Source organism: Microcebus murinus, chromosome 9 (assembly GCF_040939455.1).
Source record: "Microcebus murinus isolate Inina chromosome 9, M.murinus_Inina_mat1.0, whole genome shotgun sequence".
NCBI lineage: Eukaryota > Metazoa > Chordata > Mammalia > Primates > Cheirogaleidae > Microcebus > Microcebus murinus.
Window position 1 is genome coordinate 94,370 of NC_134112.1, and position 70,490 is coordinate 164,859.

Genomic DNA, 70,490 nt, shown 5'->3' on the forward strand with positions numbered 1-70,490 from the left:
TCAGCTGCGCCCCCCACCCTGTGGCCTGGCGGCCGCCTATTCCCCCGGGCCAGGGCTGGGGCACAGCGCACGGGGGAGGGGAGCCAGTGTATGGGGCGTCTCTCTCTCTCGGGATGTGTCCCATGGGTGGGGTGGGGTGGCGTGGTTTGTGGGGCGCTGAAGAAATCAGTCCCCTCCATCTCCTCCCTCTGGAAAACACCCAAGCCCTTGGAGAACTGCCCGCACCTCTACCTACCGTGGGGGCCGGGACCCTCCTCTGTGTCCTCCTGTGGCCCAGTCCAAGGGGCCTGGGCCTGGCCGGGGCTGCATTGGACCCCAACCACCCTGGCGTGTGGACTCGCCAAAAATCGGCGATTAGATATTGGATTCCAGCGTCATTGAGGTCATTTCACTAATGAGTGCACCGCAAAGAGTTTCCTAATCCATCTGTGAGGGTGGCAACTGAAAGAGAATTTTAGAGCTGACAGAATAGGCGAGGAAAGGCATAGGAGATTTCCACACCCAGTAAGGAAGCCTTTCCCGAAGTGGAAGAAAGAAAGGAGCAAACAGAGACACCGGTAGCCCGCCCGGATCAGAGTCTGCCCCTGAGAGAAAGTACCCTGACCAGGTTCACCCGTGGGTGGGTCGCGAGCTAGCGGCATTCAGAAGAGCGAGGCCCGCAGTCTGTGCAGAAGACACCTGCACTCGGGTGTGTGTGGCGGCACAATTCACAAGCAGCTCCAGATGTTAAACCAAGGAGAAGCCAGGGAGTTCCCAACGCCCCAGGTGTCCTCAGCCCACGACTGGCTGCTGTGGGAATGCGAAGCCCGGCTCCTGGTCTCAGAGCGGGGCAACCAGGAGGTGTGATGTCCACCCCGGCGTTCCCAGGAGGATCAGACTGAAGCTGGGACTTGGCCTGAAAGTGTCCCCTCGCATGGCCACCCCCTTCCCCTTCCTGCTCCTCTACTCCTGGTGCCCCTCCATCCAGGGGCCAGACCTTAAAGAGTCACCCGCAAGAGAATCCTGGTCCCAAAGGAGCCTTCTGGGGGACCCCTGCTGAGAGAGGTTGTGGGCCTGGCCCGCTGGGGCTCTGCCCGACCCAGGGCTGAGAGATGCAACCTCCCAGCTCTGGGTCCCTGCAGGAAGTGTTGGCAAGCACAGGGCCAGTCCTCCAAAGGCCCAGGTGCAGGGAGCCCAGGACAAGCAGCCTGTGGAAGAAGCCACATGCTGTGCCACCCCGGGGAACACGACTGCAGGCCACGGCCCTTCCCACCTCCTCCTCCTCCTCCTCCTCCTCCTCCTCCTCCTCCCACCCCGCCCCCGCCCCCGCCCCCACATGGCACAGGGCCCAGAGACACCTCAGACACTTGCTACCCAAAGTGCAAAGGGCATCAGTTGCTCCTCCAAACCCCCCCCCCAGCCCAGCAGACCGCGTTGTCCAGCCAGCCCCCGGGCCTCCCTGGGGAGCCCAGCACAAAAGTGCAGACACCCACCGGACCCTCAATCTCAGTTTTCGGATGTTTTTGCCACTCTAAGGACCCGCAGGCCAGCTGGGCCTTCTGGCAGGACAGAGAGCCCCGGAATCCGACGTGGAGAGCTGGGTGTACGTCCCCATGAGGAGGCGGTCCCCACCTCCGCGGCTATCCCCTTGCGGGGAGCGGCAGCCGCGGGGCCTCAGAGAAGACACCAGGCTGGGCCCCCACGGCACAGCGGGAGCACGTCCCCCGCAGGCCACTTAGCGACGGCGGCCAGCCGGCGGACGGTTGGGTTGCGCGAGACGCTGCGGCCGCCCTGCTACCGGGTTCCTGGGAGGGCGTCCTGGAACCAGCGTCCACACCAAGCCCTTGGAAGGCCCAGGCGACGGAGGAGCCCCGTCAGGCAGGGGCCGAGGACGGTGACGGCCCGGGCGGGGAGGAGCGTGTCAGGCAGGGGCAGAGGACGGTGACAGGTGACAGGCCGGGCGGGAAGGAGTCAGTCAGGCAGGGGCCGTGGAGGAGACGGGCTGGGTAAGGGTTAGGGTTAGTGTCAGGGCACAAGTCACAATCGCAAAGACCTGGAAGCCACCCGAGTGCCCATCGACCCACGAGTGGGTAAGTAAAATGTGGCCCGTGGACACCACGGAGTGCTATTCGGCTATGAGGAGCAGCGGTGAGGGGGCACCTCTCGTGGTTCTCCTGGCCAGAGCTGGAACCCGTTCCAGTAAGCCAAGTATCCCAAGAATGGACACACGAGCACCACGTGCTCGCGCTCACCAGCAAATGGGTACGAACCGATGGACACCTAAGTGGACACAGAGGAATCACCTTCTTCGGGTGGGTGTCGGGCGGGTGGGGGGAGGGGATGGGCATACACATCCATTAGGAATGGGGTGGGTACGCACCGACTGGGGGATGGGCGCACTTGAAGCTCTGACCCGAGGGGGGAGGCTGGGAGAGGGCAACGCACCCGACCTTAACATTGGTGCCCCCACAATATGCTGGAACAACATGAGAGGTAAATGAATAAGAACACGGGGGGGGGGGAGGGGGGCACGGGCAACACATGTCACCTTAACACTTGGACTCCCATCATCTGCTTGAAAAGAGAGAGAAAAGAAAATGCAATAATAGAGATAAGAGACACTTTTTAAAAATAATGAATCCGGCCGGGCGCTGTGGCTCACGCCTGTAATCCTAGCTCTTGGGAGGCCGAGGCGGGCGGATTGCTCAAGGTCAGGAGTTCAAAACCAGCCTGAGCAAGAGCGAGACCCCGTCTCTACTATAAATAGAAAGAAATTAATTGGCCAACTGATATATATATAAAAAATTAGCGGGGCATGGTGGCGCATGCCTGCAGTCCCAGCTACCCGGGAGGCTGAGGCAGAAGGATCACTCGAGCCCAGGAGTTTGAAGTTGCTGTGAGCTAGGCTGACGCCACGGCACTCACTCTAGCCTGGGCAACAAACCGAGACTCTGTCTCAAAAAAAAAAAAAAAAATGAATCCGAAGAGAAAAGTAAAAGGAGGCCTGTGGAGCAGGTCTGGGTGTGACTCCGGATCCCCGAACATCAGGTGCCACCACCAAAGATTCCTACGTGTAGCCCATAGAACCCCAAAAGCAACGGGAGGAGTTCTGGTCACATACTCCCTCAAAATGACATCCTGGCCTTCTTCTGGAACTCCCTCCCCTCTCAGACTCTCAAGGTTTCCTCCAGCGTGTCGGCTCCCACAGAGCAGACCTTTGGTCTGAGACCTGACTGTCCAGAAGCCAGGCATGCTGCCGCGTGGCGGCGGTGTCACGGCTCGGGACAAGAGGAGGCCCCACGGTGCGGGCTGGGGCGCCAGGCACCGCGGCGGGCGCCGAGGGTGGGGGTCCCCCCCACCCCGGGCCGCCCCCGCACTCCCAGAAACGCGACAGAACCAGAGGCAAAAAAAAAAAGAAGAAGCCTACGGCACCCGGTATTCCCGGGCGGTCTCCCATCCAAGTTCTAACCAGGCCCGAGCCTGCTTAGCTTCCGAGACCAGACGGGATCGGGCGCGTTCGGGGTGGTGTGGCCGTGGACGGCGGAGGGCGCCCCTGCCCCGCTCAAGAAGCCGAGCCTCTCTGCGCTTCCCCGCCGCCTCCTCCCGCCCCAGGCCCCGCGCCGGGTCGGGCCTGTTGAGTTCGCCGGCCGGGTCCCGCGGGCTCCGAGGGACGAAGGTGACAGGCGGGGCGGGCAGGGAGCGGCGGGCCGGGGTTGGGGGCTGTCTCTGTATACACACACACTCACACGCACTCACTCACTCACTCACACTCACACAAGATGCGCCTCCACGGCTGGACCCGCCAAGGTGGAGACCTTCAAGCCCCCCTCCTCTCCTTGCCTGGCCTCCTTCACCTCCCCGCCCCCCACCCCCAGCGCGCCGGGGCCGCTGACTGCGCACGGGCGGGAGGGGCGGGGCGCTCGCCCTTTGACCCCAGCCAGGGGCGGCCCTCCCCCACAACCCCTTTCAGCTGCGCCCCCCACCCTGTGGCCTGGCGGCCGCCTATTCCCCCGGGCCAGGGCTGGGGCACAGCGCACGGGGGAGGGGAGCCAGTGTATGGGGCGTCTCTCTCTCTCGGGATGTGTCCCATGGGTGGGGTGGGGTGGCGTGGTTTGTGGGGCGCTGAAGAAATCAGTCCCCTCCATCTCCTCCCTCTGGAAAACACCCAAGCCCTTGGAGAACTGCCCGCACCTCTACCTACCGTGGGGGCCGGGACCCTCCTCTGTGTCCTCCTGTGGCCCAGTCCAAGGGGCCTGGGCCTGGCCGGGGCTGCATTGGACCCCAACCACCCTGGCGTGTGGACTCGCCAAAAATCGGTGATTAGATATTGGATTCCAGCGTCATTGAGGTCATTTCACTAATGAGTGCACCGCAAAGAGTTTCCTAATCCATCTGTGAGGGTGGCAACCGAAAGAGAATTTTAGAGCTGACAGAATAGGCGAGGAAAGGCATAGGAGATTTCCACACCCAGTAAGGAAGCCTTTCCCGAAGTGGAAGAAAGAAAGGAGCAAACAGAGACACCGGTAGCCCGCCCGGATCAGAGTCTGCCCCTGAGAGAAAGTACCCTGACCAGGTTCACCCGTGGGTGGGTCGCGAGCTAGCGGCATTCAGAAGAGCGAGGCCCGCAGTCTGTGCAGAAGACACCTGCACTCGGGTGTGTGTGGCGGCACAATTCACAAGCAGCTCCAGATGTTAAACCAAGGAGAAGCCAGGGAGTTCCCAACGCCCCAGGTGTCCTCAGCCCACGACTGGCTGCTGTGGGAATGCGAAGCCCGGCTCCTGGTCTCAGAGCGGGGCAACCAGGAGGTGTGATGTCCACCCCGGCGTTCCCAGGAGGATCAGACTGAAGCTGGGACTTGGCCTGAAAGTGTCCCCTCGCATGGCCACCCCCTTCCCCTTCCTGCTCCTCTACTCCTGGTGCCCCTCCATCCAGGGGCCAGACCTTAAAGAGTCACCCGCAAGAGAATCCTGGTCCCAAAGGAGCCTTCTGGGGGACCCCTGCTGAGAGAGGTTGTGGGCCTGGCCCGCTGGGGCTCTGCCCGACCCAGGGCTGAGAGATGCAACCTCCCAGCTCTGGGTCCCTGCAGGAAGTGTTGGCAAGCACAGGGCCAGTCCTCCAAAGGCCCAGGTGCAGGGAGCCCAGGCCAAGCAGCCTGTGGAAGAAGCCACATGCTGTGCCACCCCGGGGAACACGACTGCAGGCCACGGCCCTTCCCACCTCCTCCTCCTCCTCCTCCTCCTCCCACCCCGCCCCCGCCCCCGCCCCCACATGGCACAGGGCCCAGAGACACCTCAGACACTTGCTACCCAAAGTGCAAAGGGCATCAGTTGCTCCTCCAAACCCCCCCCCAGCCCAGCAGACCGCGTTGTCCAGCCAGCCCCCGGGCCTCCCTGGGGAGCCCAGCACAAAAGTGCAGACACCCACCGGACCCTCAATCTCAGTTTTCGGATGTTTTTGCCACTCTAAGGACCCGCAGGCCAGCTGGGCCTTCTGGCAGGACAGAGAGCCCCGGAATCCGACGTGGAGAGCTGGGTGTACGTCCCCATGAGGAGGCGGTCCCCACCTCCGCGGCTATCCCCTTGCGGGGAGCGGCAGCCGCGGGGCCTCAGAGAAGACACCAGGCTGGGCCCCCACGGCACAGCGGGAGCACGTCCCCCGCAGGCCACTTAGCGACGGCGGCCAGCCGGCGGATGGTTGGGTTGCGCGAGACGCTGCGGCCGCCCTGCTACCGGGTTCCTGGGAGGGCGTCCTGGAACCAGCGTCCACACCAAGCCCTTGGAAGGCCCAGGCGACGGAGGAGCCCCGTCAGGCAGGGGCCGAGGACGGTGACGGCCCGGGCGGGGAGGAGCGTGTCAGGCAGGGGCAGAGGACGGTGACAGGTGACAGGCCGGGCGGGAAGGAGTCAGTCAGGCAGGGGCCGTGGAGGAGACGGGCTGGGTAAGGGTTAGGGTTAGTGTCAGGGCACAAGTCACAATCGCAAAGACCTGGAAGCCACCCGAGTGCCCATCGACCCACGAGTGGGTAAGTAAAATGTGGCCCGTGGACACCACGGAGTGCTATTCGGCTATGAGGAGCAGCGGTGAGGGGGCACCTCTCGTGGTTCTCCTGGCCAGAGCTGGAACCCGTTCCAGTAAGCCAAGTATCCCAAGAATGGACACACGAGCACCACGTGCTCGCGCTCACCAGCAAATGGGTACGAACCGATGGACACCTAAGTGGACACAGAGGAATCACCTTCTTCGGGTGGGTGTCGGGCGGGTGGGGGGAGGGGATGGGCATACACATCCATTAGGAATGGGGTGGGTACGCACCGACTGGGGGATGGGCGCACTTGAAGCTCTGACCCGAGGGGGGAGGCTGGGAGAGGGCAACGCACCCGACCTTAACATTGGTGCCCCCACAATATGCTGGAACAACATGAGAGGTAAATGAATAAGAACACGGGGGGGGGGGAGGGGGGCACGGGCAACACATGTCACCTTAACACTTGGACTCCCATCATCTGCTTGAAAAGAGAGAGAAAAGAAAATGCAATAATAGAGATAAGAGACACTTTTTAAAAATAATGAATCCGGCCGGGCGCTGTGGCTCACGCCTGTAATCCTAGCTCTTGGGAGGCCGAGGCGGGCGGATTGCTCAAGGTCAGGAGTTCAAAACCAGCCTGAGCAAGAGCGAGACCCCGTCTCTACTATAAATAGAAAGAAATTAATTGGCCAACTGATATATATATAAAAAATTAGCGGGGCATGGTGGCGCATGCCTGCAGTCCCAGCTACCCGGGAGGCTGAGGCAGAAGGATCACTCGAGCCCAGGAGTTTGAAGTTGCTGTGAGCTAGGCTGACGCCACGGCACTCACTCTAGCCTGGGCAACAAACCGAGACTCTGTCTCAAAAAAAAAAAAAAAAATGAATCCGAAGAGAAAAGTAAAAGGAGGCCTGTGGAGCAGGTCTGGGTGTGACTCCGGATCCCCGAACATCAGGTGCCACCACCAAAGATTCCTACGTGTAGCCCATAGAACCCCAAAAGCAACGGGAGGAGTTCTGGTCACATACTCCCTCAAAATGACATCCTGGCCTTCTTCTGGAACTCCCTCCCCTCTCAGACTCTCAAGGTTTCCTCCAGCGTGTCGGCTCCCACAGAGCAGACCTTTGGTCTGAGACCTGACTGTCCAGAAGCCAGGCATGCTGCCGCGTGGCGGCGGTGTCACGGCTCGGGACAAGAGGAGGCCCCACGGTGCGGGCTGGGGCGCCAGGCACCGCGGCGGGCGCCGAGGGTGGGGGTCCCCCCCACCCCGGGCCGCCCCCGCACTCCCAGAAACGCGACAGAACCAGAGGCAAAAAAAAAAAGAAGAAGCCTACGGCACCCGGTATTCCCGGGCGGTCTCCCATCCAAGTTCTAACCAGGCCCGAGCCTGCTTAGCTTCCGAGACCAGACGGGATCGGGCGCGTTCGGGGTGGTGTGGCCGTGGACGGCGGAGGGCGCCCCTGCCCCGCTCAAGAAGCCGAGCCTCTCTGCGCTTCCCCGCCGCCTCCTCCCGCCCCAGGCCCCGCGCCGGGTCGGGCCTGTTGAGTTCGCCGGCCGGGTCCCGCGGGCTCCGAGGGACGAAGGTGACAGGCGGGGCGGGCAGGGAGCGGCGGGCCGGGGTTGGGGGCTGTCTCTGTATACACACACACTCACACGCACTCACTCACTCACTCACACTCACACAAGATGCGCCTCCACGGCTGGACCCGCCAAGGTGGAGACCTTCAAGCCCCCCTCCTCTCCTTGCCTGGCCTCCTTCACCTCCCCGCCCCCCACCCCCAGCGCGCCGGGGCCGCTGACTGCGCACGGGCGGGAGGGGCGGGGCGCTCGCCCTTTGACCCCAGCCAGGGGCGGCCCTCCCCCACAACCCCTTTCAGCTGCGCCCCCCACCCTGTGGCCTGGCGGCCGCCTATTCCCCCGGGCCAGGGCTGGGGCACAGCGCACGGGGGAGGGGAGCCAGTGTATGGGGCGTCTCTCTCTCTCGGGATGTGTCCCATGGGTGGGGTGGGGTGGCGTGGTTTGTGGGGCGCTGAAGAAATCAGTCCCCTCCATCTCCTCCCTCTGGAAAACACCCAAGCCCTTGGAGAACTGCCCGCACCTCTACCTACCGTGGGGGCCGGGACCCTCCTCTGTGTCCTCCTGTGGCCCAGTCCAAGGGGCCTGGGCCTGGCCGGGGCTGCATTGGACCCCAACCACCCTGGCGTGTGGACTCGCCAAAAATCGGCGATTAGATATTGGATTCCAGCGTCATTGAGGTCATTTCACTAATGAGTGCACCGCAAAGAGTTTCCTAATCCATCTGTGAGGGTGGCAACCGAAAGAGAATTTTAGAGCTGACAGAATAGGCGAGGAAAGGCATAGGAGATTTCCACACCCAGTAAGGAAGCCTTTCCCGAAGTGGAAGAAAGAAAGGAGCAAACAGAGACACCGGTAGCCCGCCCGGATCAGAGTCTGCCCCTGAGAGAAAGTACCCTGACCAGGTTCACCCGTGGGTGGGTCGCGAGCTAGCGGCATTCAGAAGAGCGAGGCCCGCAGTCTGTGCAGAAGACACCTGCACTCGGGTGTGTGTGGCGGCACAATTCACAAGCAGCTCCAGATGTTAAACCAAGGAGAAGCCAGGGAGTTCCCAACGCCCCAGGTGTCCTCAGCCCACGACTGGCTGCTGTGGGAATGCGAAGCCCGGCTCCTGGTCTCAGAGCGGGGCAACCAGGAGGTGTGATGTCCACCCCGGCGTTCCCAGGAGGATCAGACTGAAGCTGGGACTTGGCCTGAAAGTGTCCCCTCGCATGGCCACCCCCTTCCCCTTCCTGCTCCTCTACTCCTGGTGCCCCTCCATCCAGGGGCCAGACCTTAAAGAGTCACCCGCAAGAGAATCCTGGTCCCAAAGGAGCCTTCTGGGGGACCCCTGCTGAGAGAGGTTGTGGGCCTGGCCCGCTGGGGCTCTGCCCGACCCAGGGCTGAGAGATGCAACCTCCCAGCTCTGGGTCCCTGCAGGAAGTGTTGGCAAGCACAGGGCCAGTCCTCCAAAGGCCCAGGTGCAGGGAGCCCAGGCCAAGCAGCCTGTGGAAGAAGCCACATGCTGTGCCACCCCGGGGAACACGACTGCAGGCCACGGCCCTTCCCACCTCCTCCTCCTCCTCCTCCTCCTCCCACCCCGCCCCCGCCCCCGCCCCCACATGGCACAGGGCCCAGAGACACCTCAGACACTTGCTACCCAAAGTGCAAAGGGCATCAGTTGCTCCTCCAAACCCCCCCCCAGCCCAGCAGACCGCGTTGTCCAGCCAGCCCCCGGGCCTCCCTGGGGAGCCCAGCACAAAAGTGCAGACACCCACCGGACCCTCAATCTCAGTTTTCGGATGTTTTTGCCACTCTAAGGACCCGCAGGCCAGCTGGGCCTTCTGGCAGGACAGAGAGCCCCGGAATCCGACGTGGAGAGCTGGGTGTACGTCCCCATGAGGAGGCGGTCCCCACCTCCGCGGCTATCCCCTTGCGGGGAGCGGCAGCCGCGGGGCCTCAGAGAAGACACCAGGCTGGGCCCCCACGGCACAGCGGGAGCACGTCCCCCGCAGGCCACTTAGCGACGGCGGCCAGCCGGCGGATGGTTGGGTTGCGCGAGACGCTGCGGCCGCCCTGCTACCGGGTTCCTGGGAGGGCGTCCTGGAACCAGCGTCCACACCAAGCCCTTGGAAGGCCCAGGCGACGGAGGAGCCCCGTCAGGCAGGGGCCGAGGACGGTGACGGCCCGGGCGGGGAGGAGCGTGTCAGGCAGGGGCAGAGGACGGTGACAGGTGACAGGCCGGGCGGGAAGGAGTCAGTCAGGCAGGGGCCGTGGAGGAGACGGGCTGGGTAAGGGTTAGGGTTAGTGTCAGGGCACAAGTCACAATCGCAAAGACCTGGAAGCCACCCGAGTGCCCATCGACCCACGAGTGGGTAAGTAAAATGTGGCCCGTGGACACCACGGAGTGCTATTCGGCTATGAGGAGCAGCGGTGAGGGGGCACCTCTCGTGGTTCTCCTGGCCAGAGCTGGAACCCGTTCCAGTAAGCCAAGTATCCCAAGAATGGACACACGAGCACCACGTGCTCGCGCTCACCAGCAAATGGGTACGAACCGATGGACACCTAAGTGGACACAGAGGAATCACCTTCTTCGGGTGGGTGTCGGGCGGGTGGGGGGAGGGGATGGGCATACACATCCATTAGGAATGGGGTGGGTACGCACCGACTGGGGGATGGGCGCACTTGAAGCTCTGACCCGAGGGGGGAGGCTGGGAGAGGGCAACGCACCCGACCTTAACATTGGTGCCCCCACAATATGCTGGAACAACATGAGAGGTAAATGAATAAGAACACGGGGGGGGGAGGGGGGCACGGGCAACACATGTCACCTTAACACTTGGACTCCCATCATCTGCTTGAAAAGAGAGAGAAAAGAAAATGCAATAATAGAGATAAGAGACACTTTTTAAAAATAATGAATCCGGCCGGGCGCTGTGGCTCACGCCTGTAATCCTAGCTCTTGGGAGGCCGAGGCGGGCGGATTGCTCAAGGTCAGGAGTTCAAAACCAGCCTGAGCAAGAGCGAGACCCCGTCTCTACTATAAATAGAAAGAAATTAATTGGCCAACTGATATATATATAAAAAATTAGCGGGGCATGGTGGCGCATGCCTGCAGTCCCAGCTACCCGGGAGGCTGAGGCAGAAGGATCACTCGAGCCCAGGAGTTTGAAGTTGCTGTGAGCTAGGCTGACGCCACGGCACTCACTCTAGCCTGGGCAACAAACCGAGACTCTGTCTCAAAAAAAAAAAAAAAAATGAATCCGAAGAGAAAAGTAAAAGGAGGCCTGTGGAGCAGGTCTGGGTGTGACTCCGGATCCCCGAACATCAGGTGCCACCACCAAAGATTCCTACGTGTAGCCCATAGAACCCCAAAAGCAACGGGAGGAGTTCTGGTCACATACTCCCTCAAAATGACATCCTGGCCTTCTTCTGGAACTCCCTCCCCTCTCAGACTCTCAAGGTTTCCTCCAGCGTGTCGGCTCCCACAGAGCAGACCTTTGGTCTGAGACCTGACTGTCCAGAAGCCAGGCATGCTGCCGCGTGGCGGCGGTGTCACGGCTCGGGACAAGAGGAGGCCCCACGGTGCGGGCTGGGGCGCCAGGCACCGCGGCGGGCGCCGAGGGTGGGGGTCCCCCCACCCCGGGCCGCCCCCGCACTCCCAGAAACGCGACAGAACCAGAGGCAAAAAAAAAAAGAAGAAGCCTACGGCACCCGGTATTCCCGGGCGGTCTCCCATCCAAGTTCTAACCAGGCCCGAGCCTGCTTAGCTTCCGAGACCAGACGGGATCGGGCGCGTTCGGGGTGGTGTGGCCGTGGACGGCGGAGGGCGCCCCTGCCCCGCTCAAGAAGCCGAGCCTCTCCGCGCTTCCCCGCCGCCTCCTCCCCCCGCCCCAGGCCCCGCGCCGGGTCGGGCCTGTTGAGTTCGCCGGCCGGGTCCCGCGGGCTCCGAGGGACGGGGGTGACAGGCGGGGCGGGCAGGGAGCGGCGGGCCGGGGTTGGGGGCTGTCTCTGTATACACACACACTCACACTCACACTCACTCACTCACTCACACTCACACTCACACAAGATGCGCCTCCACGGCTGGACCCGCCAAGGTGGAGACCTTCAAGCCCCCCTCCTCTCCTTGCCTGGCCTCCTTCACCTCCCCGCCCCCCACCCCCAGCGCGCCGGGGCCGCTGACTGCGCACGGGCGGGAGGGGCGGGGCGCTCGCCCTTTGACCCCAGCCAGGGGCGGCCCTCCCCCACAACCCCTTTCAGCTGCGCCCCCCACCCTGTGGCCTGGCGGCCGCCTATTCCCCCGGGCCAGGGCTGGGGCACAGCGCACGGGGGAGGGGAGCCAGTGTATGGGGCGTCTCTCTCTCTCGGGATGTGTCCCATGGGTGGGGTGGGGTGGCGTGGTTTGTGGGGCGCTGAAGAAATCAGTCCCCTCCATCTCCTCCCTCTGGAAAACACCCAAGCCCTTGGAGAACTGCCCGCACCTCTACCTACCGTGGGGGCCGGGACCCTCCTCTGTGTCCTCCTGTGGCCCAGTCCAAGGGGCCTGGGCCTGGCCGGGGCTGCATTGGACCCCAACCACCCTGGCGTGTGGACTCGCCAAAAATCGGCGATTAGATATTGGATTCCAGCGTCATTGAGGTCATTTCACTAATGAGTGCACCGCAAAGAGTTTCCTAATCCATCTGTGAGGGTGGCAACCGAAAGAGAATTTTAGAGCTGACAGAATAGGCGAGGAAAGGCATAGGAGATTTCCACACCCAGTAAGGAAGCCTTTCCCGAAGTGGAAGAAAGAAAGGAGCAAACAGAGACACCGGTAGCCCGCCCGGATCAGAGTCTGCCCCTGAGAGAAAGTACCCTGACCAGGTTCACCCGTGGGTGGGTCGCGAGCTAGCGGCATTCAGAAGAGCGAGGCCCGCAGTCTGTGCAGAAGACACCTGCACTCGGGTGTGTGTGGCGGCACAATTCACAAGCAGCTCCAGATGTTAAACCAAGGAGAAGCCAGGGAGTTCCCAACGCCCCAGGTGTCCTCAGCCCACGACTGGCTGCTGTGGGAATGCGAAGCCCGGCTCCTGGTCTCAGAGCGGGGCAACCAGGAGGTGTGATGTCCACCCCGGCGTTCCCAGGAGGATCAGACTGAAGCTGGGACTTGGCCTGAAAGTGTCCCCTCGCATGGCCACCCCCTTCCCCTTCCTGCTCCTCTACTCCTGGTGCCCCTCCATCCAGGGGCCAGACCTTAAAGAGTCACCCGCAAGAGAATCCTGGTCCCAAAGGAGCCTTCTGGGGGACCCCTGCTGAGAGAGGTTGTGGGCCTGGCCCGCTGGGGCTCTGCCCGACCCAGGGCTGAGAGATGCAACCTCCCAGCTCTGGGTCCCTGCAGGAAGTGTTGGCAAGCACAGGGCCAGTCCTCCAAAGGCCCAGGTGCAGGGAGCCCAGGCCAAGCAGCCTGTGGAAGAAGCCACATGCTGTGCCACCCCGGGGAACACGACTGCAGGCCACGGCCCTTCCCACCTCCTCCTCCTCCTCCTCCTCCTCCCACCCCGCCCCCGCCCCCGCCCCCACATGGCACAGGGCCCAGAGACACCTCAGACACTTGCTACCCAAAGTGCAAAGGGCATCAGTTGCTCCTCCAAACCCCCCCCCAGCCCAGCAGACCGCGTTGTCCAGCCAGCCCCCGGGCCTCCCTGGGGAGCCCAGCACAAAAGTGCAGACACCCACCGGACCCTCAATCTCAGTTTTCGGATGTTTTTGCCACTCTAAGGACCCGCAGGCCAGCTGGGCCTTCTGGCAGGACAGAGAGCCCCGGAATCCGACGTGGAGAGCTGGGTGTACGTCCCCATGAGGAGGCGGTCCCCACCCCCCGCGGCTATCCCCTTGCGGGGAGCGGCAGCCGCGGGGCCTCAGAGAAGACACCAGGCTGGGCCCCCACGGCACAGCGGGAGCACGTCCCCCGCAGGCCACTTAGCGACGGCGGCCAGCCGGCGGATGGTTGGGTTGCGCGAGACGCTGCGGCCGCCCTGCTACCGGGTTCCTGGGAGGGCGTCCTGGAACCAGCGTCCACACCAAGCCCTTGGAAGGCCCAGGCGACGGAGGAGCCCCGTCAGGCAGGGGCCGAGGACGGTGACGGCCCGGGCGGGGAGGAGCGTGTCAGGCAGGGGCAGAGGACGGTGACAGGTGACAGGCCGGGCGGGAAGGAGTCAGTCAGGCAGGGGCCGTGGAGGAGACGGGCTGGGTAAGGGTTAGGGTTAGTGTCAGGGCACAAGTCACAATCGCAAAGACCTGGAAGCCACCCGAGTGCCCATCGACCCACGAGTGGGTAAGTAAAATGTGGCCCGTGGACACCACGGAGTGCTATTCGGCTATGAGGAGCAGCGGTGAGGGGGCACCTCTCGTGGTTCTCCTGGCCAGAGCTGGAACCCGTTCCAGTAAGCCAAGTATCCCAAGAATGGACACACGAGCACCACGTGCTCGCGCTCACCAGCAAATGGGTACGAACCGATGGACACCTAAGTGGACACAGAGGAATCACCTTCTTCGGGTGGGTGTCGGGCGGGTGGGGGGAGGGGATGGGCATACACATCCATTAGGAATGGGGTGGGTACGCACCGACTGGGGGATGGGCGCACTTGAAGCTCTGACCCGAGGGGGGAGGCTGGGAGAGGGCAACGCACCCGACCTTAACATTGGTGCCCCCACAATATGCTGGAACAACATGAGAGGTAAATGAATAAGAACACGGGGGGGGGGAGGGGGGCACGGGCAACACATGTCACCTTAACACTTGGACTCCCATCATCTGCTTGAAAAGAGAGAGAAAAGAAAATGCAATAATAGAGATAAGAGACACTTTTTAAAAATAATGAATCCGGCCGGGCGCTGTGGCTCACGCCTGTAATCCTAGCTCTTGGGAGGCCGAGGCGGGCGGATTGCTCAAGGTCAGGAGTTCAAAACCAGCCTGAGCAAGAGCGAGACCCCGTCTCTACTATAAATAGAAAGAAATTAATTGGCCAACTGATATATATATAAAAAATTAGCGGGGCATGGTGGCGCATGCCTGCAGTCCCAGCTACCCGGGAGGCTGAGGCAGAAGGATCACTCGAGCCCAGGAGTTTGAAGTTGCTGTGAGCTAGGCTGACGCCACGGCACTCACTCTAGCCTGGGCAACAAACCGAGACTCTGTCTCAAAAAAAAAAAAAAAAATGAATCCGAAGAGAAAAGTAAAAGGAGGCCTGTGGAGCAGGTCTGGGTGTGACTCCGGATCCCCGAACATCAGGTGCCACCACCAAAGATTCCTACGTGTAGCCCATAGAACCCCAAAAGCAACGGGAGGAGTTCTGGTCACATACTCCCTCAAAATGACATCCTGGCCTTCTTCTGGAACTCCCTCCCCTCTCAGACTCTCAAGGTTTCCTCCAGCGTGTCGGCTCCCACAGAGCAGACCTTTGGTCTGAGACCTGACTGTCCAGAAGCCAGGCATGCTGCCGCGTGGCGGCGGTGTCACGGCTCGGGACAAGAGGAGGCCCCACGGTGCGGGCTGGGGCGCCAGGCACCGCGGCGGGCGCCGAGGGTGGGGGTCCCCCCACCCCGGGCCGCCCCCGCACTCCCAGAAACGCGACAGAACCAGAGGCAAAAAAAAAAAGAAGAAGCCTACGGCACCCGGTATTCCCGGGCGGTCTCCCATCCAAGTTCTAACCAGGCCCGACCCTGCTTAGCTTCCGAGACCAGACGGGATCGGGCGCGTTCGGGGTGGTGTGGCCGTGGACGGCGGAGGGCGCCCCTGCCCCGCTCAAGAAGCCGAGCCTCTCTGCGCTTCCCCGCCGCCTCCTCCCGCCCCAGGCCCCGCGCCGGGTCGGGCCTGTTGAGTTCGCCGGCCGGGTCCCGCGGGCTCCGAGGGACGAAGGTGACAGGCGGGGCGGGCAGGGAGCGGCGGGCCGGGGTTGGGGGCTGTCTCTGTATACACACACACTCACACGCACTCACTCACTCACTCACACTCACACAAGATGCGCCTCCACGGCTGGACCCGCCAAGGTGGAGACCTTCAAGCCCCCCTCCTCTCCTTGCCTGGCCTCCTTCACCTCCCCGCCCCCCACCCCCAGCGCGCCGGGGCCGCTGACTGCGCACGGGCGGGAGGGGCGGGGCGCTCGCCCTTTGACCCCAGCCAGGGGCGGCCCTCCCCCACAACCCCTTTCAGCTGCGCCCCCCACCCTGTGGCCTGGCGGCCGCCTATTCCCCCGGGCCAGGGCTGGGGCACAGCGCACGGGGGAGGGGAGCCAGTGTATGGGGCGTCTCTCTCTCTCGGGATGTGTCCCATGGGTGGGGTGGGGTGGCGTGGTTTGTGGGGCGCTGAAGAAATCAGTCCCCTCCATCTCCTCCCTCTGGAAAACACCCAAGCCCTTGGAGAACTGCCCGCACCTCTACCTACCGTGGGGGCCGGGACCCTCCTCTGTGTCCTCCTGTGGCCCAGTCCAAGGGGCCTGGGCCTGGCCGGGGCTGCATTGGACCCCAACCACCCTGGCGTGTGGACTCGCCAAAAATCGGCGATTAGATATTGGATTCCAGCGTCATTGAGGTCATTTCACTAATGAGTGCACCGCAAAGAGTTTCCTAATCCATCTGTGAGGGTGGCAACCGAAAGAGAATTTTAGAGCTGACAGAATAGGCGAGGAAAGGCATAGGAGATTTCCACACCCAGTAAGGAAGCCTTTCCCGAAGTGGAAGAAAGAAAGGAGCAAACAGAGACACCGGTAGCCCGCCCGGATCAGAGTCTGCCCCTGAGAGAAAGTACCCTGACCAGGTTCACCCGTGGGTGGGTCGCGAGCTAGCGGCATTCAGAAGAGCGAGGCCCGCAGTCTGTGCAGAAGACACCTGCACTCGGGTGTGTGTGGCGGCACAATTCACAAGCAGCTCCAGATGTTAAACCAAGGAGAAGCCAGGGAGTTCCCAACGCCCCAGGTGTCCTCAGCCCACGACTGGCTGCTGTGGGAATGCGAAGCCCGGCTCCTGGTCTCAGAGCGGGGCAACCAGGAGGTGTGATGTCCACCCCGGCGTTCCCAGGAGGATCAGACTGAAGCTGGGACTTGGCCTGAAAGTGTCCCCTCGCATGGCCACCCCCTTCCCCTTCCTGCTCCTCTACTCCTGGTGCCCCTCCATCCAGGGGCCAGACCTTAAAGAGTCACCCGCAAGAGAATCCTGGTCCCAAAGGAGCCTTCTGGGGGACCCCTGCTGAGAGAGGTTGTGGGCCTGGCCCGCTGGGGCTCTGCCCGACCCAGGGCTGAGAGATGCAACCTCCCAGCTCTGGGTCCCTGCAGGAAGTGTTGGCAAGCACAGGGCCAGTCCTCCAAAGGCCCAGGTGCAGGGAGCCCAGGCCAAGCAGCCTGTGGAAGAAGCCACATGCTGTGCCACCCCGGGGAACACGACTGCAGGCCACGGCCCTTCCCACCTCCTCCTCCTCCTCCTCCTCCTCCCACCCCGCCCCCGCCCCCGCCCCCACATGGCACAGGGCCCAGAGACACCTCAGACACTTGCTACCCAAAGTGCAAAGGGCATCAGTTGCTCCTCCAAACCCCCCCCCAGCCCAGCAGACCGCGTTGTCCAGCCAGCCCCCGGGCCTCCCTGGGGAGCCCAGCACAAAAGTGCAGACACCCACCGGACCCTCAATCTCAGTTTTCGGATGTTTTTGCCACTCTAAGGACCCGCAGGCCAGCTGGGCCTTCTGGCAGGACAGAGAGCCCCGGAATCCGACGTGGAGAGCTGGGTGTACGTCCCCATGAGGAGGCGGTCCCCACCCCCCGCGGCTATCCCCTTGCGGGGAGCGGCAGCCGCGGGGCCTCAGAGAAGACACCAGGCTGGGCCCCCACGGCACAGCGGGAGCACGTCCCCCGCAGGCCACTTAGCGACGGCGGCCAGCCGGCGGATGGTTGGGTTGCGCGAGACGCTGCGGCCGCCCTGCTACCGGGTTCCTGGGAGGGCGTCCTGGAACCAGCGTCCACACCAAGCCCTTGGAAGGCCCAGGCGACGGAGGAGCCCCGTCAGGCAGGGGCCGAGGACGGTGACGGCCCGGGCGGGGAGGAGCGTGTCAGGCAGGGGCAGAGGACGGTGACAGGTGACAGGCCGGGCGGGAAGGAGTCAGTCAGGCAGGGGCCGTGGAGGAGACGGGCTGGGTAAGGGTTAGGGTTAGTGTCAGGGCACAAGTCACAATCGCAAAGACCTGGAAGCCACCCGAGTGCCCATCGACCCACGAGTGGGTAAGTAAAATGTGGCCCGTGGACACCACGGAGTGCTATTCGGCTATGAGGAGCAGCGGTGAGGGGGCACCTCTCGTGGTTCTCCTGGCCAGAGCTGGAACCCGTTCCAGTAAGCCAAGTATCCCAAGAATGGACACACGAGCACCACGTGCTCGCGCTCACCAGCAAATGGGTACGAACCGATGGACACCTAAGTGGACACAGAGGAATCACCTTCTTCGGGTGGGTGTCGGGCGGGTGGGGGGAGGGGATGGGCATACACATCCATTAGGAATGGGGTGGGTACGCACCGACTGGGGGATGGGCGCACTTGAAGCTCTGACCCGAGGGGGGAGGCTGGGAGAGGGCAACGCACCCGACCTTAACATTGGTGCCCCCACAATATGCTGGAACAACATGAGAGGTAAATGAATAAGAACACGGGGGGGGGGAGGGGGGCACGGGCAACACATGTCACCTTAACACTTGGACTCCCATCATCTGCTTGAAAAGAGAGAGAAAAGAAAATGCAATAATAGAGATAAGAGACACTTTTTAAAAATAATGAATCCGGCCGGGCGCTGTGGCTCACGCCTGTAATCCTAGCTCTTGGGAGGCCGAGGCGGGCGGATTGCTCAAGGTCAGGAGTTCAAAACCAGCCTGAGCAAGAGCGAGACCCCGTCTCTACTATAAATAGAAAGAAATTAATTGGCCAACTGATATATATATAAAAAATTAGCGGGGCATGGTGGCGCATGCCTGCAGTCCCAGCTACCCGGGAGGCTGAGGCAGAAGGATCACTCGAGCCCAGGAGTTTGAAGTTGCTGTGAGCTAGGCTGACGCCACGGCACTCACTCTAGCCTGGGCAACAAACCGAGACTCTGTCTCAAAAAAAAAAAAAAAAATGAATCCGAAGAGAAAAGTAAAAGGAGGCCTGTGGAGCAGGTCTGGGTGTGACTCCGGATCCCCGAACATCAGGTGCCACCACCAAAGATTCCTACGTGTAGCCCATAGAACCCCAAAAGCAACGGGAGGAGTTCTGGTCACATACTCCCTCAAAATGACATCCTGGCCTTCTTCTGGAACTCCCTCCCCTCTCAGACTCTCAAGGTTTCCTCCAGCGTGTCGGCTCCCACAGAGCAGACCTTTGGTCTGAGACCTGACTGTCCAGAAGCCAGGCATGCTGCCGCGTGGCGGCGGTGTCACGGCTCGGGACAAGAGGAGGCCCCACGGTGCGGGCTGGGGCGCCAGGCACCGCGGCGGGCGCCGAGGGTGGGGGTCCCCCCACCCCGGGCCGCCCCCGCACTCCCAGAAACGCGACAGAACCAGAGGCAAAAAAAAAAAGAAGAAGCCTACGGCACCCGGTATTCCCGGGCGGTCTCCCATCCAAGTTCTAACCAGGCCCGACCCTGCTTAGCTTCCGAGACCAGACGGGATCGGGCGCGTTCGGGGTGGTGTGGCCGTGGACGGCGGAGGGCGCCCCTGCCCCGCTCAAGAAGCCGAGCCTCTCTGCGCTTCCCCGCCGCCTCCTCCCGCCCCAGGCCCCGCGCCGGGTCGGGCCTGTTGAGTTCGCCGGCCGGGTCCCGCGGGCTCCGAGGGACGGGGGTGACAGGCGGGGCGGGCAGGGAGCGGCGGGCCGGGGTTGGGGGCTGTCTCTGTATACACACACACTCACACGCACTCACTCACTCACTCACACTCACACAAGATGCGCCTCCACGGCTGGACCCGCCAAGGTGGAGACCTTCAAGCCCCCCTCCTCTCCTTGCCTGGCCTCCTTCACCTCCCCGCCCCCCACCCCCAGCGCGCCGGGGCCGCTGACTGCGCACGGGCGGGAGGGGCGGGGCGCTCGCCCTTTGACCCCAGCCAGGGGCGGCCCTCCCCCACAACCCCTTTCAGCTGCGCCCCCCACCCTGTGGCCTGGCGGCCGCCTATTCCCCCGGGCCAGGGCTGGGGCACAGCGCACGGGGGAGGGGAGCCAGTGTATGGGGCGTCTCTCTCTCTCGGGATGTGTCCCATGGGTGGGGTGGGGTGGCGTGGTTTGTGGGGCGCTGAAGAAATCAGTCCCCTCCATCTCCTCCCTCTGGAAAACACCCAAGCCCTTGGAGAACTGCCCGCACCTCTACCTACCGTGGGGGCCGGGACCCTCCTCTGTGTCCTCCTGTGGCCCAGTCCAAGGGGCCTGGGCCTGGCCGGGGCTGCATTGGACCCCAACCACCCTGGCGTGTGGACTCGCCAAAAATCGGCGATTAGATATTGGATTCCAGCGTCATTGAGGTCATTTCACTAATGAGTGCACCGCAAAGAGTTTCCTAATCCATCTGTGAGGGTGGCAACCGAAAGAGAATTTTAGAGCTGACAGAATAGGCGAGGAAAGGCATAGGAGATTTCCACACCCAGTAAGGAAGCCTTTCCCGAAGTGGAAGAAAGAAAGGAGCAAACAGAGACACCGGTAGCCCGCCCGGATCAGAGTCTGCCCCTGAGAGAAAGTACCCTGACCAGGTTCACCCGTGGGTGGGTCGCGAGCTAGCGGCATTCAGAAGAGCGAGGCCCGCAGTCTGTGCAGAAGACACCTGCACTCGGGTGTGTGTGGCGGCACAATTCACAAGCAGCTCCAGATGTTAAACCAAGGAGAAGCCAGGGAGTTCCCAACGCCCCAGGTGTCCTCAGCCCACGACTGGCTGCTGTGGGAATGCGAAGCCCGGCTCCTGGTCTCAGAGCGGGGCAACCAGGAGGTGTGATGTCCACCCCGGCGTTCCCAGGAGGATCAGACTGAAGCTGGGACTTGGCCTGAAAGTGTCCCCTCGCATGGCCACCCCCTTCCCCTTCCTGCTCCTCTACTCCTGGTGCCCCTCCATCCAGGGGCCAGACCTTAAAGAGTCACCCGCAAGAGAATCCTGGTCCCAAAGGAGCCTTCTGGGGGACCCCTGCTGAGAGAGGTTGTGGGCCTGGCCCGCTGGGGCTCTGCCCGACCCAGGGCTGAGAGATGCAACCTCCCAGCTCTGGGTCCCTGCAGGAAGTGTTGGCAAGCACAGGGCCAGTCCTCCAAAGGCCCAGGTGCAGGGAGCCCAGGACAAGCAGCCTGTGGAAGAAGCCACATGCTGTGCCACCCCGGGGAACACGACTGCAGGCCACGGCCCTTCCCACCTCCTCCTCCTCCTCCTCCTCCTCCTCCTCCTCCTCCTCCCACCCCGCCCCCGCCCCCGCCCCCACATGGCACAGGGCCCAGAGACACCTCAGACACTTGCTACCCAAAGTGCAAAGGGCATCAGTTGCTCCTCCAAACCCCCCCCCCAGCCCAGCAGACCGCGTTGTCCAGCCAGCCCCCGGGCCTCCCTGGGGAGCCCAGCACAAAAGTGCAGACACCCACCGGACCCTCAATCTCAGTTTTCGGATGTTTTTGCCACTCTAAGGACCCGCAGGCCAGCTGGGCCTTCTGGCAGGACAGAGAGCCCCGGAATCCGACGTGGAGAGCTGGGTGTACGTCCCCATGAGGAGGCGGTCCCCACCTCCGCGGCTATCCCCTTGCGGGGAGCGGCAGCCGCGGGGCCTCAGAGAAGACACCAGGCTGGGCCCCCACGGCACAGCGGGAGCACGTCCCCCGCAGGCCACTTAGCGACGGCGGCCAGCCGGCGGATGGTTGGGTTGCGCGAGACGCTGCGGCCGCCCTGCTACCGGGTTCCTGGGAGGGCGTCCTGGAACCAGCGTCCACACCAAGCCCTTGGAAGGCCCAGGCGACGGAGGAGCCCCGTCAGGCAGGGGCCGAGGACGGTGACGGCCCGGGCGGGGAGGAGCGTGTCAGGCAGGGGCAGAGGACGGTGACAGGTGACAGGCCGGGCGGGAAGGAGTCAGTCAGGCAGGGGCCGTGGAGGAGACGGGCTGGGTAAGGGTTAGGGTTAGTGTCAGGGCACAAGTCACAATCGCAAAGACCTGGAAGCCACCCGAGTGCCCATCGACCCACGAGTGGGTAAGTAAAATGTGGCCCGTGGACACCACGGAGTGCTATTCGGCTATGAGGAGCAGCGGTGAGGGGGCACCTCTCGTGGTTCTCCTGGCCAGAGCTGGAACCCGTTCCAGTAAGCCAAGTATCCCAAGAATGGACACACGAGCACCACGTGCTCGCGCTCACCAGCAAATGGGTACGAACCGATGGACACCTAAGTGGACACAGAGGAATCACCTTCTTCGGGTGGGTGTCGGGCGGGTGGGGGGAGGGGATGGGCATACACATCCATTAGGAATGGGGTGGGTACGCACCGACTGGGGGATGGGCGCACTTGAAGCTCTGACCCGAGGGGGGAGGCTGGGAGAGGGCAACGCACCCGACCTTAACATTGGTGCCCCCACAATATGCTGGAACAACATGAGAGGTAAATGAATAAGAACACGGGGGGGGGGAGGGGGGCACGGGCAACACATGTCACCTTAACACTTGGACTCCCATCATCTGCTTGAAAAGAGAGAGAAAAGAAAATGCAATAATAGAGATAAGAGACACTTTTTAAAAATAATGAATCCGGCCGGGCGCTGTGGCTCACGCCTGTAATCCTAGCTCTTGGGAGGCCGAGGCGGGCGGATTGCTCAAGGTCAGGAGTTCAAAACCAGCCTGAGCAAGAGCGAGACCCCGTCTCTACTATAAATAGAAAGAAATTAATTGGCCAACTGATATATATATAAAAAATTAGCGGGGCATGGTGGCGCATGCCTGCAGTCCCAGCTACCCGGGAGGCTGAGGCAGAAGGATCACTCGAGCCCAGGAGTTTGAAGTTGCTGTGAGCTAGGCTGACGCCACGGCACTCACTCTAGCCTGGGCAACAAACCGAGACTCTGTCTCAAAAAAAAAAAAAAAAATGAATCCGAAGAGAAAAGTAAAAGGAGGCCTGTGGAGCAGGTCTGGGTGTGACTCCGGATCCCCGAACATCAGGTGCCACCACCAAAGATTCCTACGTGTAGCCCATAGAACCCCAAAAGCAACGGGAGGAGTTCTGGTCACATACTCCCTCAAAATGACATCCTGGCCTTCTTCTGGAACTCCCTCCCCTCTCAGACTCTCAAGGTTTCCTCCAGCGTGTCGGCTCCCACAGAGCAGACCTTTGGTCTGAGACCTGACTGTCCAGAAGCCAGGCATGCTGCCGCGTGGCGGCGGTGTCACGGCTCGGGACAAGAGGAGGCCCCACGGTGCGGGCTGGGGCGCCAGGCACCGCGGCGGGCGCCGAGGGTGGGGGTCCCCCCCACCCCGGGCCGCCCCCGCACTCCCAGAAACGTGACAGAACCAGAGGCAAAAAAAAAAAGAAGAAGCCTACGGCACCCGGTATTCCCGGGCGGTCTCCCATCCAAGTTCTAACCAGGCCCGACCCTGCTTAGCTTCCGAGACCAGACGGGATCGGGCGCGTTCGGGGTGGTGTGGCCGTGGACGGCGTGGCCGTGGACGGCGGAGGGCGCCCCTGCCCCGCTCAAGAAGCCGAGCCTCTCCGCGCTTCCCCGCCGCCTCCTCCCGCCCCAGGCCCCGCGCCGGGTCGGGCCTGTTGAGTTCGCCGGCCGGGTCCCGCGGGCTCCGAGGGACGGGGGTGACAGGCGGGGCGGGCAGGGAGCGGCGGGCCGGGGTTGGGGGCTGTCTCTGTATACACACACACTCACACTCACACTCACTCACTCACTCACACTCACACTCACACAAGATGCGCCTCCACGGCTGGACCCGCCAAGGTGGAGACCTTCAAGCCCCCCTCCTCTCCTTGCCTGGCCTCCTTCACCTCCCCGCCCCCCACCCCCAGCGTGCCGGGGCCGCTGACTGCGCACGGGCGGGAGGGGCGGGCCACTCGCCCTTTGACCCCAGCCAGGGGCGGCCCTCCCCCACAACCCCTTTCAGCTGCGCCCCCCACCCTGTGGCCTGGCGGCCGCCTATTCCCCCGGGCCAGGGCTGGGGCACAGCGCACGGGGGAGGGGAGCCAGTGTATGGGGCGTCTCTCTCTCTCTCGGGATGTGTCCCATGGGTGGGGTGGGGTGGCGTGGTTTGTGGGGCGCTGAAGAAATCAGTCCCCTCCATCTCCTCCCTCTGGAAAACACCCAAGCCCTTGGAGAACTGCCCGCACCTCTACCTACCGTGGGGGCCGGGACCCTCCTCTGTGTCCTCCTGTGGCCCAGTCCAAGGGGCCTGGGCCTGGCCGGGGCTGCATTGGACCCCAACCACCCTGGCGTGTGGACTCGCCAAAAATCGGCGATTAGATATTGGATTCCAGCGTCATTGAGGTCATTTCACTAATGAGTGCACCGCAAAGAGTTTCCTAATCCATCTGTGAGGGTGGCAACCGAAAGAGAATTTTAGAGCTGACAGAATAGGCGAGGAAAGGCATAGGAGATTTCCACACCCAGTAAGGAAGCCTTTCCCGAAGTGGAAGAAAGAAAGGAGCAAACAGAGACACCGGTAGCCCGCCCGGATCAGAGTCTGCCCCTGAGAGAAAGTACCCTGACCAGGTTCACCCGTGGGTGGGTCGCGAGCTAGCGGCATTCAGAAGAGCGAGGCCCGCAGTCTGTGCAGAAGACACCTGCACTCGGGTGTGTGTGGCGGCACAATTCACAAGCAGCTCCAGATGTTAAACCAAGGAGAAGCCAGGGAGTTCCCAACGCCCCAGGTGTCCTCAGCCCACGACTGGCTGCTGTGGGAATGCGAAGCCCGGCTCCTGGTCTCAGAGCGGGGCAACCAGGAGGTGTGATGTCCACCCCGGCGTTCCCAGGAGGATCAGACTGAAGCTGGGACTTGGCCTGAAAGTGTCCCCTCGCATGGCCACCCCCTTCCCCTTCCTGCTCCTCTACTCCTGGTGCCCCTCCATCCAGGGGCCAGACCTTAAAGAGTCACCCGCAAGAGAATCCTGGTCCCAAAGGAGCCTTCTGGGGGACCCCTGCTGAGAGAGGTTGTGGGCCTGGCCCGCTGGGGCTCTGCCCGACCCAGGGCTGAGAGATGCAACCTCCCAGCTCTGGGTCCCTGCAGGAAGTGTTGGCAAGCACAGGGCCAGTCCTCCAAAGGCCCAGGTGCAGGGAGCCCAGGACAAGCAGCCTGTGGAAGAAGCCACATGCTGTGCCACCCCGGGGAACACGACTGCAGGCCACGGCCCTTCCCACCTCCTCCTCCTCCTCCTCCTCCTCCTCCTCCTCCTCCTCCCACCCCGCCCCCGCCCCCGCCCCCACATGGCACAGGGCCCAGAGACACCTCAGACACTTGCTACCCAAAGTGCAAAGGGCATCAGTTGCTCCTCCAAACCCCCCCCCCAGCCCAGCAGACCGCGTTGTCCAGCCAGCCCCCGGGCCTCCCTGGGGAGCCCAGCACAAAAGTGCAGACACCCACCGGACCCTCAATCTCAGTTTTCGGATGTTTTTGCCACTCTAAGGACCCGCAGGCCAGCTGGGCCTTCTGGCAGGACAGAGAGCCCCGGAATCCGACGTGGAGAGCTGGGTGTACGTCCCCATGAGGAGGCGGTCCCCACCTCCGCGGCTATCCCCTTGCGGGGAGCGGCAGCCGCGGGGCCTCAGAGAAGACACCAGGCTGGGCCCCCACGGCACAGCGGGAGCACGTCCCCCGCAGGCCACTTAGCGACGGCGGCCAGCCGGCGGATGGTTGGGTTGCGCGAGACGCTGCGGCCGCCCTGCTACCGGGTTCCTGGGAGGGCGTCCTGGAACCAGCGTCCACACCAAGCCCTTGGAAGGCCCAGGCGACGGAGGAGCCCCGTCAGGCAGGGGCCGAGGACGGTGACGGCCCGGGCGGGGAGGAGCGTGTCAGGCAGGGGCAGAGGACGGTGACAGGTGACAGGCCGGGCGGGAAGGAGTCAGTCAGGCAGGGGCCGTGGAGGAGACGGGCTGGGTAAGGGTTAGGGTTAGTGTCAGGGCACAAGTCACAATCGCAAAGACCTGGAAGCCACCCGAGTGCCCATCGACCCACGAGTGGGTAAGTAAAATGTGGCCCGTGGACACCACGGAGTGCTATTCGGCTATGAGGAGCAGCGGTGAGGGGGCACCTCTCGTGGTTCTCCTGGCCAGAGCTGGAACCCGTTCCAGTAAGCCAAGTATCCCAAGAATGGACACACGAGCACCACGTGCTCGCGCTCACCAGCAAATGGGTACGAACCGATGGACACCTAAGTGGACACAGAGGAATCACCTTCTTCGGGTGGGTGTCGGGCGGGTGGGGGGAGGGGATGGGCATACACATCCATTAGGAATGGGGTGGGTACGCACCGACTGGGGGATGGGCGCACTTGAAGCTCTGACCCGAGGGGGGAGGCTGGGAGAGGGCAACGCACCCGACCTTAACATTGGTGCCCCCACAATATGCTGGAACAACATGAGAGGTAAATGAATAAGAACACGGGGGGGGGGAGGGGGGCACGGGCAACACATGTCACCTTAACACTTGGACTCCCATCATCTGCTTGAAAAGAGAGAGAAAAGAAAATGCAATAATAGAGATAAGAGACACTTTTTAAAAATAATGAATCCGGCCGGGCGCTGTGGCTCACGCCTGTAATCCTAGCTCTTGGGAGGCCGAGGCGGGCGGATTGCTCAAGGTCAGGAGTTCAAAACCAGCCTGAGCAAGAGCGAGACCCCGTCTCTACTATAAATAGAAAGAAATTAATTGGCCAACTGATATATATATAAAAAATTAGCGGGGCATGGTGGCGCATGCCTGCAGTCCCAGCTACCCGGGAGGCTGAGGCAGAAGGATCACTCGAGCCCAGGAGTTTGAAGTTGCTGTGAGCTAGGCTGACGCCACGGCACTCACTCTAGCCTGGGCAACAAACCGAGACTCTGTCTCAAAAAAAAAAAAAAAAATGAATCCGAAGAGAAAAGTAAAAGGAGGCCTGTGGAGCAGGTCTGGGTGTGACTCCGGATCCCCGAACATCAGGTGCCACCACCAAAGATTCCTACGTGTAGCCCATAGAACCCCAAAAGCAACGGGAGGAGTTCTGGTCACATACTCCCTCAAAATGACATCCTGGCCTTCTTCTGGAACTCCCTCCCCTCTCAGACTCTCAAGGTTTCCTCCAGCGTGTCGGCTCCCACAGAGCAGACCTTTGGTCTGAGACCTGACTGTCCAGAAGCCAGGCATGCTGCCGCGTGGCGGCGGTGTCACGGCTCGGGACAAGAGGAGGCCCCACGGTGCGGGCTGGGGCGCCAGGCACCGCGGCGGGCGCCGAGGGTGGGGGTCCCCCCCACCCCGGGCCGCCCCCGCACTCCCAGAAACGTGACAGAACCAGAGGCAAAAAAAAAAAGAAGAAGCCTACGGCACCCGGTATTCCCGGGCGGTCTCCCATCCAAGTTCTAACCAGGCCCGACCCTGCTTAGCTTCCGAGACCAGACGGGATCGGGCGCGTTCGGGGTGGTGTGGCCGTGGACGGCGTGGCCGTGGACGGCGGAGGGCGCCCCTGCCCCGCTCAAGAAGCCGAGCCTCTCCGCGCTTCCCCGCCGCCTCCTCCCGCCCCAGGCCCCGCGCCGGGTCGGGCCTGTTGAGTTCGCCGGCCGGGTCCCGCGGGCTCCGAGGGACGGGGGTGACAGGCGGGGCGGGCAGGGAGCGGCGGGCCGGGGTTGGGGGCTGTCTCTGTATACACACACACTCACACTCACACTCACTCACTCACTCACACTCACACTCACACAAGATGCGCCTCCACGGCTGGACCCGCCAAGGTGGAGACCTTCAAGCCCCCCTCCTCTCCTTGCCTGGCCTCCTTCACCTCCCCGCCCCCCACCCCCAGCGTGCCGGGGCCGCTGACTGCGCACGGGCGGGAGGGGCGGGCCACTCGCCCTTTGACCCCAGCCAGGGGCGGCCCTCCCCCACAACCCCTTTCAGCTGCGCCCCCCACCCTGTGGCCTGGCGGCCGCCTATTCCCCCGGGCCAGGGCTGGGGCACAGCGCACGGGGGAGGGGAGCCAGTGTATGGGGCGTCTCTCTCTCTCTCGGGATGTGTCCCATGGGTGGGGTGGGGTGGCGTGGTTTGTGGGGCGCTGAAGAAATCAGTCCCCTCCATCTCCTCCCTCTGGAAAACACCCAAGCCCTTGGAGAACTGCCCGCACCTCTACCTACCGTGGGGGCCGGGACCCTCCTCTGTGTCCTCCTGTGGCCCAGTCCAAGGGGCCTGGGCCTGGCCGGGGCTGCATTGGACCCCAACCACCCTGGCGTGTGGACTCGCCAAAAATCGGCGATTAGATATTGGATTCCAGCGTCATTGAGGTCATTTCACTAATGAGTGCACCGCAAAGAGTTTCCTAATCCATCTGTGAGGGTGGCAACCGAAAGAGAATTTTAGAGCTGACAGAATAGGCGAGGAAAGGCATAGGAGATTTCCACACCCAGTAAGGAAGCCTTTCCCGAAGTGGAAGAAAGAAAGGAGCAAACAGAGACACCGGTAGCCCGCCCGGATCAGAGTCTGCCCCTGAGAGAAAGTACCCTGACCAGGTTCACCCGTGGGTGGGTCGCGAGCTAGCGGCATTCAGAAGAGCGAGGCCCGCAGTCTGTGCAGAAGACACCTGCACTCGGGTGTGTGTGGCGGCACAATTCACAAGCAGCTCCAGATGTTAAACCAAGGAGAAGCCAGGGAGTTCCCAACGCCCCAGGTGTCCTCAGCCCACGACTGGCTGCTGTGGGAATGCGAAGCCCGGCTCCTGGTCTCAGAGCGGGGCAACCAGGAGGTGTGATGTCCACCCCGGCGTTCCCAGGAGGATCAGACTGAAGCTGGGACTTGGCCTGAAAGTGTCCCCTCGCATGGCCACCCCCTTCCCCTTCCTGCTCCTCTACTCCTGGTGCCCCTCCATCCAGGGGCCAGACCTTAAAGAGTCACCCGCAAGAGAATCCTGGTCCCAAAGGAGCCTTCTGGGGGACCCCTGCTGAGAGAGGTTGTGGGCCTGGCCCGCTGGGGCTCTGCCCGACCCAGGGCTGAGAGATGCAACCTCCCAGCTCTGGGTCCCTGCAGGAAGTGTTGGCAAGCACAGGGCCAGTCCTCCAAAGGCCCAGGTGCAGGGAGCCCAGGACAAGCAGCCTGTGGAAGAAGCCACATGCTGTGCCACCCCGGGGAACACGACTGCAGGCCACGGCCCTTCCCACCTCCTCCTCCTCCTCCTCCTCCTCCTCCTCCTCCTCCTCCCACCCCGCCCCCGCCCCCGCCCCCACATGGCACAGGGCCCAGAGACACCTCAGACACTTGCTACCCAAAGTGCAAAGGGCATCAGTTGCTCCTCCAAACCCCCCCCCCAGCCCAGCAGACCGCGTTGTCCAGCCAGCCCCCGGGCCTCCCTGGGGAGCCCAGCACAAAAGTGCAGACACCCACCGGACCCTCAATCTCAGTTTTCGGATGTTTTTGCCACTCTAAGGACCCGCAGGCCAGCTGGGCCTTCTGGCAGGACAGAGAGCCCCGGAATCCGACGTGGAGAGCTGGGTGTACGTCCCCATGAGGAGGCGGTCCCCACCTCCGCGGCTATCCCCTTGCGGGGAGCGGCAGCCGCGGGGCCTCAGAGAAGACACCAGGCTGGGCCCCCACGGCACAGCGGGAGCACGTCCCCCGCAGGCCACTTAGCGACGGCGGCCAGCCGGCGGATGGTTGGGTTGCGCGAGACGCTGCGGCCGCCCTGCTACCGGGTTCCTGGGAGGGCGTCCTGGAACCAGCGTCCACACCAAGCCCTTGGAAGGCCCAGGCGACGGAGGAGCCCCGTCAGGCAGGGGCCGAGGACGGTGACGGCCCGGGCGGGGAGGAGCGTGTCAGGCAGGGGCAGAGGACGGTGACAGGTGACAGGCCGGGCGGGAAGGAGTCAGTCAGGCAGGGGCCGTGGAGGAGACGGGCTGGGTAAGGGTTAGGGTTAGTGTCAGGGCACAAGTCACAATCGCAAAGACCTGGAAGCCACCCGAGTGCCCATCGACCCACGAGTGGGTAAGTAAAATGTGGCCCGTGGACACCACGGAGTGCTATTCGGCTATGAGGAGCAGCGGTGAGGGGGCACCTCTCGTGGTTCTCCTGGCCAGAGCTGGAACCCGTTCCAGTAAGCCAAGTATCCCAAGAATGGACACACGAGCACCACGTGCTCGCGCTCACCAGCAAATGGGTACGAACCGATGGACACCTAAGTGGACACAGAGGAATCACCTTCTTCGGGTGGGTGTCGGGCGGGTGGGGGGAGGGGATGGGCATACACATCCATTAGGAATGGGGTGGGTACGCACCGACTGGGGGATGGGCGCACTTGAAGCTCTGACCCGAGGGGGGAGGCTGGGAGAGGGCAACGCACCCGACCTTAACATTGGTGCCCCCACAATATGCTGGAACAACATGAGAGGTAAATGAATAAGAACACGGGGGGGGGGAGGGGGGCACGGGCAACACATGTCACCTTAACACTTGGACTCCCATCATCTGCTTGAAAAGAGAGAGAAAAGAAAATGCAATAATAGAGATAAGAGACACTTTTTAAAAATAATGAATCCGGCCGGGCGCTGTGGCTCACGCCTGTAATCCTAGCTCTTGGGAGGCCGAGGCGGGCGGATTGCTCAAGGTCAGGAGTTCAAAACCAGCCTGAGCAAGAGCGAGACCCCGTCTCTACTATAAATAGAAAGAAATTAATTGGCCAACTGATATATATATAAAAAATTAGCGGGGCATGGTGGCGCATGCCTGCAGTCCCAGCTACCCGGGAGGCTGAGGCAGAAGGATCACTCGAGCCCAGGAGTTTGAAGTTGCTGTGAGCTAGGCTGACGCCACGGCACTCACTCTAGCCTGGGCAACAAACCGAGACTCTGTCTCAAAAAAAAAAAAAAAAATGAATCCGAAGAGAAAAGTAAAAGGAGGCCTGTGGAGCAGGTCTGGGTGTGACTCCGGATCCCCGAACATCAGGTGCCACCACCAAAGATTCCTACGTGTAGCCCATAGAACCCCAAAAGCAACGGGAGGAGTTCTGGTCACATACTCCCTCAAAATGACATCCTGGCCTTCTTCTGGAACTCCCTCCCCTCTCAGACTCTCAAGGTTTCCTCCAGCGTGTCGGCTCCCACAGAGCAGACCTTTGGTCTGAGACCTGACTGTCCAGAAGCCAGGCATGCTGCCGCGTGGCGGCGGTGTCACGGCTCGGGACAAGAGGAGGCCCCACGGTGCGGGCTGGGGCGCCAGGCACCGCGGCGGGCGCCGAGGGTGGGGGTCCCCCCCACCCCGGGCCGCCCCCGCACTCCCAGAAACGTGACAGAACCAGAGGCAAAAAAAAAAAGAAGAAGCCTACGGCACCCGGTATTCCCGGGCGGTCTCCCATCCAAGTTCTAACCAGGCCCGACCCTGCTTAGCTTCCGAGACCAGACGGGATCGGGCGCGTTCGGGGTGGTGTGGCCGTGGACGGCGTGGCCGTGGACGGCGGAGGGCGCCCCTGCCCCGCTCAAGAAGCCGAGCCTCTCCGCGCTTCCCCGCCGCCTCCTCCCGCCCCAGGCCCCGCGCCGGGTCGGGCCTGTTGAGTTCGCCGGCCGGGTCCCGCGGGCTCCGAGGGACGGGGGTGACAGGCGGGGCGGGCAGGGAGCGGCGGGCCGGGGTTGGGGGCTGTCTCTGTATACACACACACTCACACTCACACTCACTCACTCACTCACACTCACACTCACACAAGATGCGCCTCCACGGCTGGACCCGCCAAGGTGGAGACCTTCAAGCCCCCCTCCTCTCCTTGCCTGGCCTCCTTCACCTCCCCGCCCCCCACCCCCAGCGTGCCGGGGCTGCTGACTGCGCACGGGCGGGAGGGGCGGGCCACTCGCCCTTTGACCCCAGCCAGGGGCGGCCCTCCCCCACAACCCCTTTCAGCTGCGCCCCCCACCCTGTGGCCTGGCGGCCGCCTATTCCCCCGGGCCAGGGCTGGGGCACAGCGCACGGGGGAGGGGAGCCAGTGTATGGGGCGTCTCTCTCTCTCGGGATGTGTCCCATGGGTGGGGTGGGGTGGCGTGGTTTGTGGGGCGCTGAAGAAATCAGTCCCCTCCATCTCCTCCCTCTGGAAAACACCCAAGCCCTTGGAGAACTGCCCGCACCTCTACCTACCGTGGGGGCCGGGACCCTCCTCTGTGTCCTCCTGTGGCCCAGTCCAAGGGGCCTGGGCCTGGCCGGGGCTGCATTGGACCCCAACCACCCTGGCGTGTGGACTCGCCAAAAATCGGCGATTAGATATTGGATTCCAGCGTCATTGAGGTCATTTCACTAATGAGTGCACCGCAAAGAGTTTCCTAATCCATCTGTGAGGGTGGCAACTGAAAGAGAATTTTAGAGCTGACAGAATAGGCGAGGAAAGGCATAGGAGATTTCCACACCCAGTAAGGAAGCCTTTCCCGAAGTGGAAGAAAGAAAGGAGCAAACAGAGACACCGGTAGCCCGCCCGGATCAGAGTCTGCCCCTGAGAGAAAGTACCCTGACCAGGTTCACCCGTGGGTGGGTCGCGAGCTAGCGGCATTCAGAAGAGCGAGGCCCGCAGTCTGTGCGGAAGACACCTGCACTCGGGTGTGTGTGGCGGCACAATTCACAAGCAGCTCCAGATGTTAAACCAAGGAGAAGCCAGGGAGTTCCCAACGCCCCAGGTGTCCTCAGCCCACGACTGGCTGCTGTGGGAATGCGAAGCCCGGCTCCTGGTCTCAGAGCGGGGCAACCAGGAGGTGTGATGTCCACCCCGGCGTTCCCAGGAGGATCAGACTGAAGCTGGGACTTGGCCTGAAAGTGTCCCCTCGCATGGCCACCCCCTTCCCCTTCCTGCTCCTCTACTCCTGGTGCCCCTCCATCCAGGGGCCAGACCTTAAAGAGTCACCCGCAAGAGAATCCTGGTCCCAAAGGAGCCTTCTGGGGGACCCCTGCTGAGAGAGGTTGTGGGCCTGGCCCGCTGGGGCTCTGCCCGACCCAGGGCTGAGAGATGCAACCTCCCAGCTCTGGGTCCCTGCAGGAAGTGTTGGCAAGCACAGGGCCAGTCCTCCAAAGGCCCAGGTGCAGGGAGCCCAGCCCAAGCAGCCTGTGGAAGAAGCCACATGCTGTGCCACCCCGGGGAACACGACTGCAGGCCACGGCCCTTCCCACCTCCTCCTCCTCCTCCTCCTCCTCCTCCTCCCACCCCGCCCCCGCCCCCGCCCCCACATGGCACAGGGCCCAGAGACACCTCAGACACTTGCTACCCAAAGTGCAAAGGGCATCAGTTGCTCCTCCAAACCCCCCCCCCCCAGCCCAGCAGACCGCGTTGTCCAGCCAGCCCCCGGGCCTCCCTGGGGAGCCCAGCACAAAAGTGCAGACACCCACCGGACCCTCAATCTCAGTTTTCGGATGTTTTTGCCACTCTAAGGACCCGCAGGCCAGCTGGGCCTTCTGGCAGGACAGAGAGCCCCGGAATCCGACGTGGAGAGCTGGGTGTACGTCCCCATGAGGAGGCGGTCCCCACCTCCGCGGCTATCCCCTTGCGGGGAGCGGCAGCCGCGGGGCCTCAGAGAAGACACCAGGCTGGGCCCCCACGGCACAGCGGGAGCACGTCCCCCGCAGGCCACTTAGCGACGGCGGCCAGCCGGCGGACGGTTGGGTTGCGCGAGACGCTGCGGCCGCCCTGCTACCGGGTTCCTGGGAGGGCGTCCTGGAACCAGCGTCCACACCAAGCCCTTGGAAGGCCCAGGCGACGGAGGAGCCCCGTCAGGCAGGGGCCGAGGACGGTGACGGCCCGGGCGGGGAGGAGCGTGTCAGGCAGGGGCAGAGGACGGTGACAGGTGACAGGCCGGGCGGGAAGGAGTCAGTCAGGCAGGGGCCGTGGAGGAGACGGGCTGGGTAAGGGTTAGGGTTAGTGTCAGGGCACAAGTCACAATCGCAAAGACCTGGAAGCCACCCGAGTGCCCATCGACCCACGAGTGGGTAAGTAAAATGTGGCCCGTGGACACCACGGAGTGCTATTCGGCTATGAGGAGCAGCGGTGAGGGGGCACCTCTCGTGGTTCTCCTGGCCAGAGCTGGAACCCGTTCCAGTAAGCCAAGTATCCCAAGAATGGACACACGAGCACCACGTGCTCGCGCTCACCAGCAAATGGGTACGAACCGATGGACACCTAAGTGGACACAGAGGAATCACCTTCTTCGGGTGGGTGTCGGGCGGGTGGGGGGAGGGGATGGGCATACACATCCATTAGGAATGGGGTGGGTACGCACCGACTGGGGGATGGGCGCACTTGAAGCTCTGACCCGAGGGGGGAGGCTGGGAGAGGGCAACGCACCCGACCTTAACATTGGTGCCCCCACAATATGCTGGAACAACATGAGAGGTAAATGAATAAGAACACGGGGGGGGGAGGGGGGCACGGGCAACACATGTCACCTTAACACTTGGACTCCCATCATCTGCTTGAAAAGAGAGAGAAAAGAAAATGCAATAATAGAGATAAGAGACACTTTTTAAAAATAATGAATCCGGCCGGGCGCTGTGGCTCACGCCTGTAATCCTAGCTCTTGGGAGGCCGAGGCGGGCGGATTGCTCAAGGTCAGGAGTTCAAAACCAGCCTGAGCAAGAGCGAGACCCCGTCTCTACTATAAATAGAAAGAAATTAATTGGCCAACTGATATATATATAAAAAATTAGCGGGGCATGGTGGCGCATGCCTGCAGTCCCAGCTACCCGGGAGGCTGAGGCAGAAGGATCACTCGAGCCCAGGAGTTTGAAGTTGCTGTGAGCTAGGCTGACGCCACGGCACTCACTCTAGCCTGGGCAACAAACCGAGACTCTGTCTCAAAAAAAAAAAAAAAAATGAATCCGAAGAGAAAAGTAAAAGGAGGCCTGTGGAGCAGGTCTGGGTGTGACTCCGGATCCCCGAACATCAGGTGCCACCACCAAAGATTCCTACGTGTAGCCCATAGAACCCCAAAAGCAACGGGAGGAGTTCTGGTCACATACTCCCTCAAAATGACATCCTGGCCTTCTTCTGGAACTCCCTCCCCTCTCAGACTCTCAAGGTTTCCTCCAGCGTGTCGGCTCCCACAGAGCAGACCTTTGGTCTGAGACCTGACTGTCCAGAAGCCAGGCATGCTGCCGCGTGGCGGCGGTGTCACGGCTCGGGACAAGAGGAGGCCCCACGGTGCGGGCTGGGGCGCCAGGCACCGCGGCGGGCGCCGAGGGTGGGGGTCCCCCCCACCCCGGGCCGCCCCCGCACTCCCAGAAACGCGACAGAACCAGAGGCAAAAAAAAAAAGAAGAAGCCTACGGCACCCGGTATTCCCGGGCGGTCTCCCATCCAAGTTCTAACCAGGCCCGACCCTGCTTAGCTTCCGAGACCAGACGAGATCGGGCGCGTTCGGGGTGGTGTGGCCGTGGACGGCGGAGGGCGCCCCTGCCCCGCTCAAGAAGCCGAGCCTCTCTGCGCTTCCCCGCCGCCTCCTCCCGCCCCAGGCCCCGCGCCGGGTCGGGCCTGTTGAGTTCGCCGGCCGGGTCCCGCGGGCTCCGAGGGACGGGGGTGACAGGCGGGGCGGGCAGGGAGCGGCGGGCCGGGGTTGGGGGCTGTCTCTCTATACACACACACTCACACTCACACGCACTCACTCACTCACACTCACACTCACACAAGATGCGCCTCCACGGCTGGACCCGCCAAGGTGGAGACCTTCAAGCCCCCCTCCTCTCCTTGCCTGGCCTCCTTCACCTCCCCGCCCCCCACCCCCAGCGCGCCGGGGCCGCTGACTGCGCACGGGCGGGAGGGGCGGGGCGCTCGCCCTTTGACCCCAGCCAGGGGCGGCCCTCCCCCACAACCCCTTTCAGCTGCGCCCCCCACCCTGTGGCCTGGCGGCCGCCTATTCCCCCGGGCCAGGGCTGGGGCACAGCGCATGGGGGAGGGGAGCCAGTGTATGGGGCGTCTCTCTCTCTCGGGATGTGTCCCATGGGTGGGGTGGGGTGGCGTGGTTTGTGGGGCGCTGAAGAAATCAGTCCCCTCCATCTCCTCCCTCTGGAAAACACCCAAGCCCTTGGAGAACTGCCCGCACCGCTACCGTGGGGGCCGGGACCCTCCTCTGTGTCCTCCTGTGGCCCAGTCCAAGGGGCCTGGGCCTGGCCGGGGCTGCATTGGACCCCAACCACCCTGGCGTGTGGACTCGCCAAAAATCGGCGATTAGATATTGGATTCCAGCGTCATTGAGGTCATTTCACTAATGAGTGCACCGCAAAGAGTTTCCTAATCCATCTGTGAGGGTGGCAACTGAAAGAGAATTTTAGAGCTGACAGAATAGGCGAGGAAAGGCATAGGAGATTTCCACACCCAGTAAGGAAGCCTTTCCCGAAGTGGAAGAAAGAAAGGAGCAAACAGAGACACCGGTAGCCCGCCCGGATCAGAGTCTGCCCCTGAGAGAAAGTACCCTGACCAGGTTCACCCGTGGGTGGGTCGCGAGCTAGCGGCATTCAGAAGAGCGAGGCCCGCAGTCTGTGCAGAAGACACCTGCACTCGGGTGTGTGTGGCGGCACAATTCACAAGCAGCTCCAGATGTTAAACCAAGGAGAAGCCAGGGAGTTCCCAACGCCCCAGGTGTCCTCAGCCCACGACTGGCTGCTGTGGGAATGCGAAGCCCGGCTCCTTGTCTCAGAGCGGGGCAACCAGGAGGTGTGATGTCCACCCCGGCGTTCCCAGGAGGATCAGACTGAAGCTGGGACTTGGCCTGAAAGTGTCCCCTCGCATGGCCACCCCCTTCCCCTTCCTGCTCCTCTACTCCTGGTGCCCCTCCATCCAGGGGCCAGACCTTAAAGAGTCACCCGCAAGAGAATCCTGGTCCCAAAGGAGCCTTCTGGGGGACCCCTGCTGAGAGAGGTTGTGGGCATGGCCCGCTGGGGCTCTGCCCGACCCAGGGCTGAGAGATGCAACCTCCCAGCTCTGGGTCCCTGCAGGAAGTGTTGGCAAGCACAGGGCCAGTCCTCCAAAGGCCCAGGTGCAGGGAGCCCAGGCCAAGCAGCCTGTGGAAGAAGCCACATGCTGTGCCACCCCGGGGAACACGACTGCAGGCCACGGCCCTTCCCACCTCCTCCTCCTCCTCCTCCTCCTCCTCCTCCTCCTCCTCCTCCCACCCCGCCCCCGCCCCCGCCCCCACATGGCACAGGGCCCAGAGACACCTCAGACACTTGCTACCCAAAGTGCAAAGGGCATCAGTTGCTCCTCCAAACCCCCCCCCAGCCCAGCAGACCGCGTTGTCCAGCCAGCCCCCGGGCCTCCCTGGGGTGCCCAGCACAAAAGTGCAGACACCCACCCACCGGACCCTCAATCTCAGTTTTCGGATGTTTTTGCCACTCTAAGGACCCGCAGGCCAGCTGGGCCTTCTGGCAGGACAGAGAGCCCCGGAATCCGACGTGGAGAGCTGGGTGTACGTCCCCATGAGGAGGCGGTCCCCACCTCCGCGGCTATCCCCTTGCGGGGAGCGGCAGCCGCGGGGCCTCAGAGAAGACACCAGGCTGGGCCCCCACGGCACAGCGGGAGCACGTCCCCCGCAGGCCACTTAGCGACGGCGGCCAGCCGGCGGACGGTTGGGTTGCGCGAGACGCTGCGGCCGCCCTGCTACCGGGTTCCTGGGAGGGCGTCCTGGAACCAGCGTCCACACCAAGCCCTTGGAAGGCCCAGGCGACGGAGGAGCCCCGTCAGGCAGGGGCCGAGGACGGTGACGGCCCGGGCGGGGAGGAGCGTGTCAGGCAGGGGCAGAGGACGGTGACAGGTGACAGGCCGGGCGGGAAGGAGTCAGTCAGGCAGGGGCCGTGGAGGAGACGGGCTGGGTAAGGGTTAGGGTTAGTGTCAGGGCACAAGTCACAATCGCAAAGACCTGGAAGCCACCCGAGTGCCCATCGACCCACGAGTGGGTAAGTAAAATGTGGCCCGTGGACACCACGGAGTGCTATTCGGCTATGAGGAGCAGCGGTGAGGGGGCACCTCTCGTGGTTCTCCTGGCCAGAGCTGGAACCCGTTCCAGTAAGCCAAGTATCCCAAGAATGGACACACGAGCACCACGTGCTCGCGCTCACCAGCAAATGGGTACGAACCGATGGACACCTAAGTGGACACAGAGGAATCACCTTCTTCGGGTGGGTGTCGGGCGGGTGGGGGGAGGGGATGGGCATACACATCTGTTAGGAATGTGGTGTGTGCGCACTGGCTGGAGGATGGGCGCACTTTAAGCTGTGACCCAAGAGGGGAGGCTGGGAGAGGGCAAAGTACCCGACCTTAACATTGGTGCCCCCACAATAGGCTGGAACAACATGAGAGGTAAATGAATACCTACCAGTCTATCGTGGCTGAGTAGACACAGCCAGATCCCCAAAGCGCCCTACCTGCCTATCTCCTTAAGGTGAGTGGCCACAGCCAGTTTCACACAGCGCCCTACCTGCCTGTCTCCGTTGTTTGAGTGGAGACAGCCAGTTCCACACAGCTCCCTGCCTGCCCATCTCCCGTGGTTGTGTGGACACAGCCAGTTCCACACCGCGCCTGGGCTGCCCTTCTCTCGTTTGTGAGTGGACACAGCCATTTCCACACAGCGCCCTGCCTGCCACGCTCCCTTGAGTGTGTGGACACAGCCAGTCAACACCCCGACCTACCGGCCCATCTCCCATGGGTGAGTGGACACAGCCAGATCCACACAGCGCCTGGCCTGCCCGGATTCCGTGCCTGAGTGGACACAGCCAGTTCCACACAGCGCCCTGTCTGCCTGTCTCCCGTGTGTGTGTGGACACAGCCAGATTCAACAGTACCCTGCCTGCCTGTCTCCCGTGGGTGAGTGGACACAGCCAGATCCACACAACACCCTGTTTGTGCATTTCCCGTGAGGGAGTGGACAGAGCCAGTTCCACACAGCGCCCTTCTTGCCCGTCTCCCTTGGGTGAGTGGACACAGCCAGTGCCACACAGCACCCTGCCTGCCCGCCATTCCTGGTTTCGAGGTCACACCCAGTTTAACACGGCGCCCTACCTGCCCGTCTCCCCTGGGTGAGTAGACACAGCCAGTTCCACACAGCACCCTACCTGCCCATCCCCCATGGGTGAGTGCACACAGCAAATCCACACAGCGCCCTGCCTGCCCATCTCCCATAGGTGTGTGGACACAGCCAGTTCCAGAGAGCGCCCTGCCTGCCCGTCTCCCGTGGGTGAGTGGACACAGCCAGTTCCACACAGCACCCTGCCTGCCTGTCTCCCGTGGGTGAGTGGACACAGCCAGTTCTACACAGCGCTCAGCCTGCCCGTCTCCCATGGGAGAGTGGACACAGGCATTTCCATACAGCGCCCTGCCTGCCCGTCTCCCGTTTGTGTGTGGATACAGCCAGTTCCACACCGCACATTGCCTCGCCTTCCTCCGTGGGTGAGTGTACACAGCCAGTTCCACACAGCACCCGACCTGCCCGTCTCCCATGGGTGAGTGGACACAGCCAGTTGCACACAACGCCCTGCCTGCCGTCTGCCGTGGGTGTGTGGACACAGCCAGTTCCACTCAGTGCCCTGGCTGCCCGTCTCCCATGGGTGAGTGGACATAGCGAGTTCCACACTGCGCCCTGCATGCCCGTGTCCCCTGGGTGAGTGGACACAGCCAGATCTACACAGCGCCCTGTCTGCCACTCTCCTGTGAGTGTGTGGACACAGCGAGTTCCATAGCCTTCCCTACCTGCCCTTCTCCCGTGGGTGACTGGACACAGCCAGATCCACACTGCTACTGGCCTGCTCTTCTCCCGTTACTGACTGCACACAGCCAGTTCCACAAGCGCTCTGCCTGCCCATCTCCCGTGGGTTAGAGGACACAGCCAGATCCACACAGCGCCCTGCCTGCCCATCTCCCGTGGGTTAGAGGACACAGCCAGATCCAAACAGCGCCCTACATGCCCGTCTCCCATGGGTGAGTGGACACAGCCAGTTCTACACAGCGCCCTGCCTGCCTGTCTCCCGTGGGTGTGTGGACACAGCCAGATCCACACAGCGCCTTACATGCCTGTCTCCGGTGGGTGACTGGACACAGCCAGTTCCACACTGTGCCCTGCCTGACCGTCTCCTGTAGGTGAGTGGACACAGCCAGTTCCTCAGAGCGCCCTGCCTGCCACTCTCCTGTTAGTGTGTTGACACAGCCAGTTCCACACCCCGCCCTACCTGCCCGCCTCCGGTGGGTGTGTGGACACAGCCAGTTCCACACAGCACCCTGCCTGCCCGTCTCCCATGGGTGTGTGGACACAGCCAGATCCACACAGCGCCTTTCCTGCCCGTCTCCCATGGGAGTGTGGACACAGCCAGATCCACAGTGTCTTGTATGCCCATCTCCCGTGGGTGTGTGAACACAGCCAGATCCACACAGCGCCCTACATGCCCGTCTCCCGTGGGTGAGTGGATACACCCTGTTCCACACAGCGCCCTGCCTGCCCATCTCCTGTGGGTGTGTGGACACAGCCAGGTCCACACAGCGCCCTGCCTGCCTGTCTCCTGTGGTTCAGTGGACACAGCCAGCTCCACACAGCACCCTAATTGGCCGTCTCTTGTGGGTGAGTGGACACAGCCAGTTCCACACAGCACCCTACCTGCCCGTCTACGGCGGGTCAGTGGACACACCCAGTTCCACACAGCACCCTAACTGCCCATTACCGTGGGTGAGTGGACACAGCTAGATCCACATATCGCTCTGCCTACCAGTCTCCCGTGCCTGTGTGGACAAAGCCAGATTCACACAGCACCCTGCCTGCCCGTCTCCTGTGGTTGTGTGGACACAGCCAGATCCATACAGTGCCCTACCTGCCCGTCTCCCGTGTGTGAGTGGACACAGCCAGTTTCACACAGCGCCCTGCCTACCCATCTCCGGTGGGTGAGTGGACACTGCCAGATCCACACAGTGCCCTGCCTCACAGTCTCCCATGAGAGTGTGGACACTGCCAGTTCCACACCCCGCCCTGCCTGCCCATTTCCCATGGCTCAGTGGACACAGCCAGTTCCACACAGCACTCTGCCGTCTCATCTCCCGTGGGTGTGTGGACACAGCCAGATCCACACAGCGCCCTGCCTGCCCGTCTCCCGTGGTTGAGTGGACATAGAAAGTTCCACACAGCGCTCTGCATGCCACTCTCCCGTGAGTGTGTGGACACAGCCAATCTACACAGCGCCTTGCCTGTCCATACTCCGTGGGTGAGAGGACACAGGCTGATCCACACAGCTGCCTGCCTGCCCATCTCCCGTGGGTGAGTGGACACAGCCAGATCCACACAGCGACCTGCTTGCCCATTACCGTGGGTGTGTGGACACAGCCAGATCCAAACAGCGTTCTGCCTGCCCGTCTACCGTGGGTGAGTGGACACAGCCAGTTCCACACCGCTCCCTGCCAGTCCGTCTCCCATGAGAGAGTGGAAACAGCCAGTTCAACACAGCGCCCTGCCTGCCCGTCTACCGTGGGTCAGTGGCCACTTCTAGTTCAACAAAGTGCCCTGCCTGCCCATCTCCCATGGGTGTGAGGACACACCTGGTTCAACACAAGGCGTGCCTGCCCATCTCCGGTGGGTGTGTGGTCACAGCCACTTCCACACAGTGCTCTGTCTGCCCGTCTCCCATTGGTGTGTGGACACAGCCAGTTCCACTCAGCGCCCTGCCTGCCCGTTTCCCGTGGGTGAGTGGACACGGCCAGTTCCACACAGAACCCTGCCTGCCACTATCCCGTGTGTGTGTGGACACAACCAGATACACATAGCGCCCTACCTGCCGGTCTCCCATGGGTGTGAGGACACAGCCAGATCCACACAGTGCCCTACCTGCCCATCCCGCGTGGGTGAGTGCACCCAGCCAGATCCACACAGCGCCCTGCTTGTCCGTCTCCCATGGGTATGTGGACACAGCCAGATCCACACAGCGCCATGCCTGCCCATCTCCCATGGGTGAGTGGACACAACCAGTTCTACACAGCGCCCTGCCTGCCCGTCTCTCGTGGGTGAGTGGACACAGCCACTTCCACACAGCACCCTGCCTGCCCATCCCCCGTGCATTAGTGGACACAGCCAGTTCCACACAGCGCACTGCATGCCCGTCTCCCGTGGGTGATTCGCACAGCCAGTTTCACACAGCGCCCTGCCTGCCTGACTCCCGTGGGAGAGTGGAAACAGCCAGTTCCACACAGCACCCTGCCTGCCCGTCTCCCGTGGATGAGTGGACACAGCCAGTTCCACACAGAGCCCTGCCTGTCCATCTCCCATTGGTGTGTGGATACAGCCAGTTCCACACAGCGCCCTGCTTGCCCGTCTCCCGTGGGTGAGTGGACACGGCCAGTTCCACACAGCACCCTGCCTGCCACTATCCCGTGTGTGTGTGGACACAGCCAGATCCACATAGCGCCCTACCTACCCGTCTCCCGTGGGTAAGTGGACACAGCCATTTCCACACAGCACCCTGCCTGCCACGCTCCCGTAAGTGTGTGGACACAGCCAGTTCAACACCCCGACCTACCTGCCCATCTCCCGTGGGTGAGTGGACACAGCCAGATCCACACAGCGCCTGGCCTACCCGTCTCCCGTGGGTGTGTGGACACAACGAGATCCACACAGCGCCCTGCCTGCCCGTCTCCCGTGGGTGTGTGGACACAGCGAGATCCACACAGTGCCCTGCCTGCCCGTCTCGCGTGGGTGAGTGCACACAGCCAGTTCCACACAGCGTCCAGCCTGCCTGTCTCCCGTGGGTGTGTGGACACAGCCAGATCCACACAGCGCCCTGCTTTCCCATTACCATGGGTGAGTGGACACAGCCAGATCCAAAGAGCGCCCTACCTGCCTGTCTCCCGTGGCTGAGTGGACACAGCCATTTCCACGCTGCGCCCTACCTGCCTGTCTCCCATGGGTGGGTGGACACAGCCAGTTCAAAACTGCACCCTGCCTGCCCGTCTCCCGTAGGTGTGTGGACACAGCCAGATCCACACAGTGCCCTGCCTGCCCATCTCCCGTGGCTGAATGGACACAGCCAGCTCCACACAGCACCTTAACTGACCATCTCCCATGGGTGTGTGGACACAGACAGATCCACACAGCGCCCTACCTGCCCGTCTCCCGTGGGTGAGTGGACACTGCCAGTTCCACACAGCGCACTACCTGAACGTCTCCCGTGAGTGTGTGGACACTGCCAGATCCACACAGCGCCCTGACTGCCTATCTCTCGTGGGTGAGTGGACACAGCCGGTATCACACAGTGCCCTGCCAGCCCATCTCCTCTGTGTGTGTGGACACAGGCATTTCCACACAGCGCCCTGCCTGCTCATCTACCGTGGGTGTGTGGACACAGCCAGATCCACACAGCGCCCTACATACACGTCTCCCATGGGTGTGTGGACACAGCCAGATCCACACATTGCCCTGCCTGCCTGTCTCCCGTGGCTCAGCGTACACAGCCAGTTCCACATAGCCCCCTACATGCGCGTCTCCCGTGGGTGAGTAGACACAGCCAGTTCCACACAGCGCCCTACCTGCCTGTCTCCGGTGGTTGAGTGGACACAGCCAGATCCACACAGCGCCCTACCTGCCCATCTCTCGTGGGTGAGTTGACACAGCCATATCCAAAATGCGCCCTGCCTGCCCGTCTCCCATGACTCAGTGGACACAGCCAGTTCCACACAGCGCTCTGCCTGCCCATCTCCCACGGTTTTGTGGACACAGCTAGATCCACACAGCGCACTGTCTGCCCATCTACCGTGGGTGTGTGGACACAGCCAGATTGACACAGCGCACTGCCTGCCTGTCTCCCATGGGTGAGTGGACTCAGCAAGTTCAACACAGCACCCTGCTTGCCACTCTCCCATGAGTGTGTGGACACAGCCAGTTCTAAAACCCCACCTACCTGCCCATCTCCCATGGGAGAGTGGACACAGCCAGATCCAAACAGCGCCCTGCCTGCCCGTCTCCCGTGGCTGAGTGGACAGAGCCAGATCCACATAGCACCCTGCCTGCCCATCTCTCGTGGTGTGTGGACACAACCAGTTCCACACAGCGCCCTGCCTGCCCATCTCCCTTGGGTGAGTGGACACAGCCAGTTCCAAAAAGCGCCCTGCCTTCCTGGCTCCCATGGGTGTGTGCTCTCAGCCAGTTCCACACAGCACCCTGCCTGCTTGTCTCCCGTGGGTGTTTGGACGCAGCCAGATCCACACAGTGCCCTGCCTGCCCATCTCCCGTGGGTGTGTGGACACAGCCAGTTCAACACAGTGCCGTGACTACCCATCTCCAGTGGGTGAGGGGACACAGCCAGTTGCACACAGCACCCTGCCTGCCCATCTCCCATGGGTGAGTGGACACAGCCTGATCCACATAGCCCCCAGCCTGCCCGTCTCCCATGGCTGAGTGGACATAGCCAGTTCCACACACCACCCTGCTTGCCCATCTCTCGTGGTGTGTGGACTCAACCAGTTCCACACAGCGCTCTGCCTGCCCATCTCCCTTGGGTGAGTGGACACAGCCAGTTCCACACAGTGCCCTGCCTGCCTGTATCCCGTGGCAGAGTGGACACAGCCAGTTCCACAATGCGCCCTACCTGCCTGTCGCCTGTTGGTGAGTGGACACAACCAGTTCCACAAAACGCCCTTCCTGCCCATCTCCCGTGGGTGAGTGGACACAGCAAGATCCAAACAGCGCCATACCTGCCCGTCTCCTGTGGGTGAGTGGACACAGCCAGTTCTACATAGCGCCCTGCCTGCCCGTCTCCCATGGGTGTTTTGACACAGCCAGATCCACACAGCGCCCTGCCTGCCCATCTCCCGTGGGTGAGTGGACACAGCCAGTTCCTCAGAATGCCCTTCTTGCCCGTTTCCCGTGGGTGAGTGCACACAACCAGTTCCACACAGCGCCCTGCTTGTCTGATTCCCGTGGTTGAGTGGACACAGCCCGTCAACACCGCGCCCTGCATGCTACTCTCCCGTGAGTGTGTGGACACAACAAGAACTACACAGCGCCCTGCTTGCCGGTCTCCCCTGGGTCAGAGGACACAGCCAGTTCTACACAGCGCCCTACCTGCCCCTCTCCCGAGGGTGTGTGGACACAGCCAGATCCACCCAGCGCCCTGCCTGCCCGTCTCCCATGGGTGAGTGGACACTGGCAGTTCCACACAGCGCCCTGCCTGCATGTCTCCCATGGGTGTGAGGACACAGGCAGTTCCACACAGTGCCCTGCCTGCATGTCTCCCATGGGTGTGTGGACACTCCCAGATCCACACAGCGCCCTGCCTGCCCGTGTCCCGGGGGTCAGTGGACACAGCAATTTCCACAAAGCGCCCTGCCTGCCCATCTCCTGTGGGTGTGTGGACACAGCCAGATACACACAGCACCCAACATGCACGTCCCCCATGGGTGTGTGGACACAACCAGAACCACAAGGCGCCCTACCTGGCCATCTCCCGTGGTGAGTGGACACAGCCAGTTCCACACAGCACCCTGCCTGCCCAGCTCTCGTGGGTGAGAGGACACAATCAGTTCCATACAGCGCCCTGCCTGCCTGTCTCCCGTGGGTGAGTGGACACAGTCAGTTCCACACAGCGCCCTGCCTGCCCGTTTCCCGTGGGAGAGTGGACACTGCCACTTCCACACAACGCCCTGCCTGCCACTACCCATGAGTGTGTGGACACAGCCAGATCCCCACATTGCCGTGCCTGCCTGTCTCCCGTGAGTGAGTGGACACAGCGAGTTCCACACAGCACCCTGCCTGCCCATCTCCTGTGGGTGAGTGGACACAGCCAGTTCCACACAACGCCCTGCCTGCCCGTCTCCCCTGGTTGTGTGCACACAGCCAGTTCCACACAGCGCCCTGCCTGCCCATCTCCCGTGGGTGAGTGGACACAGCCAGTTCCACACAGCGCCCTGCCGGCCCGTCTCCCCTGGTTGTGTGCACACAGCCACATCCACACAGCGCCCTAACTGCCCATATCCCGTGGTGAGTGGACACAGCCAGTTCAACACAGACCCTGACTGCCTATCTCCAGTGGGTGAGTGGACACAACCACTTCCACACAGCGCCTTCCCTGTCAATCTCCCGTAGGTGAGTGGACACAGCCAGTTCCACACAGCGCCCTGCCTGCCCGTCTCCCATGGGTGTGTGGACACAACCAGTTCCACACAGTGCCCTGCCTCCCCATCTCCCGTGGGTGAGTGGACACTGCCAGTTCCACACAGTGCCCTGCCTCCCTGTTTCCCATGGGTGTGTGGACACAGCCAGTTCCACACAGCGCCCTGCCTGCCCGTCTACGATGAGTGTGTGGACACACCTAGATATACACAGCCCCCTGCCTGCCTGTGTCTCGTGGGTCAGTGGACACAGCCATTTCCACACAGCGCCTTGCTTGCCCATCTCCCTTGGGTGTGAGCACATAGCCAGATCCACACAGCGCCCTACATGCACGTCTCTCATGGGTGTGTGGACACAACCAGAACCACAAGGCGCCCTGCCTGCCCGTCTCCCGTGGGTGTGTGGACACGGCCAGATCCACAAAGCGTCTGCCTGCCTGTCTCTTGTGGGTGAGTGGAAACAGCCTAATCCACACAGCGCCCTGCTTGCCCATCTCCCATGTGTGGACACAACCAGATCCACAACCGCCCTACATGCCGGACTCTGTGGTGAGTGGACACAGGCAGTTCCACATAGAGCCCTCCATGCCCATCTCCCCTGGGTGAGTGGACACAGCCAGTTCCACACAACGCCCTACCTGCCCGTCTCCCGTGGGTGTGTGGACACAGCCAGTTCCACACAGTGCCCTACCTGCCCATATCCCGTGTGTGTGGGGACACAGCCAGATCCACACAGCGTCCTAACTGCCCAGCTCCCGTGGTTAGTGGACACAGCCAGATCAACACAGCGCCCTGCCTGCCTGTCTCCCGTAGGTGTGTGGACACAGCCAGTTCCACCCAGCGCCTTCACTGCCCATCTCCCGTGGGTAGTGGACACAATCATTTCCACACAGTGCCCTGCCGGCCCATCTCCCTTGGGTCAGTGGTCACAGCCAGTTCCACACAGCGCACTACCTACCCGTCTCCCGTGGGTGTGTGGACATAGCCAGATCTGTACAGCGCCCTCCCTGCCCATCTCCCGTGGGTGAGCGGACACATCCAGTTCCACCCAGCGCCTTCCCTGCCCATCTCGCGTGGGTGAGTGGACACAGCCAGTTCCACACAGCGCCCTGCCTGCCCGTCTCAAGTGGGTGTGGGTATACAGCCAGATCCACACAGTGCCCTGCCTGCCCAACTCCCGTGGGTCAGTGGTCACAGCCAGTTCCACACAGCGCCCTACCTACCCGTCTCTCGTGGGTGTGTGGACACAGCCAGATCCACACAGCGCCCTGACTGCCCATCTCCCATGGGAGAGTGGACAGAGCCAGTTCTACACAGCACCCTGCCTGCTACTCTCCCTTGAGTGTGTGGACACAGCCAGATCCACACAGTGCCCTACATGCCCCTCTTCGGTGGGCGTGTAGACACAGCCAGATCCACACAGCGCCCTACCTGCCTATCTACGGTGGGTGAATGGATATAGCCAGTTCCACAAAGCATCCTGCCAGCTCGTCCCCCGAGGGTGAGTAGACACAGCCAGTTCCACACAGCGCCCTGCCTGCTCGTCTCCCATGGGTGTGTATACACAGCCAGATCCACACAGCACCCTGCCTGCCTGTCTCCCATGGGTGTGTGGACACAGGCAGTTCCACACAGTGCCCTACCTGCCCGTCAACCATGGGTGTGTGGACACACCCAGATCCACACAGCCCCCTGGCTGTCTGTGTCCCGGGTGTCAGTGGACACAGCAATTTCCACACAGCGTCCTGCCTGCCCATCTCCCGTGGGTGTGTGGACACAGCCAGATCCACACAGCGCCCTACATGCACGTCCCCCATGGGTGTGTGGACACAACCAGAACCACAAGGCGCCCTACCTGGCCGTCTCCCATGGTGAGTGGACACAGCCAGTTCCACACAGCACCCTGGCTGCCCATCTCCCGTGGGTGAGTGGACACAGTCAGTTCCACACAGCGCCCTGCCTGCCTGTCTCCCGTGGGTGAGTGGACACAGTTAGTTCCACACAGCGCCCTGCCTGCCCATTTCCCGTGGGAGAGTGGACACTGCCACTTCTACACAGCGCCCTGCCTGCCACTACCCATGAGTGTGTGGACACAGCCAGATCCCCACAGTGCCCAGCCTGCCCATCTCCCATGGGTGAGTGGACACAGCCAGTTCCACACCGAGCCGTGCCTGCCTGTCTCCCGTGGGTGAGTGGACACAGCGAGTTCCACACAGCACCCTTCCGGCCCGTCTCCTCTGGTGGTGTGCACATAGCCACATCCACACAGCGCCCTAACTGCCCGTCTCCCGTGGTGAGTGGACACAGCCAGTTCAACACATGGCCCTGACTGCCCATGTCCCGTGGGTGAGTGGACACAACCAGTTCCACACAGCGCCTTCCCTGTCAATCTCCTGTGGGTGAGTGGACAGAGCCAGTTCCACACAGCGCCCTGCCTGCCCGTCTCCCATGGGTGTGTGGACACAACCAGTTCCACACAGCACACTGCCTCCCCATCTCCCGTGGGTGAGTGGACACAGCCAGTTCCACACAGCGACCTGCCTGCCCATCTCCCCTGGTTGTGTGCACACAGCCAGTTTCACACAGCGCCCTGCCTGCCCATCTCCCGTGGGTGAGTGGACACAGCCAGTTCCACACAGCACCCTGCCTGCCCATCTCCCCTGGTTGTGTGCACACAGCCAGATTCACACAGTGCCCTAACTGCCCGTCTCCCGTGGTGAGTGGACACAGCCAGTTCAACATAGCGCCCTGCCTGCCTGTCTCTGGTAGGTGAGTGGACACAGCCACTTCCACACAGCACCTTCCCTGCCCATCTTCCGTGGGTGAGTGGACAGAGCCAGTTCCACACAGGGCCCTGCCTACCCGTCTCCCATGGGTGTGTGGCCACAACCAGTTCCACACAGCGCCCTGCCTGCACATCTCCCGTGGGTGGAGGGCACAGCCAGATCCACACAGCGCCTTGCCTGCCCATCTCCCTTGGGTCAGTGGTCACGTCCAGTTTCACACAGTGCCCTGCCTTCCCATCACCCTTGGGTGTGTGGACACAGCCAGATCCACGCAGCGCCCTACATGCCCGTCTCCCGTGAGTGGACACAGCGAGTTCCACACAGCGCCCTGCCTGCCCATCAGCAGTTCAACACCACACCTTGCCTGCCCGTCTCCCGTGGTTGAGTGGACACAGCCAGTTCCACAGAGCGCCTTGGTTGCCTGTCTCCCGTGGGTGTGTGGACACAGCCATTTCAACACAGCACACAGCCTTCCCGTATCCCTTGGGTGTGTGGACACAGCCAGTTCCACACAGCGCCCTGCCTGTCCATCTCCCGTGGGTGAGTGGACACAGCCAGTTCTACACAGCTCCCTGCCTGCCCATCTCCCGTGGGTGTGAGGACACAGCGAGTTCCACACAGCGCCCTGTTTGCCCGTCTTCCTTGGGTGAGTGGAAACCTGTTCCGCACAGCACCCAGCCTGCCCGTCCCATGGGTGAGTGGACACAGTCAGATCCACACAGCGCCCTGCCTGCCAGTCTTTCGTGGGTGAGTGGACACACCCATATCCTCACAGCACCCTACCTGACCGTCTCCCGTCGGTGAGTGGACACAGCCAGTTCAACACCACACCCTGCCTGCCAGTGTCCAGTGGGTGTGTGGACACAGCTAGTTACACAGCGCCCTGCCTGCCCGTCTCCCGTGGGTGTGTGGACATAGCCAGTTCCACACAGCGCCGTGACTGTCCATATGCCCTGGATGTGTGGACACAGCCAGTTTCACACAGCACCGTCCATGCCCTTCTCCCGTGGGTGAGTGGAAACAGCCAGTTCCACACAGCGCCCTGCCTGCCGGTCTCCCATGGGTGAGTGGACACAGCCACTTCCACACAGCGCCGTGCCTGTCCATCTCTGGTGGGTGAGTGGATACAGCCAGTTCCACACGGCGACTGCCTGCCCATCTCCCGTGGGTGTGTGGACACAGCCAGTTCCACACAGCGCCCTGCCTACCCGTCCTTCATGGTTTCATGGTCACAGCCAGTTCATACGGCGCCCTACTTGCCCGTCTCCCGTGGCTGAGTGGACACAGCCAGTTCAACACAGGGCCCAGCCTGCTGCTCTCCCATGGGTGTGTGGAGACAGCCGGATATACACAGCACGCTGCCTGCCAGTCTTTCATTGGTGAGTGGACACCGCCAGTTCCACATAGCGCCCTGTTTGCCCATCTCCCTTGGGTGAGTGGACACACCAGTTCTGCATAGCGCCCTGCCTGCCCGTCTCCCGTGGGTGAGTGTACACAGCCAGATACACAGGCGCCTTGCCTGCCCGCGTCCCGTGAGAGTCAGGACACAGCCAGGTCCACACAGTGCCCTGCCTGCCTGTCTCAAATGGGTGAGGGCAGACAGCCAGTTCCACACAGCGCCCTGCCTATCCGTCTCCCGTGGGTGAGTGGACACAGCCAGTTCCACACACCGCCCTACTTGCCTGTCTCCCGTGGGTGAGTGGATACAGCCAGTTCCACACCGCACCCTGCCTGCCCGTCTCACGTGGGTGAGTGGACAGAGCCAGTTCCACACCCCGCCCAACATGCACATCTCTCGTGGCTGAGTGGACACAGCCAATTCTACACTGTGCCCTGTCTGCCAGTCTCCCGTGGGTGTGTGGACACAGGCTGTTCCACACAGCGCGCTGTCTGCCTGTCCCCCGTTGGTGAGTGGACACAGCCAGATCCACACAGCAACTTGCCTGCCCATATCCCATGGGTAAGTGGACACAGCCAGTTCTACACAGCACCCTGCCTGTCCGTCTCCCGTGGGTGAGCGGACACAGCCAGTTCCACACAGCACCGTGCCTGTCCGTCTCCTATGGGTGGGTGGATACAGCCAGTTCCACACAGCACCCTGCCTGCCCGTCTCCCGCGGGTGAGTGGACACAGCCACTTCAACATAGCGCCCTGCCTGCCCGTCTCCAGTGGGTACGTGGACACAGCCAGTTCCACACATGGTCCTCCCTGCCTGTCTACCATGAGAGGACACAGCCAGTTCAAGACAGCACCCTGCCTGCCTGTCTCCCGTGGGAGTTTGGACACAGCCAATTCCACACTGCTCCCTGCCTGCCCGTCTCCCGTGGGTGAGTGGACACAGTCAGTTCAGCAAAGCGCCTACCTGCCTGTTTCCCGTGCACAAGTGGACACAGCCAGTTCAACACAGTGCCCTGCCTGCCCATCTCCCGTGGGTGAGTGGACACAGCCTGTTCCACACTGCGCCCTGCCTGCCCGTCTCCCATGGGTGTGTGGACACAGCCAGTTCCACACAGCGCCGTGACTGTCCAAATCCCCTGGATGTGTGGACACAGCCAGTTTCACACAGCAACGTGCATGCCCTTCTCCCGTGGGTGAGTGGACACAGCCAGTTCCACACAGCGCCCTGCCTACCCGTCCTTCATGGTTTCATGGTCACAGCCAGTTCATACGGCGCCCTACTTGCCCGTCTCCCGTGGCTGAGTGGACACAGCCAGTTCAACACAGGGCCCAGCCTGCTGCTCTCCCATGGGTGTGTGGAGACAGCCGGATATACACAGCACGCTGCCTGCCAGTCTTTCATTGGTGAGTGGACACCGCCAGTTCCACATAGCGCCCTGTTTGCCCATCTCCCTTGGGTGAGTGGACAAGGCAGTTCCACACAGCGCCCTGCCTGACCGTCTCAAATAGGTGAGGGCAGACAGCCAGTTTCACACAGCGCCCTGCCTGCCCGTCTCCCGTGGGTGAGTGGACACAGCCAGTTCCACACACCGCCCTACTTGCCTGTCTCCCGTGGGTGAGTGGATACAGCCAGTTCCACACCGCACCCTGCCTGCCCGTCTCACGTGGGTGAGTGGAAACAGCCAGATCCACACAGGGCCGTGCCTGCTCGGCTCCCGTTGGTGAGTGGACACAGCCAGATCAACACAGCGGCCTGCCTGCCCGTCTCCCGTGGCTGAGTGGAAACAGCCAGTTCAACACAGTGCCAAGCCTACCGGTTTCCATGGGTGTGTGGACACAGCCCGATCCACACAGCTCCCTCCTGCCCGTCTCCCGTGGGTGAGTGGACACAGCCAGTTCCACACAGCACCCTGACTGCCTGTCTCCCATGGGTGAGTGGACACAGCCATTTCCACACAGCGCCTTGCCTGCCCGTCTCCCGACAGTGAGTGGACACATTCAGTTCCACACAGCGCGTTACTTGCCCGTCTCCCCTGGGTGAGTGAACACAGCCAGATCCACACAGGGCCCTTCCTGCCCATCTTCCATGGATGAGTGGACATAGCCAGTTCCACACAGCGCCATAACTGCCCGTCTCCCGTGGGTGAGTGGACACAGCCAGTTCCACACAGCGCCCTGCCTGCCCGTCTAGCATGGGTGTGTGGACACAGCGAGATCCACACAAGTCTCTGCCTTCCCGTCTCCCGTGGGTGAGTGGACACAGCCAGTTCCACACAGCGCCCTGCCTGCCCGTCTAGCATGGGTGTGTGGACACAGCGAGATCCACACAAGTCTCTGCCTTCCCGTCTCCCGTGGGTGAGTGGACACAGCCAGTTCCACACCGCACCCTGCCTGCCCGTCTCCCGTGGGTATGTGGACACAGCCAGATCCACACAGGGCCCTGCCTGCCTGTCTCCCGTGGGTGAGTGGACACAGCCAGTTCCACACAGCGCCTTGCCTGCCAGTCTCCCGTGGGTGTGTGGACACAGCCATTTCAACACAGCACCCATCCTGCTCGTATCCCTTGGGTGTGTTGACACAGCAAGTTCCACACAGCACCCTGCCTGTCCGTCTCCCGTGGGTGAGTGGACACAGCCTGTTCCCCACTGTGTTCTGCCTGCAAGTGTCCCGTGGGTGTGTGGACACAGCCAGTTAAACACCGCACCCTGCCTGCCCGTCTCCCGTGGTTGTGTGGCACAGCCTGTTCCACAGAGTGCCATGCCCGCCCGTCTGACATGGTGTGTATACACAGCCAGTTACACACAGCGCCCTGCCTGCCTGTCTCCCATGGGTGTGTGGACACAGCCAGTTCCACACCACACCCTGTATGCCCCTCGCCCGTGCGTGAGTGGACACAGTCAGTTCCACACAGTGCCCTGCCTGCCCATCTCCCGTGAGAGGACACAGCCAGTTCAACACAGCACCCAGCCTGCTAGTCTCCCGTGGGTGTGTGGACACAGCCAATTCAACACAGTACCCTGTCTGCCTGTCTCTCGTGGGTGAGTGGACACAGCCAGTTCCACACAGCGCCCTACCTCTCCGTCCCCAAGGGTGAGTGGACAAAGCCAGTTCAACACAGCACCCGGCCTGCCCTTCCCCCTTGGGTGAGTGGACACAGCCTGTTCCACACCAGGCCCTGCCTGAGCGTCTCCCGTGGGTGGGTGGACACAGGCAGATCCATACAGCGCACTCTCTGCCCATCTTCCATGGGTGTGTGGACACAGCCAGTTCAACACAGCACCCACCCTGCCTGTCTCCCATGGGTGTGTGGACATAGTCAGATCCACAAAGCATCCTACCTGCCCGTCTCCCGTGGGTGTGTGGAAACCGCCAGTTCAACACAGTGTCCTGCCTGCCCGTCTCCCATGGGTGTGTGGACACAGCCTGTTCCACACAGCGGCCTGCCTGACCGTCCCCCGTGGGTGTTTGGACACAGCCAGTTCAACACAGCGCCCTGCCTGACCGTCCCCCGTGGGTGAGTGGACACAGCCAGTTCCACACAGCGCCCTGCCTGCCCGTGTCCTCTCAGTGAGTGGACACAGCCAGTTCCACACAGCGCCCTGCCTGCCCGTCTCCCGTGGGTGAGTGGGCACAGAGAGATCAACACAGCCCCCTTTCGGCCCGTCTCCCATGGGTGAGTAGACATAGCCAGTTACACTCACCGCCCTGCCTGCCCGGCTCCCGTGGGTGTGTTGACACAGCCAGTTAATCACAGTGCCGTGCCTGCCCGTCTCCCATGGGTGAGTGGATACAGCCAGTTCCACACCACGCCATGCTTGCCCGTTTCCCATAGGTGTGTTGACACAGCCAGATCAACACAGTGCCCTGCCGGCCCGTATCCCGTAGGTGTGTGGATACAGCCAGTTCCACACAGCGCCTTGCCTACCCATCTCCCGTGGGTGTGTGGACACAGAGAGTTCAACACAGCACCCTGCCTACCCATCTCCCGTGGGTGAGTGGACACAGCCTGTTCCACACCGCGCCCTGCCTGCCCGTCTCACATGGGTGAGTGGAAACAGACAGATCCACACAGGGCCGTGCCTGCTCGGCTCCTGTTGGTGAGTGGAGACAGCCAGATCAACACAGCGCCCTGCCAGCCCGTCTCCCGTGGCTGAGTGGACACGGCCAGTTTAACACAGTGCCAAGCCTACCGGTTTCCATGGGTGTGTGGTCACAGCCAGATCCACACAGCCCCCTACCTGCCCGTATCCCGTGGGTGTGTGGACACAGCCAGTTCCACACAGCGCCCTGCCTGCCCGTCCTTCATGGTTATGTGGTCACAGCCAGTTCATACGGTGCCCTACCTGCCCGTCTCCCGTGGCTGAGTGGACACAGCCAGTTCAACACAGGGCCCAGCCTGCTGCTCTCCCATGGGTGTGTGGAGACAGCCAGATATACACAGCACGCTGCCTGCCAGTCTTTCGTTGGTGAGTGGACACCGCCAGTTCCACATAGCGCCCTGCCTGCCCGTCTCCCGTGGGTCAGTGGACGCAGCCAGATACACAAAGCGCCTGCCTGTCTCCCGTGAGAGTCTGGACACAGCCAGGTCCACACAGTGCCTCGCCTGCCCGTCTCAAATAGGTGAGGGCAGGCAGCCAGTTCCACACAGCACCCTGCCTGCCCGTCTCACGTGGGTGAGTGGAAACAGCCAGATCCACACAGGGCCATGCCTGCTCGGCTCCCGTTGGTGAGTGGACACAGCCAGATCAACACAGCGCCCTGCCTGCCCATCTCCCATGGCTGAGTGGACACAGCCAATTCAACACAGTGCCAAGCCTACCAGTTTCCATGGGTGTGTGGACACAGCCCGATCCACACAGCCCCCTACCTGCCCGTATCCCGTGGGTGAGTGGACACAGCCAGTTCCACACAGCGCCCTGCCTGCCTGAGTCGCGTGGGTGTGTGGACACTGCCATTTCCACACAGCGCCCTGCATACCCGTCTCCCATGGGTGAGTGGACACAGCCAGTTCCACACAGCGCCCTGCCTGCCTGTCTCCCATGGGTGAGTGGACACAGCCATTTCCACACAGCGGCTTGCCTGCCTGTCTTCTGAGGGTGAGTGGACACAGCCAGTTCCACACAGCGCCCAGCCTGCCCGTCTAGCGTGGGTGAGTGGACACATTCAGTTCCACACAGCGCGTTACTTGCCCGTCTCCCCTGGGTGAGTGAACACAGCCAGATCCACACAGGGCCCTTCCTGCCCGTCTTCCATGGATGAGTGGACATAGCCAGTTCCACACAGTGCCCTGACTGCCTGACTCCCATGAGTGTCTGGACACAGCCAATTCCACACAGTGCCCTGCCTGCCAATATCCCGTGAGTGTGTGGACACAGCCAGTTCCACACCCCGCCCAACATGCACATCTCCCGTGGCTGAGTGAACACAGCCAGTACTACACAGCGTCCTGTCTGCCCGTCTCGCGTCAGTGTGTGGACAAAGCCATTTCCACACAGCGCCCTGCCTGCCCGACTAGCGTTGGTGTGTGGACACAGCCAGTTCCACACATCGTGCTGCCTGCCCATCCACAGTGGATGAGTGGACACAGGCAGTTCCACACAGCACCCTGCCTGCCCGTCTCCCAAGGGTGAGGAACACTGCCAGTTCCACACAGCGCACAGCCTGCCCGTCTCCCGTGGGTGAGTGGACACAGCCAGATCCACACAGCGCCCTGCCTGCCCGTCTCCCATGGGTGAGTGGACACAGCCAGTTCCACAGAGCGCGCTGTCTGCCTGTCTCCTGTGGTTGAGTTGACACAGCCAGATCCACACAGCGCCCTGGCGGCCCGTCTTCCATGGGTGAGTGGACACAGCCAGTTCAACACGGCGCCCTACTTGCCCGACTCCCGTGGGTGAAGTGGACACAGCCAGTTCCACACAGTGCCATACCTGCCCGTCTCCCATGGGTGAGTGGACCCAGCCAGTTCCACACAGTGCCCTGCCTGTCCGTCTATAGTGGATGAGTGGACACAGCCATATCCACACAGGGCCCTGCCTGCCTGTCTTCTGAGGGTGAATGGACACAGCCAGTTCCACACAGCACGCTGCCTGCCCATCTCCCGTGGGTGAGTGGACACAGCCAGTTCCACACATCGCGCTGCCTGCCCGTCTCCTGTGGTTGAGTTGACACAGCCAGAACCACACAGCGCCCTGCCTGCCCATCTCCCATGGGTGAGTGGACACAGCCAGTTCCACACAGCACCCTGCCTGCCCGTCTCCCAAGGGTGAGGAACACTGCCAGTTCCACACAGCGCGCAGCCTGCCCGTCTCCCGTGGGTGAGTGGACAGAGCCAGATCCACACAGCACCCAGCATGCCCGTCTCCAGTGGGTTGTGGAAACAGCGAGTTCAACACAGCGCCCTGTCTACCCGTCTCCCTTGGGTGTGTGGGCATAGACATTTCAACACAGCGCCCTACATGCCCGTCTTCCGTGGGTGAATGGACACAGCCAGTGCCACACAGCCCCGTGCCTGCCTGACTCCTGTGGGTGAGTGGACACAGCCAGTTCCAAACAGCACCCTACCTGCCCGTCTCCCATGGGTGATTGGACACAGCCATTTCTACACAGCACCCAGCATGCCAGTATTCCATGGGTGTGTGGACACATCCACTTCAACACAGCGCCCTGCTTGGCCGTCTCCCGTGGATGAGTGGACACAGCCAGTTCCACACCACGCCCTGCCTTCCCGTCTCCCGTGGATGAGTGGACACAGCCAGTTCCACACCGCGCCCTGCCTTCCCGTCTCCCACGCGTATGTGGACACAGCCAGATCCACACAGGGCCCTGCCTGCCTGTCTCCCGTGGGTGAGTGGACACAGCCAGTTCCACACAGCGCCCTGCCTGCCTGACTCCTGTGGGTGAGTGGACACAGCCAGTTCCACACACTGCCCTACTTGCCCGTCTCCCGTGGGTGAGTGGATACAGCCAGTTCCACCCGCACCCTGCCTGCCCGTCTCATGTGGGTGAGTGGAAACAGCCAGATCCACAAAACCCATGCCTGCTCAGCTCCCGTGGGTGAGTGGACACAGCCAGATCAACACAGCGCCCTGCTTGCCCGTCTCCCGTGGCTGAGTGGACACAGCCAGTTCAACACAGTGCCAAGCCTGCTGGTTTCCATGGGTGTGTGGACACAGCTAGATCCACACAGCCACCTACCTGCACGTATCCCGTGGGTGAGTGGACACAGCCAGTTCCACACAGCCCCCTGCCTGCCTGAGTCACGTGGGTGTGTGGACACTGCCATTTCCACACAGCACCCTGCATACCCGTCTCCCGTGGGTGAGTGGACAGAGCCAGTTCTACACTGCACCCTGCCTGCCAGTCTCCCATGGGTGTGTGGACACAACCTGTTCCACACAGTGCGCTGTCTGCCAGTCTCCCGTTGGTGAGTGGACACAGCCGGTTCCACACAGCGCCCTGCCTGCCCGTCCTCAATGGGTGAGGGGACACAGCCAGTTCAACACAGCCACTAGCCTGCTGGTCTCCCATGGGGGTGGGCACACAACCAGATCCACACAGCGCCCTAACTGCCCGTCTCCCGTGGGTGAGTGGACACAGCCATTACCACACAGCACCCTGCCTGCCCGTCTTGCATCTGTGTGTGGACACAGCCAGTTCCACACATCGTGCTGCCTGCCCGTCCCCAGTGGGTGAGTGGACACAGGCAGTTCCACACAGCGCTCTGCCTGCCCGTCTCCCGTGGTTGAGTTGACACAGCCAGATCCACAGCCCCCTGCCTGCCCATCTCAAATGGGTGCGGGGAGACAGCCAGATCCACACAGTGCCCTGCTGCTCATCTCCCGAAGGTGAGTGGACATTCCCAGTTCAACACAGTGCCCAGCCTGCCGGTCTCCCATGGGGGTTGGACACAGCCAGATCTACATAGCGCCCTACCTGCCTGTCTCCCATGGGTGAGTGGACACAGCCAGTTCCACACAGCGCCCTTCCTGCCCGTCTCCCATGAGAGTCTGGACACAGCCAGGTCCACACAGCGCCCTGCCTACCCGTCTCCCGTTTCTTAGTCGACACAGCCAGATCCACACAGGGCCGTGTCTGCCAGTCTCCCGTGGGTGAGTGGAAACAGCCAGTTCCACAGAGCCCCTGCCTGCCCGTCTCCCGTGGGTGTTGGGCACATCCAGATCCACACAGTGCCCTGCCTACCCATCTCCCGTGGGTGAGTGGACACTGCCAGTTCCACACAGCGTGCTTCTTGTCCGTCTCCCATGGGTGAGTGGACACAGCCAGTTCCACACGGCCCCCTGCCTGCCCGTCCTTCATGGTTTCGTGGTAACAGCCAGTTCATACGGTGCCCTACCTGCCCGTCTCCCATGGCTGAGTGGACACAGCCAGTTCAACACAGGGCCCAGGCTGCTGGTCTCTCATGGATGTGTGGAGACAGCCAGATATACACAGCACGCTGCCTGCCTGTCTTTCGTTGGTGAGTGGACACCGCCAGTTCCACACAGCACCCTGTTTGCCCGTGAGAGTCTGGATACAGCCAGGTCCACAAAGCGCCCTGCCTGCCCATCTCCCGTGGGTGAGTGGACACAGCCAGTTCCACACACCGCCCTACTTGCCCGTCTCCCGTGGGTGAGTGGAAACAGCCAGATCCACACAGCGCCCTGCCTGCTCATCTCCCGAAGGTGAGTGGACATTCCCAGTTCAACACAGCTCCCTGCCTGCCCGTCTCCCGTGGGTGGGTGGACACAGACAGATCCACCCAGCGCCCTATCTGCCGATCTCCCGTGGGTGTGTGGACAAAGCTGTTCCACAAATCGCCGTGCCTGCCCGTCTCATGTGGTGTGTAGACACAGCCAGTTCCACACAGTGCCCTGCCTGCCCGTCTTCCGTGGGTGTGTGGACACAGCCAGTTCCACACCACACCCTGTTTGCCCCTCGCCCGTGGGTGAGTGGACACAGCCAGTTCCACACAGTGCCCTGCCTGCCCGTCTCCCGTAGGTGTGTGGACACAGACAGTTCAACACAGCACCGTGCCTGCCCGTTTCCCATGGGTGTGTGGAAACATCCAGGTCCACACAGTGCCCTGCCTGCCTGACTCCCATGGGTGTGTGGAAACATCCAGGTCCACACAGTGCCCTGCCTGCCCGACTCCCGTGGGTGTGTGGACACAGCCAGTTCCACATATCTCGCTGTCTGCCCGTCTCCCGTGGGTGAGTCGACAGAGCCAGATCCACACAGCGCCCTGCCTGCCCGTATCCCATGGGTGAGTGGACACAGCCAGTTCCACACAGTGCGCTGCCTGCCCGTCTCCTGTGGTTGAGTTGACACAGCCAGAACCACACAGCGCCCTGCCTGCCCATCTCCCATGGGTGAGTGGACACAGCCAGTTCCACACAGCACGCAGCCTGCCCATCTCCCGTGGGTGAGTGGACAGAGCCAGATCCACACAGCACCCAGCATGCCCGTCTCCAGTGGGTTGTGGAAACAGCGAGTTCAACACAGCGCCCTGTCTACCCGTCTCCCTTGGGTGTGTGGGCACAGACATTTCAACACAGCGCCCTACATGCCCGTCTTCCGTGGGTGAATGGACACAGCCAGTGCAACACAGCCCTGTGCCTGCCTGACTCCTGTGGGTGAGTGGACACAGCCAGTTCCAAATAGCGTCCTACCTGCCCATCTCCCATGGGTGATTGGACACAGCCATTTCTACACAGCACCCAACATGCCAGTATTCCATGGGTGTGTGGACACATCCACTTCAACACAGCACCCTGCTTGGCCGTCTCCCATGGATGAGTGGACACAGCCAGTTCCACACCACGCCCTGCCTTCCCGTCTCCCATGCGTATGTGGACACAGCCAGATCCACACAGGGCCCTGCCTGCCTGTCTCCCGTGGGTGAGTGGACACAGCCAGTTCCACACAGCGCCCTGCCTGCCCATCTCACGTGGGTGAGTGGAAACAGCCAGATCCACAAAACCCGTGCCTGCTCGGCTCCCGTGGGTGAGTGGACACAGCCAGATCAGCACAGCGCCCTGCCTGCCTGTCTCCCGTAGCTGAGTGGACACAGCCAGTTCAACACAGTGCCAAGCATGCTGGTTTCCATGGGTGTGTGGACACAGCTAGATCCACACAGCCACCTACCTGCACGTATCCCGTGGGTGAGTGGACACAGCCAGTTCCACACAGCCCCCTGCCTGCCTGAGTCACGTGGGTGTGTGGACACTGCCATTTCCACACAGCACCCTGCATACCCGTCTCCCGTGGGTGAGTGGACACAGCCAGTTCTACACTGCGCCCTGCCTGCCAGTCTCCCGTGGGTGTGTGGACACAACCTGTTCTACACAGTGCGCTGTCTGCCAGTCTCCCGTTGGTGAGTGGACACAGCCAGTTCCACACAGCGCCCTGCCTGCCCGTCCTCAATGGGTGAGGGGACACAGCCAGTTCCACACATCGTGCTGCCTGCCCGTCCCCAGTGGGTGAGTGGACACAGGCAGTTCCACACAGCGCTCTGCCTGCCCGTCTCCCAAGGGTGAGTGGACACAGCCAGTTCCACACAGCGCGCTGCCTGCCCGTCTCCCGTGGTTGAGTTGACACAGCCAGATCCACAGCGCCTTGCCTGCCCATCTTCTGTGAGAGTCTGGACACAGCCATGTCCACACAGCGCCCTGCCTGCCCATCTCAAATGGGTGCGGGGAGACAGCCAGATCCACACAGCGCCCTGCCTGCCCATCTCCCAAGGGTCAGGAACACTGCCAGTTCCACACAGCGTGCAGCCTGCCCGTCTCCATTGGGTGAGTGGACACAGACAGTTCCACACAGCGCGCCTGTCCGTTTCTCGTGGGTGAGTGGAAACAGACAGATCCACACATTGCCGTGCCTGCCCATGTCTCGTGGGTGAGTGGACACAGCCAGATCCACACAGCGCCCTGCCTGCCACTATCCCGTGAGTGTTAGGACATGGCCAGTTCCACACAGAACCCTGCCTGCCCGTCCTTCATGGTTTCGTGGTCACAGCCAGTTCAACACGGCACCCTACTTGCCCGTCTCCCGTGGGTTAGTGGACACAATCAATTCCACACGGCGACTGGCCTGCCGTTCTCCCATGGGTGATGGGACACAGCCAGTCTACACAGCGCCCTGCCTGCCTGTCTCCCCTGGGTGTGTGGAAACAGCCAGATCCACACAGCTTCCTACCTGCCCATCTCACGTGGGTGAGTGGACACAGTCAGTTACACACAGCACCCTGCTTGCCCGTCTCCCGTGTGTGAGTGGACACAGCGAGATCCACACAGGGCCATGCCTGCCCGTCTCCCGTGGCTGAGTGGACACAGATAGTTCCACACAGCATGCTGCCTGTCCGTTTCCCGTGGGTGAGTTGAAACAGACAGATCCACACATTGCTGTGCCTGCCCGTGTCCCGTGGGTGGGTGGACACAGCCAGATCCACACAGCGCCCTGCCTGCCACTATCCCGTGAGTGTTAGGACATGGCCAGTTCCACACAGAACCCTGCCTGCCCGTCCTTCGTGGTTTCGTGGTCACAGCCAGTTCAACACGGCACCCTACCTCCCCGTCTCCCGTGGGATAGTGGACACAGCCATTTCCACACAGCGACTTGCCTGCCGTTCTCCCATGGTTAAGGGGACACAGCCAGTTCCACACAGCGCCCTGCCTGCCTCTGTCCAGTGGGTGAGTGGACACACCCACTTCCACACAGAGCCCTACCTGCCTGTCTCCCGTTGGTGAGTGGACACAGCCAGTTCCACACAGCGCTGTGTCTGCCAGTCTCCCGTGGGTGTGATGACACAGCCAAATCCACACAAGGCCCTACCGGACCGTCTCGCGTGGGTGAGAGGACACAGCCAGTCAACAAAGTGCCCAGCCTGCCGCTCTCCAATGGGTGTGTGGACACAGCCAGATCAACACAGCGCCCTACCTGCCCATCACCCGTGGGTGAGTGGACACAGCTAGCTCCACACAGCGCACTGCCTGCCCGTCCGGCGTGTGTATGTGGACACAGGCAGTTCCACACGGTGCCCTGCCTAGCCGTGTCCAATGGGTGAGTGGACATAGCCAGTTCCACACAGTGTGCTGCCTGCCCGTCTCCCGTGGGTGTGTGGACACAGCCAGTTCCACACAGCGCCCTGCCTGCCCATCTCCCGTGTGAGTGGAATAAGCCAGATCCACACAGCACCTTGCCTGCCATTCTCAAATGGGTGAGGTGACACAGCCAGTTCCACACAGCGCCTAGCCTGCCCGTATCCCTTGGGTGACTGGAAACAGCCAGTTCCACACAGTGCCCTGTCTGCCCGTCTCCCGTGGCTGAGTGGACACAGCCAGTTTTACACAGGCCTAGCCTGCTGGTCTCCCATGGGTGTGTGGAGACAGCCAGATATACACAGCACGCTGCCTGCCCGTCTTACGTGGGTGAGTGGACACCGCGAGTTCTAACAATGCCCTGTCTGCCCGTCTCCCTTGGGTGAGTGGACACAGCCAGTTCTACACCGCGCCCAGCCTGCCCGTCCCCCGTGGATGTGTGGACACAGCCAGATCCACACAGCACCCTACCTTCCCATCTCCCGTGGGTGTGTGGACACAGCCAGTTCCACACAACGCCCAGCGTTCCCGTCTCCCAAGGGTGTGTGGACACGGCCAGATCCACACAGAGCCCTACCTGCCCTTCTCCCGTGAGTGAGTGCACACAGGAAGTTCCACACAGCGCAGTGCCAGTCTGTCTCCCGTGGGTGAGTGGACACAGTCAGTTCCAACAGTGCCCTGTCTTCCCGTCTCCCATGAGTATGTGGACACGGCCAGTTCAACATAGTGCCCTGTCTGCCCGTCTCACTTGTGTGTGTGGACACAGCTTTATCCACACAGCGCCAGCCTGCCGGTCTCCCTTGGGTGTGTGGACATGCCAGTTCAACACAGCGTCCTGCCTGCTATCTCCAGTGGTTGAGTGGACACAGCCAGTTACACACAGCACTGTGCCTACCCATCTCCCGGGGGTGACTGGACACAACTAGTTCACACAGCACCCTGCCTACCCATCTCCAGAGAGTGAGTGGACACAACCAGTTCCACACAGCACCCTGCCTGACGGTCTCCCATGGGTGAATGGAAACAACCAGTTCCACACAGCACCCAGCCTGCCCATCTCCCATGGGTGAGTGGACACAGCCAGTTAAACACAGTACCGTGCCTGCCCGTCTCCTCTGGGGGAGCGCACACAGCCAGTTCCATACAGCGCCCTGCCTGCCCCTCTCCCGTGGGTGAGTGGACACAGCCAGTTCCAAACAGCACCCTGCCTGCCCGTCCCCCGTGTGTGTGGACACAGACAGTTCCACACAGCGCCCTGTCTGCCCGTCTCACATCAGTGTGTGGACATGGCCAGTTCAACACAGTGCTCTGCCGGCCCGTCTCCCATGGGTGTGTGGACACACCAGTTCAACACAGCGCCCTGCCTGTCATCTCCAGTGGCTGAGTGGACAAAGCCAGTTTCACACAGCACCCTGCCTGCCCGTCTCCATTGGGTGAGTGGACACAGCCAGTTACACACAGCACTGTGCCTGCCCATCTCCCTTGGGTGAGTGGACACAACTAGTTAAACACAGCGCCCTGCCTGGCCGTCTCCAGTGAGTGAGTGGACATAGCCAGTTCCACACAGCGCCCTGCCTGCCCGTCTCCGGTGGGTGTTTGGACATAGCCAATTCCACACACCACTTAGCATGCCCGTCTCCCATGGGTTAGTGGACATAGCCAGTTCAACACAGCGCCCTGCCTGCCAATCTCCTGTGGGTGAGTGGACACAGACAGTTCCACACAGCGCCGTTCCTGCCCATCTCCTGTGGGTGTGTGGATACAGTCAGTTCAACACAGCACCCTCCCTGCCTGTCCCCCTTGGGTGTGTGGACACAGCCAGTTCCACACATCGCTCAGCCTGCCCGTCTCCCTTGGGTGTGTGGACACGCCAGTTCATCACAGCGCCGTGCCTGCCATCTCCATTGGGTGAGTGGACACAGCCAGTTACACACAGCACTTTGCCTGCCCGTCTCCTGTGTGTGAGTGGACACAGCTAGTTCCAAAGAGCGCCCTGCCTACCTGTCTCCAGAGAGTGAGTGGACACAGCCAGTTCCACACAGCGCCCTTCCTGCCCATTTCCCGTGGGTGAGTGGACACAGCAGGTTCAACACAGCACCTTCCCTGCCAGTCTCCCGTGGGTGAGTGGACACAGAGAGTTCCAAACAGCACCCTGCCTGCCCGTCTCCAGTTGGTCAGTGAACACAGCAAGTTCAACACAGCGCCCTGCCAGCCCGTCTCCCGTGGGTGAGTGGACACAGCCAGTTCCAGATATCGCCATGCCTGCCCGTCTACCCTGTGGGAGTGGACACAGCCAGTTCCACACAGCGCCCAGCATGCCGGTCTCTCGAGAGTGAGTGGAGAGTGCCAGAACCACATAGCGCCATGATTGCCCGAGTCCAATGGGTGAGTGCACATACCCAGTTACACAAAGCACTGTACCTGCCTGTCTCCCGAGGGTTAGTGGATACAGCTAATTCCACACAGCACCCGGTCTATCCGTCTCCGGAGAGTGAGTGGACACAGGCTTAACCCTAACTCTAACCTTAACATTAACCCTAACCCTAACCCTAACCCTAAAACTAACCCTAACCCTAACACAACCCTAACCCTAATCCTAAGCCCAATCCTAACCCCAACCCCAAACCTAAACTCAACTCCAACCCTAACCCTAACCCGAACCCTAAACCCAACCCTAACCCCGACCCAAAACCTAACCCTAACCCTAACCCTAACCTTAACACTAACCCTAACCCCAACCCAACCCTAACCCTACTCCCAAGCCTAACCCTAACCCCAACTGTAAGGCTAACCCTAACCCCAAACCTATTCCTAACCCCAAACCTAACCCTAACCGGAAAACTAAACCCCTCCCTAAACCAAACCCTAACCCTAACCCTAATTCTAATTCTAACACTAACCCTTAACCCTAACCCTAATCTTTTTTTTTTTTTTTTTTTTTTTTTTTTTTTTTTTTGAGACAGAGTCTCACTTTGTTGCCTAGGCTAGAGTGAGTGCCGTGGCGTCAGCCTAGCTCACAGCAACCTCAGACTCCTGGGCTCAAGCGATCCTTCTGTCTCAGCCTCCCAAGTAGCTGGGACTACAGGCATGCGCCACCATGCCCGGCTAATTTTTTCAATATATATTAGTTGGCCAATTAGTTTCTTTCTATTTATAGTAGAGACGGGGTCTCGCTCTTGCTCAGGCTGGTTTTGAACTCCCGACCTCGAGCAATCCGCCCGCCTCGGACTCCCAGAGAGCTAGGATTACAGGCGTGAGCCACCGCACCCGGCCCCTAACCCTAATCTAAACCCGAACCTAACCCTAACCAAAACCCCAACCCTAACCCTAACCCCAACTCCAACACTAAGCTTAACCCCAACTCTAACCCTAATCCTAAACCTGACCCAACCCTAACTCTAACCCTAACCCTAACCCTTTCCCTAACCCCAACACTTACCCTAACCCAAACCCCAACGCTAACCCTAACCCCAACCCAAACCCTAACCCCAAATCCAACCCTAACCTTGACCCTAACCCTAATCCCAAAGCTAACCCTAAACCCGACTCTAACCCTAAACCTGAGCCTGAGCCTGACCCTGACCCTGACCCTAACCCCAACACTAACCCTAACCCTAACCACAAGGGTAAACCTAACCCTAACCCCAACCCTTACCCTAAATCTAACTCCAATGCTAACCCTAAACCGAAACATAACCCTAACCCTAAACCTAAACCCCACACTAACTCCACCCAAACCCTAACCCTAATTCTAAGCCTAACCCCAACACTAACCCTAAACCTAACCCCAATCATAAACCTAACCCTAACCCCAACCCCAAACCTAACCCCGACCCCAACCCTAACCCTGACCCTAACCCCAACCATAACCCTAACCTCGACGCTAAACCTCACCCTAACACTGACCCTAATCCTGCCCTAACCCAGACAATGACCTTTACCCTAACCCTAACCCTAACCCAACCCTAACAATAAAGCTAATCCTAACACTAACCCTAACCTCAACCGTAACGCTAACCACAACCCCAACCCTAACACCAACCCAAACCCTAACCCTCACTCTAACACCAACCCTAACCCTAAACCCAACCCTAATCCTAACCCCGACACTAACCCTCAAGCTAACACTGACCCTGACCCTGACCCTGACCATGACCCTAACCCTAACCCTAACCCTAACTCCAACCCTAACCCTAACGCCAACGCTAACCCGAACCCTAACCATAACCCTAACCCTAACACTGAGCTTAACCCTAACCCTAACAGTACACTAACACCTAACCCTGACCCTAAACCTAACCCCTAACTCTAACCATGACCCTAACCCTGACCCTAACCATGACCCTTACACTAACCCTGACCCTAACCCTAACAATAACACTGACCCTAAAGCTAACCCTAACCCTGACACTGACCCTGACCCTGACCAAACCCTAACACTGACCCTAACTCTGACTCTGACCCTGATCGAGACCCTAAATGATGACCCTAACCCTAACCCTGACCCTGATCGAGACCCTAACCCTGACCCTAACACTAACCCTGACCCTGACCCAGACCCTAACCTGACCCCGACACTAACCCTGACCCTGACACTAACCCTGACCCTGACGCTAACACTAACCGTGACCCTGACCCTCACTCTAACCCTCAACCTCACACTAACCCTAACCCTCAACCTCACCCTAACAGTAACCCTAAACCTAACCCTAACCCTTAAACCTAACCCTAACCTTAACCCTAACCTTCACCCTCACCCTGACCCTAACCCTAACCCTCTCCCTAACCCTAACCCGAACCCTAAAGCTAACCCTAATCCCAAACCTAAACCTAACCCCAACCCCAACCCTAAAACCAACTCCAAACCTAACCCTGACCCTAAGCCCAACCCTAACCCTAACGCCAACCCTAACCTTAACCCCACCCTAACCCTAACCCTGACCCTGACCCTGACCCTAAACCTGACCGTGACGCTAACCCTAAACGTGACCCTGACCCTCACCCTAACCCTCACCTTCACACTAAGCCTAACTCTCACCCTCACCATAACCTAACCCTAAACCTAACCCTAATCCATAACCCTAACCCTAAGCCTAACCCTAATCCTAACCTAACCCCTAAACCTGACCCTAACCCTAACCCTAACTCTAACCCTCACCATCACCCTAACCCTAACCCTCTCCCTAACCCCAACCCTAACTCTAACCCTAACCTCAAACCTAACCCTAACCCCAACCACAACCCTAACCCCAACTCCAAACTTAACCCTGACCCTAAGCCCAACCCTAACCCTAACCCCAACCCTAACCTTAACCCCAACCCTAACCCTAACCCTGACCCTGACCCTGACCCTGACCCTAACACTAACCCTCACTGTAACACTAACCCTAACCCTGCACATCTACCATGAGTGTGTGGACACAGCCAGTTCCACACAGTGCCCTGCATGTCTGTCTCCCATGGGAATGTGAACACAGCGAGTTCCACCCAGCGTCCTGCCAGCCCGTCTCCTGTGTGTGAGTGGACACAACCAGTTACACACTGTACCCGTCATGCCCGTCTCCGTGGGTGTGTGGAATCTGCCAGTTCCGCACAACGCCCTGCCTGCCCATCTCCTGTGGGTGTGTGGACACAACCATTTCCACAACATGCCCTGCGCGCCCGTCTCCTGTGGGTGCGTGGACACAGCCAGTTCCAAACAACCCCCTGCCTGCCCGTGTCCCGTGGGTGTGGGGACACTGCCAGTTCCACATCACGTCCTGCTCGCCCATCTCCCGTGGGTGCGTGGACACAGCCAGATCCACACAGAGCACTGCGAACCCATCTCATGTGGGTGTGTGGACACAGTCATATCCACACAGCACCCTGTCTTCCCATCTCCCGTGGCTGCGTGGACACAGCCATCTCCACACAGCACCCTGCCTGCTTGTCTCCCGTGGGTGTGTGGACACAGTATTTCCACACAGAGTCATGGTTTCCCATCTCCTTAGGTGTGTGGACACAGCCCATTCCACACAGCGCCCTGCCTGCCCATCTCCCATGGGCGTGTGGACACAGCCAGTTCAAAGTAGCACCCTGCCCGTCTCCCGTGGGTGTGTGGACACAGCCAGTTCCCCACTGCGTACCACCTGCCCATCTCCCTTGGGTGTGTGTACATAGCCAGTTCCACACAGCGCTCTGCCTGCCCATCTCGCGTGGGTGTGTGGACAAAGCCTGTTCCACACAGCATCCAGCTTGCCCAAACCACTGGGTGTGTGGACACAACCCATTCCACACTGCGCCCTGCCTGCCCGTGTCCCGTGGATGTGTGGACACAGCCATTTCCAAAAAGCGTCCTGCGTGCCCATTTGCCTAGGGTGTGTGGAAACAGCCAGTTCCACTCAGCGCCCTGCCTCCAAGTCTCCCGTGGGTGTGTGGACACAGCAATTTCCACACCGCGCAATTCCAGCCCATCTCCTGTAGGTGTCTGGACACAGCCAGTTCCACACAGCGTCCAGCCTGCCCGTCTCCCTTGGGTGAGTGGACACAGCCAATTAAACACAGCGCCCTGCCTGCCATCTCCATTGGGTTTTTGGACACAGCCAGTTTCACACAGCGCCCTCTCTGCCCGTCTCTCATCGGTGCGTGGACACGGCCAGTTCAACACAGCGCCCTGCCTGCCCGTCTGCCGTGAGTGAGTGGACACAGCCAGTTCCACAGAGCGCCCTGCCTGCCCATCTCCCATGGGTGTGTGGACACAGCCAGTTCCACACAGCGCCCTGCCTGCCTGTCTCCCATGGTTTAGTGGACACAGCCAGTTCCACACAGCGCCCTGCCTGCCCGTCTCCCGTGGGTGTGTTCAACACAGCCAGTTCCACACAGCGCACTGTCTGTCCGTCTTCCATCGGTGTGTGGACATGGCCAGTTCAACACAGCACCCTGCCTGCCCGTCTGCCGTGGGTGAGTGGACACAGTCAGTTCCACACAGCCAGGTCCACACAGCGCCGTGCCTGCCCGTCTCCCTTGGGTAAGTGGCCACAGCCAATATCACACAGCGCCCTGCCTGTCCGTCTCCTGAAGGTGAGTGGACACAGCCAGTCCACACAGCACCCTACCTGCCCATCTCCCGTGGGTGTGTGGACACAGCCAGTTCCACACAGCGCCCAGCATTCCTGTCTCCCAAGGGTGTGTGGACACGGCCATTTCCACACAGAACCCTACCTGCCCTTCCCCCGTGGGTGAGTGGACACAGCCAGTTCCACACAGTGCATTGCCAGTCCGTCTTCCGTGGGTGAGTGGACAAGCCAGTTCCAAACAGTGCCCTGCCTGCCTATCTACCGTGGGTGAGTGGACACAGCCAGTACCGTGCTTGCCCGTCTCCTCTGGGGGGGTGCACACAGCCAGTTCCACACAGCGCCCTGCCTGCCCGTCTCCCATGGGTGAGTGGACACAGCCAGTTCCAAACAGCGCCCTGCCTGCCCGTCCCCCGTGTGTGTAGACACAGCCAGTTCCACACAGCGCCCTGTCTGCCCGTCTCACATCGGTGTGTGGACACGGCCAATTCAACACAGTGCTCTGCCTGCCCATCTCCCGTGGCTGTGTGGACACAGCCAGGTCCACACAGCGCCCTGTCTTTCCGTCTCCCATTAGTGTGTGGACACGGCCAGTGCCGTGCCTGCCCGTCTCCCATGGGTGAGTGGACACAGTCAGTTCAACACAGCGCCCTGCCTTCCCGCCTCCAGTGGCAGATTGTACACAGCCAGTTCCACACAGCGCCCTGCCTGCACTTCTCCCGTGGGTGAGTGGACACAGCCAGTTCCACACAGCGCCCTGTCTGCTCTTCTCCCGTGGATGTAGGGACATGGCCAGTTCAACACTGCACCGTGCCTCTCCGTCTCCCGTGGGTGAGTGGAAACAGCCAAGACAACAGCGCACTACCTGTCCGTCTCCTGTGTGAGTGAGGACACAGCCAGTTCCACACAGGGCCCTGCCTGCCCGTCTCCCGTTGGTTAGTGGACACAGCCAGTTCCACTCAGTGCCGTTTCTGCTCGTCTCCCGTGGGTGTGTAGAAACAGCCAATACCACACAGCGCCCTGACTGCCCGTCTCCCATGGGTTAGTCGACACAGCCAATTCCACACAGCGCAGTGCCTGCCCGTCTCCCGTGGGTGAGTGCACACAGCCAGTTCCACACAGCGCCCTACTTGCCCGTCACCCGTGTGTTTGTGGATACAGCCAGTTCCACACAGTTCGCTGCCTGCCTGTCTCCCATGGGTGTGTGGACACAGCCAGTTCCACACCATGCCCAGCCCGGTCATCTTCAATGGGTGAGTGGACACAGCCAGTTCCACACCGTGCCCTGACTGCCCGTATCCAGTGGGTGAGTGGACACGAGTAGTTACATAGAACGCTGTGCCTGCCCGTCTCCCATGGGAAATTG

At 61.6% G+C, this 70,490-nt stretch overlaps 9 pseudogenes; all 9 read right to left on the reverse strand.

Moving 5' to 3' along the window:
• Nucleotides 1–3,399: 3,399 nt before the first annotated feature.
• On the reverse strand, nucleotides 3,400–3,518 carry LOC142873070 (uncharacterized; annotated as a pseudogene).
• A 3,813-nt stretch (nucleotides 3,519–7,331) lies between these two features.
• On the reverse strand, nucleotides 7,332–7,450 carry LOC142873071 (uncharacterized; annotated as a pseudogene).
• A 3,810-nt stretch (nucleotides 7,451–11,260) lies between these two features.
• On the reverse strand, nucleotides 11,261–11,379 carry LOC142873072 (uncharacterized; annotated as a pseudogene).
• Nucleotides 11,380–15,202: 3,823 nt separating this feature from the next.
• Nucleotides 15,203–15,321, reverse strand: LOC142873052 (uncharacterized; annotated as a pseudogene).
• Nucleotides 15,322–19,133: 3,812 nt separating this feature from the next.
• LOC142873053 (uncharacterized) lies at nucleotides 19,134–19,252 on the reverse strand (annotated as a pseudogene).
• A 3,828-nt stretch (nucleotides 19,253–23,080) lies between these two features.
• Nucleotides 23,081–23,199, reverse strand: LOC142873054 (uncharacterized; annotated as a pseudogene).
• A 3,853-nt stretch (nucleotides 23,200–27,052) lies between these two features.
• Nucleotides 27,053–27,171, reverse strand: LOC142873055 (uncharacterized; annotated as a pseudogene).
• A 3,853-nt stretch (nucleotides 27,172–31,024) lies between these two features.
• LOC142873057 (uncharacterized) lies at nucleotides 31,025–31,143 on the reverse strand (annotated as a pseudogene).
• A 3,843-nt stretch (nucleotides 31,144–34,986) lies between these two features.
• Nucleotides 34,987–35,105, reverse strand: LOC142873058 (uncharacterized; annotated as a pseudogene).
• Nucleotides 35,106–70,490: the final 35,385 nt, after the last annotated feature.